Source organism: Oratosquilla oratoria, unplaced genomic scaffold (genome assembly GCF_046742065.1).
Source record: "Oratosquilla oratoria isolate Oo_2021 unplaced genomic scaffold, ASM4674206v1 SCAFFOLD163, whole genome shotgun sequence".
NCBI classification, from domain to species: Eukaryota; Metazoa; Arthropoda; class Malacostraca; order Stomatopoda; family Squillidae; genus Oratosquilla; species Oratosquilla oratoria.
Window position 1 is genome coordinate 11,595 of NW_027467517.1, and position 72,089 is coordinate 83,683.

General features: G+C 48.5%; 1 protein-coding gene and 1 pseudogene across 1 annotated transcript; both read left to right on the forward strand.

Moving 5' to 3' along the window:
- The first annotated feature begins 28,546 nt into the window (after positions 1-28,546).
- Positions 28,547-30,001, forward strand: LOC143022762 (baculoviral IAP repeat-containing protein 7-like). Its single transcript, XM_076181108.1, has 2 exons — positions 28,547-29,558; positions 29,742-30,001. Exons 1-2 carry the CDS (start codon positions 28,547-28,549, stop codon positions 29,999-30,001), a joined length of 1,272 nt encoding a protein of 423 aa, XP_076037223.1.
- Positions 30,002-31,965: 1,964 nt separating this feature from the next.
- On the forward strand, positions 31,966-33,192 carry LOC143022761 (ribonucleoside-diphosphate reductase subunit M2 pseudogene; annotated as a pseudogene).
- Positions 33,193-72,089: the final 38,897 nt, after the last annotated feature.

The window sequence follows — 72,089 nt, forward strand, 5'->3', positions numbered from 1 at the left end:
TTGACTGTAAAAAGTACACCATCTTCTTATCGTTTTCTTTCAGAACGTGTCGTATGGCGTACCGTTGACGATTCACAAAATTTAATCGAAGATTCGCCGCGAAAGCAGTGTGTAGCCGCTGCGCGGCGTAAGCTATGATGCTGTAGTCGCCGTCGTATCGCGCAATTTCTTCCTGCCCTAAAGTTTCACGTACGAAATCCTTGTTCCACACTCTCCCGATTACGGGGAAAGCGTCGGCGGCTTTAGTCTTTTTGGCGTCGCTCCCTTTTCGTAAAATTATAACAAAGACGTTATAGTTTTCGAAATTTGGCCACTTTTCACCGGTGGTGTCTTCGAACAACAAATCTTCAACGATGAGCCGTAGAAGCGTCGATCCACGTACCATCATTTTTGATACGGAGATGCATCGTTTCTCGAAAAGTTTCAACAGTATCGCCTTTTTTTCGTCGTTTTTCAAAATTGCCCTCAGGGAGCATTTCACGTTGAAAAATTTTCCACCTCCTTTTTCTTCTTCGTCATCGTCGTCGTCGTCGTCGTCGTCGAGTTTTCGTTTTGTGCCCGACATCGGGAGACTAGAGTACCGGTGGGTGTCAGGAAAAAAAACCTTTATATGCAAGACCCGAAAAGGACACTTGCCCGCTAAAGGGATAGGGGGAGGGCTGGCATTTCCCCGTCGGCAGCAAAAGAGTGGTAACTCTTTTTTTTTCGATCACCCTTTAGCGGCAAGTGTCATTTCGAATGGATGAATTTGAAGATTTGGAAATTGAATTTGAATCAGAAGATTCGGAATGTTCATCGGAGGATGACGAAAGCGAGGAGGATGACGAAAGCAGCGAGGACGACGACGATATCGTGTTCCAAAATGAAGACGAGGGGTGTCCCAAAGATTCATCGGAGAACGTCGATTCATCGGCGGGTGTGAAGAAAGTTAGGTTTGCTGAAAAAACTCAAGTATACCGGATGGTAACTTGGGATTTTGCTGCTAGAGCCGCGCGTAAAGGGAGTATTTGGGAGCAATACGCGCGAGATAGAGCACGCTTTAGAAAGCGTGTGTCTGAATTAGAAAAGGTGCTGGCACCAATTTTTACCAATGTAATTGTGGATAGAAAATAAATTTGAGAATTCCCTTTTTTATTTTCTTTACAACAGAATTGGTGAACGGTTACAACAGAGTCTCGTCCACCCAACCCCTCTCTTTGAAAAAAAATTGTGTAACCTCTCCCATATCACCGAGGGTGGGTCGTTTTTTTGGCGGCACTGGCACAGTCACCTCTACGTGCCTTGATGGTGGTGGTGGTGGCCTTTCTGGTAGCGTCTCCCTCTCTACTTGTCGTGTACGTGGGCGTACTTGGTTATCGGAACGGCATAGTGGACACACTTTGGTGGACCCCGAACGAAACCATTCGTTTAGACACTGTGGGTGGAAGCGATGAAAACAATGGGTGATGTGATGATGATCGCCCAAATTTGCCAGACATATGGGACATTTTTCCTCGTTTGGAAAAAACGAGTTTGTACAAAACACCGTCGAAGTTTTCAAAATTTTAACGGCGTCGATCTTGTTGAATGGCGGCCAAGGCAAGCCATATGTGTCACACATCTTCGAAGTAAAATCCACCATGGAGGAATCCAAAAACCAAACATTTTCGCTCAACAACTCGTCGTTAACGAAAGCGTGCAGCACTCGTTCCACAGACGGTAATGCCGGCGCAATAAGGGTGATCGCGTAATCAAATCCTCTAACGAGCAAATAATCTGCGAGGCTGAGGTTCTCAAAATGACCGAAAGTGCTGTCTGTTGCAGCCCCAAGTTCTAACAGGGTTGTGGCATAACCGTATCTTTGGTTAACTAGTGCCAATTGAAGTGCGGTCAATTTTTCACAATTTCTGATTTCAAGGTTGGGTAAGCGAGCATTGTCAGTTATGGCCCAACGAAAAAAACAATTCACTGTGGCATATTTGGCCGAAACCAAAATGTGCAATATCGAATACCCCAATGCGTTGACGAGGGTCAAGTTGGCGCCAGCTTTGACGAGTTCCATGAAATGGGACTTGCGAGCATGCATACATGCCGTCATCATTGCGGTATTACCGTGAATATCAATAACATCCAGGTTATTTCGAATTTCCGGTATCTTGAGCATGTAATGGAAATGCCGCATTCCCTCAATGACGGCATTATGCAATAGAGGACCCATTTCCGTAGTATATGTTTTAGCCAACCAACTTTCCTTTCCTAACAGGATTTTTAGTATTCCCGTTTTTGCCATGGACACGCCAAGATTGGCAAGTTTTTTCAACTCTTGGGGCTGGAACTGGGACCGGTCTAACACTCTACAAAAGACTCTATTATAATTGAATCTCATAGCAGCGATGGCTATCTCTAATTGAAAGGGTAACGCATCATCATCATTATTGAGCAACAGCAACCATTTGTTCTCGCTCAACCAACGCGTTTCGCTCTCGGTGAGGAATTTCAACGCGGCGGATCTGTGATCACAAAGGTGACACAATGGCAACCAACCCGTGATCACACTTTTGAACATGCTATCGGTCAGTTTGTTCAAGAAACAGAGGAAAGGGATGTCGTCACACGCTTCCATATCAATTCGACCGTGTGCTATGGCCCGGTCCACCAAATAAAAATTCTCTTTGCTAGTCGCCGCTAGCATCGATTTGCACGCCAATCGCGGTCCATATGCAATCATTCGTGACACCAATAACTGAACTATAAAGGAGTTGATGCCCTGTGAAGCCACTAGTTTTTCAAACAGTTCGGCACACAAATTCGGATCTTCGAACACCGGCTCCCGACCCACCGGTTTGTGACATAGATAATCAATCACCAGATGTTGTTCTTCTACTTCTTGCGCATCGAGTTTCACCAAAATCTTCCACAATGTATCGACCGAAAATATGCTGAACACTATTCCAAAATTATCCATGTGGTTGATATTGTCACGTTCTCCGATCGTAGTTGGTGAACAAAATTGGCTAATCGCCGTGTCCATCAATTTTTCAGCTTGGTCATCATCCATCACTTTGGCCATATTCACACACGTTAGAAAAATTGGTTTGTCTTCTCTATCCGCGTAAATGTGATGATCGCCCAACACCAGTACAATTTTTTGGCCGTTATCAAGCACTGCCCATTCGGCCACGTCCGAATCGCATGTGGGGGATGCTTGCATGATGGACGCGTCGTAGGGGCTCATGATATGAAATGCGGGAAGTTAGACCAATATATTTATACCCCATTCCGTGGGTGATGAAGAGTGGAAAGGGGGGGGGCTGGCATTTCCCCGTCGGCAGCAAAAGAGTGGGTAACTCTTTTTTTTTTCGATCGCCCTTTAGCGGGCAAGTGTCCTTTCGAATGGATGAATTTGAAGATTTGGAAATTGAATTTGAATCAGAAGATTCGGAATGTTCATCGGAGGATGACGAAAGCGAGGAGGATGACGAAAGCAGCGAGGACGACGACGATATCGTGTTCCAAAATGAAGACGAGGGGTGTCCCAAAGATTCATCGGAGAACGTCGATTCATCGGCGGGTGTGAAGAAAGTTAGGTTTGCTGAAAAAACTCAAGTATACCGGATGGTAACTTGGGATTTTGCTGCTAGAGCCGCGCGTAAAGGGAGTATTTGGGAGCAATACGCGCGAGATAGAGCACGCTTTAGAAAGCGTGTGTCTGAATTAGAAAAGGTGCTGGCACCAATTTTTACCAATGTAATTGTGGATAAAAAATAAATTTGAGAATTCCCTTCGTTTAGACACTGTGGGTGGAAGCGATGAAAACAACTCTTGGGGCTGGAACTGGGACCGGTCTAACACTCTACAAAAGACTCTATTATAATTGAATCTCATAGCAGCGATGGCTATCTCTAATTGAAAGGGTAACGCATCATCATCATTATTGAGCAACAGCAACCATTTGTTCTCGCTCAACCAACGCGTTTCGCTCTCGGTGAGGAATTTCAACGCGGCGTATCTGTGATCACAAAGGTGACACAATGGCAACCAACCCGTGATCACACTTTTGAACATGCTATCGGTCAGTTTGTTCAAGAAACAGAGGAAAGGGATGTCGTCTAACCCTTTAGCGGGCAAGATTTCGTCCTCGTGTCATCAACAAGGTCGAAAATCCCGTGCACCACCGCGGGTTACTGCTTTGATTTTTCACGGAGACGAATTACCGCGAATAAAATGACCTTGCTCCATCTTCGTCTTTTTTTCTACCAAATGCAAAGGCCACATTCCGATGGATTTTTTTGCGATGTTGATTGCAGCATTGACGTCTCGATCCAGGTAGAATCCGCCAATGTGGCAGCACCGTGACGATGTTGGCGCAGAAGCCTCACCAATGGTCGAAGAAGATAATTCTTGACGCACAAGCGAACATTTGACGAGACCTCTGACTTGCCTCATTCGTTTTTCTCCATTTTTGTCCTGGACTTCTCTCATAACCTTTTTCGTAGGAGCCAGACACCGATGACAAACTTTGGACGTGAAATTTTCGTCTATCGAAAAGAATTTTCCACCCAAACGTTTCTCCAGAACCTGCCGGAAAGCGCCAACGGGACTGGCAAAGTGCTCGTTCTTGCCCGTGGCGGCGAATTTGGCAGCGCCGAAGGCGACGTAGGCTCCGCCTTTTTCTACCAAATTGCAAATTTTGTTACAAAAGTTGGCCACGAACTTTTGTTTCTGGGAGTAGACGCGTAGTCCCCAGTCCCGCCACTTTTTGAAACTTTTCACACGCCAGAGCTCTTTGGAATTTTCGTGTCTTTTCTTGATGTAATCCTCGTACGAATTTTCGTTGTTGGACAATTCTTCCAAAGCCTTCTTGTAATCTTTTTCTCTTTCCTTCAAGTTTTCCATGGTTTTACGACGAGGAGTGAAGCCACATTTCATATAATAATGTCCCGATGTCAGTTTGATTTTTTGAACCACTCGTGATTTTTCGACGTCGTAGACGGCACACGTCATAACATTTCTTCTCCCAGGGTCGATGCCGACTACTATGGACGCGTTAGCTGGTATTTTTTGGTCTCGATTCTCTCGGGAATCGTCCTTTTTCTTCTTCTTCTTTTTCGGTCGGTTCATTTTTCCCCACACTTTTTTTCCATACCCCTTCTTGAACAGTACCGAAACGCTGACGCCGTCCGTTTGAAACATATGAGGGTGCCATTCTTTTTTGTTGCACAGTTTCTTTACCTTTTTCATGTCGAAAAGGTTTTCCCATTCGGTTTCCAATTCCATTTCTTCTTCTACGTGTGTTTTACGCATTTTCTTTACACGTTTTTCCATTTCTCTCAAACGCTTTTTGGCCGTTGAAAAATCTTCAAAAACTTCTTTCTCGATGTCGTCTTCGTGGATTGCGGTCTCCAATTTCCGCGTTGTTACATATTTCTTGACGAAATGTAAATCCTTCAAAACACCCTTCATTCCCGACTGGTCAAATTGTACGTGGTGTACAGCAATACTGTGCGTCGGCGTTAGCGGAAACTTCTTGATTTTTTTGTCATCGGTAAAGGTCCTCTTCAGAAAACCGTAGTACCGTAACAGCGTTTCCAGAGGAGCCGATTTGGCAAAGAATTCCTTCGAAGAACCGTTTTCTAACCCCAAATGTTTACGATTTTCATCAATGAATTCTTTGTGCGTTTCAATCAAGGATTCTTGTTCCTCTTGGCTCATCCGTCCCATATATTTCCAATTATTGATCTTTGACTGTAAAAAGTACACCATCTTCTTATCGTTTTCATTCAGAACGTGTCGTATGGCGTACCGTTGACGATTCACAAAATTTAATCGAAGATTATTGGCGAAAGCAGTATGTAGCCGCTGCGCGGCGTAAGATATGATATTGTAGTCGCCGTCGTATCGTTCAATTTCTTCCTGCCCTAAAGTTTCACGTACGAAATCCTTGTTCCACACTCTCCCGATTACGGGGAAAGCGTCGGCGGCTTTAGTCTTTTTGGCGTCGCTCCCTTTTCGTAAAATTATAACAAAGACGTTATAGTTTTCGAAATTTGGCCACTTTTCACCGGTGGTGTCTTCGAACAACAAATCTTCAACGATGAGCCGTAGAAGCGTCGATCCACGTACCATCATTTTTGATACGGAGATGCATCGTTTCTCGAAAAGTTTCAACAGTATCGCCTTTTTTTCGTCGTTTTTCAAAATTGCCCTCAGGGAGCATTTCACGTTGAAAAATTTTCCACCTCCTTTTTCTTCTTCGTCATCGTCGTCGTCGTCGTCGTCGAGTTTTCGTTTTGTGCCCGACATCGGGAGACTAGAGTACCGGTGGGTGTCAGGAAAAAAAACCTTTATATGCAAGCTTGCCCGCTAAAGGGTTAAATTTTTTTCTGACGAACTCCCATTCAGGACACAGTGAGCCAAGAATGAAAATGCATCATTTTTTATTTCGTCTCTCAGTTCACCAACATCTGGCGATTTGACCCGTACGTGGCAGTGCACGGACGCCTTAGATCCCGGGCAGCGGATTTCTAATGGAAGAACGCGGTTGCGACGGTGTTTACCGTCGTGCAGAATAATATGTTCTTGCCAGTAGTGTTTACGTTGTCCTCCTCTTCGTGGCGTCGTTGTTTGCGGCGATTGATTCTCAAAATGTACCGTGATTAGGATGGTGGGCAGCGATTGACCGTGACCCGCCAGCGCCAAGACGCCCGAGGCAAGAACGGCCCCTGCGTGTTGAGTAAATACAACCGTGGCGTGTTCGAGTCTTGTTTTGTACTCGTGCCGTTTCGTCATCTTTTGTTTTACAAGCTTGAGAAATTGACTAAAATCCATAATGCGTTTGTAAAACAATTGAACTGCTAATTCACGACCCTCCATTTGGGAAAAATATAGTTTACGTTAAAAAAAAAGAAAAAAAAAGTTATATACCGAATCCCGCGATTGTAGACAGGTGTGGGGGGACATTTATCGATCCCGTTTCATAGTCGGGTTTGGCGAAAAGTAGCGATTTGAAAGCGCGCATTTCATCAAATTCCGTGGGCACTCGTGCAATGCATAAGATAATAAGGGGGTCCACCAACAAGTTTTCCAAATCGGGTGTAGTCTGAACGGGCTGTGTTATCACGCACGCGATCGTGGGGTTGTCGGGAGCGGTTTCGGGATACGCCTTTTCAGCTTCGGGTAACGTGGTGGGTTCGTTGTCGGGTTTGGTCGCGGCCCAGCGAAGCCGCAAGTGATGGACCGAATAAACGGTGCCGGAACGCTTATTGTACCTTATCTGCAACACGGGATTGGTTGGACCGATAGACACTTTGTCAAAATCGAGTCTAACGATAGCGCGTTCGGTATCGCCGATAAAGTGAACGGGGTCGCCGCCCGTCCACACGGGCAAACGGTGCTCGACGGGTCTCAAGGGTAGACCCGAGCCGCCGCTCAGAGATAGGGGCGAGAATTTGCGCCAACCGACCATCCTTTCCTCGTCGGCCGGACCCGGCGGGCCGGGGTTGGCTCCAAAGACGACGAGTCCCCACGGTTCCACGATATACGAGTCGTGGAGGAGTTTCTCCCGACGGGTGCCGTCGGCGCCCAAAACCCACAGACCGACGGACGATGCCGCATCACTGGCCGAAGCGGCCTGGTGCACGGCATCGTGGTGGCGGTCTCCCTCGGCGGTTGCACCCAAAGCCCTTCTCGCGTGCTCGAGCGCCCCACGGTTGTACTCGTTGTAGTGCTCGTAGTCGCCGGGTTTGGGGAGAGAGGCCTCCACTTCCCGCTCGGCGTCCAACATTATTTGGCGCAATGCTTTCTTCACCACGGGGAGTTTTGCATCACGGAGGGATAGGGCAAACACGTGGCGACCCCATCCATTCCAACTCCCCTTGAAAGCCCACTTGGGCACTACCGTATCGTGGCAAAAAAAACTCAGGCCGGTAGCTGCTACATTTTGCGGCGGGCGATGCCCGTCCACATTTACTGGTGGGGAAGTGGTGCGGCATATGATGATTTGCGGAGCGGCATTGTTGGTGCTGGTGTTGGTGTTGGCGATGGAGTTTTTCGAAAATCGCACCTCGTGCGAGATCCCGGTTGTTATCGGCATGGCCCGAACGGGTACTAGGACGCTTTGCACGGTGACCGCGTCGTCGTCTTTTACGCCATCCAGTACCACTAGACCGGTGGCTCCCGGCACTACTGCAGTTTGCGTTTGCTCGGTGAGTCCCGTACGGGGTACACTCACCGTGGCGCGGACGGGCAACGGCGACGACGACGACGTTGTACAAATTACTCGCGTTATTCTCAACAGGGTTCCCGAAGAGGAAATGGCCACCAGGTGATCGGGTGGCGGCGGCGATAACGACGTTTGGGTTCGACTCGATCCTCCTATGACTGTAACTGCGAACGGCGGCGGTGGTTTATGCGGCGGCATGGGAATGGGGGCGAGCGCATTGCGGGGTAGCAGGCGGGTTGGAGGTGCCGAAGCAGCAACGGGCGAATGGACCAGGGCGATCAACTGTCCCGTATCCGGCCTCACGACGACGAAAGGTACCATGCCCGTTTTGAAAAATTCGGGAGTGATGCCGTCGCCGGTACTGTCATCGCCATCGCTGTCGTTGTCGTCGTTTGTAAATATTCCCACGGCAGTTTTCGTATTGTGCAAGGTAGTGGATGGCGCGTCTTTGGCTAGGGATTCGAGTGATGATGATGATGATGATGATGATGGGAACACGAAATTAATCCCGCCACCGTCCGGGCCCGCGAAACCCACGCTCCAACCTAGTAGTATAACATTTGGTGGAGGAGAAGCTTTCAGCACCGCATACCTCTCGCCGGGTCGAGCCGGATTCTCGATTACAAACACGCGAGTGGGAACGGAACTATTCGCCTCGGCCAAACTTTTGTATGTGGTTCGATTGAAAGGCGTTGCCGTCGCGGCCGCCGTCTCGCCGTAAATGAGACGAGTAAAAGGTCGATCCAACCCATCGTCCCTCGTGACACACACCAATTTCTGTTCAACGTGTTGCTTCTCTTTGGGCATGCACATGGGAAATTTTTTGATGTACTCGTCGCCGGACGGATAAATAACGGAACCCTCATGTGCCGAGATTTGTACAATCACAGTATCACTGCTAATAAAAATGGTCTGTACATTTGGCGCCGAGGATTTTACAGCGACCTCGCCAGAATAGTAAGTTGATGACGAGCTGGTGATGAGTACGTTCAAACGCGTGTCGGGATCCAACAGATGGTGATCTTGGATCGTGTCTAAAAGTAGGGGGGTGGACAGTGATTCTACCACCAAATCCTTGTATAAAAGTTTGCTGTCTGCTCTACCGTCCGCGGGAGAGAGACTCACATCTAGATTGAGAGGTAATTTTTCGTCGGGCGGAAGATTACCCTCCAACACGTACAGGGCCGCCCTGGCGCCTTGCGATCCGGGATCCCCCACCCTGATTTCTATATCACGGAACGGCCATGACGAATTGGTGCCATTATTTGACGAATCGGTGCCATCATTGTTATTATTATTATTAGTCTTTTGCTGTGTTGCCGACAACGACACGACAGCTATGATGACGACGATTGCCAAGACTAGAAAAAGAAAAAACAAAACCATTTCTAGGACAATTACAAAAGGATTGCAAAAAACACCTGATTTGAAAATAAAAAATTTATTCCCGATGTGGACTACTTTCCTTACTCCATTCATGTTGGGCCGACAAAAGTATTTTTTCCATTTTTTTCGATGGGTCATCGAACTCTTCGCATTTTGAAAACCATTGTTTGAACGCCACGGCTATCAGTTCACCCCATGACAGCCAGTTGGCAAAGGACTCGTGTCTGTCACCCTCAGCTAGCGTCTCTTGCCAATGGTCATCTTCGTCTACAAAGGCGGTACGAATCGCGTGGTAAAAACCTCTCGGGTCTCTGTCCCCCTCCGACTGCAGGGACGAATAACGACCCCAACGAAAATGGTAGGAAACGCCGTCTGTGTAGTTACGTTCATATCGATCCTCGGAGTCCCTATGAACAATACAAAAATTTTTAAACTCATACACGGTGTCGGAATAACCATCACAACAACCACACGGATTATTTCCATCGTTGTCAATACTCAGAGGATATTCTTCCGGCTTCGACATCAAGAAAACAAAACTCTTTATAGAATCCCATTCCCCACATATGTATTTTGACAACAAATCTACTATTTTTGTATTGTCACGAAATGCGTTCTGAACTTCTTCCACAGAGATCTCTTCCTTGTTTTCTTGGAAAAATGTATCATATATTACGTTATATAGTTCTCTACATGCATCGATATCGTAGTCCGAGTAATATTCTGGGTTACAACGAAAATAATGTTCAAAGTTTTCAATTTCAACGACGGCGGCTTCTCTACACAATGTGTGTAGACTGACAGAGTCTTCAGTGTCCATGAATGCTCTACACTCGCTGCATGTTATATATATATATACATTGTGACATCGATAAGCTTATATTTCAAAGACTGGGGTTTTCTCACCCGTTGAGTGAATTCAACCATTCTAACGAGTCCGTAGTTTTTTTTGCATTACCAGCCGCCGAACCCAACACCATTTTTTTCATGGCCGAGTTTCCCGATATGGACCACTTTCCCAAATCCGGTCTTTTTGATTCAAAGGCCACTGCTGCTGTTGCTGCTGATGTTGCTGTTGGCCCAACATTCTCATTCAGTTTTTCCAATACAGAAAAGAAATGAGGGTTTGATAATCGCGTCATGTCGAATACGGATCTCAACGCCGTCAAAATGCACAGGTACGCGATATTTCTAGCCGTCCCCTGTCTCGTGGGGTCCTGCTGCTTTAGATTGACAACTAGAGAAATGGCAGCAATGACAATGAGTAACACTTGCCCTCTGACAAGATCGCTCCCGTTCTCGGCGACAGCAGTGATTAGCGTGTCGTCGATTTTTTGGTCGCGGGAGGGGAGCATGTACGAAAGGTACTTGCGAGAAAAGGAAGATACGAGAGCTTTGGATATCGTCGACGGTGGTTTCGAGAGAGACCCGAACGGTATTTCATTACGGCAAGTTGCAACAAGTGTGTGTGGCCGCAATTCTCTAACCGAACCTACCGCCATGGCGGTGATGCGTTGCAATCGATTTACGATGCAATCCACCGTCTTGCCTAGGGTTTCGATATCTATCGTTAATACCCACAATTGTCCCCCCTCGTTCAAAGTCGATAATGTTGTCGAAGGTCTGAGAGGCGAACATTTATGAAACGTTGACGACAGAGGGGTTAACATGGTGCACATTTCGACAACGTGTAACAGACCAGAGGCAAGTGACACGAATGCGGTTAACCCATCGTCGTCTTCATACGAAGGAGGGTTGCCTTCCATTATTGTTTCCAAAACAGTATAGCGACCTTGTTGGTCTGTCGTGCGGAGAGTAAATGAATTGTTTACGAGTTCCCTAAACTCGGGTGCACTATCCACACTCTCCGCTATCGATGTCCACTTCAGTCCTTCCCGTGCATCGCTCACCCCCGGTTTGGGAAGGAGCACTTTATTTTTTGTTCCCTCTTCTATTTCGGTCACTACGGCAATCTCGCCGAAATGACTATTCTTGCCGAACGGAGAAAACGTTGATACGAAGACCGGGAGCGTAACTTCAGTGTTTTCTTTAACTACACTTATAGCTTCCAACACACCTTTAGCTATCAATACAAACAATTTGCTAACGTACTTGAACACATTGTTGGTTCTTCCATCAAAGAGGTCAACCAAAAGGGTTGAAATTTCAGCATCTTTAGCAGGCTGGAACGAATTAGGACCGATGCTTTGAATCAAATGATCCATTGTATGATGGGGTTGTTGATCCGCGTAGACTCTAGCCAGTCTGTACCTGTCGCAATCTACATTTGGCAAATCTCTAATCACATCCTTATAATCCAACTCTTGTACAATCGTTTGCTGCCCCTGTCGCTGCCTCCTGTGGTGCATTTCTTGTTCCCACATCCTGTTAACCAAATCGATGAGACTCGAAACCAATTGACGAACAGTCAGAGAAGCTCTATCATTGTCCAAAATGTCATTGGCAAATGTTTGCACGTCTTCAAACTGACCTTTCATTATCAATTTACGCATCTCCTCCCCAAAAGAGCTCGTATCTCCGAAAAACCCACCCGAAGTAACCATCAATCGGTCTACAGCTACACCTTCACTCGCGTCTTCGTCCTCCTCATCGGAGGAGGAGGAGGAGGATTCGGTATCCGCCGCCACGCTGATCCTTCTCATAGGTACGGGCATGGGGTGGATCCGCCCGGTCGTACATTCCAACAACACCACACATACGGCAGAAAATAGTCCGGGACAAAACACGCCTCTACGCTCGAACGATTTGACGGCAGCTAGATATCTCACGACAGCCAGCAGGTCTGGCGCTTTCAGTACGAGATCTTTGTATACAATTCCGGGTGCCAGCAGCACATCGGAAGCCGTTTTGGGTTTAGAGTATAGCTCGGGCATGTAACCCGGCGTCCTACCCGGTTGTTTCTGCAACAAGTACAGTTTTTTTAAATCAATCCCGGGAGGTTGTAAATGGGCAAGGTCCGGATCGGCGGATACCGAGGATACGAGGTGAATATTGATGGCCAACAGGAGAGATCGAAAATCGTCTCCGGGAAAGTCATCGTGGATGCGGTAAAAGTCGGCGGTGGCCTCAACAAATCGCACACTTTCGGTTAAGGCGTACCCGATCAACGCTTTTGGATATTGCAGCAGCGACTCGAAACGCGTACGAAAAATCAACGCGGCTTCTTTCCTGAACGTTCCCAGATCGCGGATATGCTCGGACTGCGGCTGATGATTATTTGGTGCACACCGTGCGATTTCTTCGTGCATCAGTGTGTCCAGATTTTCAGATAAGCCCATTTCTCTTGCCATGCCAAACCGCGATACCGCATTCCGATAGGGGTAACTACGAGACAAGAGGGTAGAGACGGCATTTAGAGCTGCTCGAAGCGTACGTTCGCGGTCCCTTCTAAACAGGTCTAGCAACCCATCCTCGTCCTGGCCTATTCGTAAATTTGAAAGGTATACTGCCAAACCCCTGAGGGCATTGTTCATTGACACCATCCATTCGGTGTTGTGTTCTGCCGACTCCAACGTCGCAGTTTTCATCAAATAGTCCGACATGGCTCCACTCATTGTTTTCATCATGTTGATTTGAAACGCCTCAACAATGGCCTCATCCAAATCTTTTTCGGATGGAGGTGGTGGTGTAGACATTTCTCGGTCCATTTTTTCTTTATCCAAATACTTGTTTTTATACTTCTTTTTATTTATTTACTCCAGGTGGAAATAAAAACGCTAGTAAATTTTCAGACAAAAATTTTATTTGACAAAACCCTCGTTAACCTATCGTCGAAATCTTGCCCGCTAAAGGGCTAGAATCACCCTCTCCAAATCGTCCAAATTTATGCGATCGTAGGCCGTGCACAAATTACCGGATCCATCCTCCTCCTCCTCCTCCTCCTCCTCATCAGCGTTTACAATAATCTCTTTGGACGCTTTCGTGCGCCACGCGTCCTCGTCCACCGCCACCAACCTGTCATTGGCAAAAGACTCGCGTCTGTTACCCTCGGCTCTGAGTTGTAGCATTTCTTGCCAATGGTCGATATCACCACTACCGCCGTCCGTCGATGAAATAATATCTTCGTCTACAAAGGCGGTACGAATCGCGTGGAAAAAATCTCTCGGTCCTCGACCGTCTCTATCCCCCTCCGACGGCAGGGGCGAATAACGGCCACCGACGGTCCACTCCGCGGTGCCTTCAATCACGGGACGGATGAGACGATCGTGCCAGCCGCCTCCGTCACACGAAGGTTGCGAACAAAAATCGGCCAGCGCGAGTAGCGAGGCGTCGCTGGCGGGATCGGAAAGCGACACGTGCGCCGATTCATGGTCGAGGGAGAAAAATAGGAATCGGAGCGATCGGCAGAAGGCGTGGCGGCACGTCTGTCGATACTTGCCGCGAGCGGCAATAGATTTGAGACCCGCAATGCACGGCGGCAGGAGCTGGCTTCGTAATGTTCCCACCGGCGTCGTGCCCGCCTTGCGGTAATCGAATTCTGCCTTATCGCCCTTGGTCATCAAACGCTTAACCCCCTTCCGCGTTTCCACGAGGGTGGGCAGGTCGCCGTCCACCAAACAGACCGTGACGGCGTTCATGTACTTGACGATGTTGGTCAGAATCACAACTCTCTCTAAAAGCCCCCCGGCCCGGTACAGGGCGGTGAAAACGGGATTCAGGGCGAGGGCGGTCACCATCAATTCGTTCTGCAACACCCGTTCGGCCGCGGCGGAATCCTTGACGGCGTGGACGGTCGGGGGGTCCATGCAGAGCTCGACGAAGCGTTCGGCCATGTGCCCGGGGTTCGACGGGTCGTACCCGCCGCCGTCCGAAGAGTTCTTGCTTTCCGCGATGACGGCGTCCCGCGCCATCGCGTCCAAAGTCGATTGCTCGTCCGAGTTTTTCCAGACGCCCTCTCCCGTGCGTTCATTGAGATGCACGCTGTCGAGAATCGTGCCGCGCGTAAGACGAAAGGCGGTTTCGAGCGTGTTCATGATGACTTTGATGGTCGCACGCGCAAACGCCACGTCGGTCACTCTGTCGTCCGCATCCGCATTGCTACGCATATAGTTGTACCTGGCCGTCAGTTTTTCCTGTATTGCCCTGATCGTGGTCCGACGCTGCTCGTTCTCTACGGTTACATATGGTACTTCTCGTCTCGGCACTCGACCGCCGTATAGATCGTCGTCGTCGTCGTCGTCGTCGTCAGATTCGTTTTGCCGCTGCCGTTTTTTTCCGGCGCGTCTGCTCTCAGCTACGAGTGCCGAACGGCGCAAGTCGCGGTTATCGGCGGCGGCTTTATTTTTGGCGTCAAACACTTCGATGGTGCGAGAGACTAGCACCTGCAGCACATCGAGGTCCGTAGCCAACTTGTTGGACACACTGCCCATGTTGACGGCGAACGGGATGGAGGCCGAAGCGTTCAATTCTCCAGATAGGGAAGCGGGATCGTATTGACAATAATTGCGAGGCGGCATGGGCACGCTGGAAATCTCTCGAGTGCCGACGGTGGTCGTCGTCGTCGTCGCCGGGGCCGGTATTGGAGTCCTGTTCAATATGTTGGCCAACGTCTGGCCACCGGCTTTTTCTCGCAAGAGTTGTAGGTTTAAAGCCGCGTGTCCAAAAGTGTCCGTCAAACAACTGTCTCTCAAAAAGATGGCAATCAGGGCCGGCATCAACAGTTTGAAAACGAGCGTGCGATGAGCCTCGTAACCGAGCAGGTGCAGTATGTTAAATTTGATGATGGAGAGTAACGAGTGCATCAGGGTCCATGTCAGGATGCGCGCAGGTGCGTACAGCACGGCGTCGGCCAGGCCGGCGCGGGAGGCTGGCAAATTGTTCAGGTTGCCCATGGCATCCCGCTGCTGTGGCGTCAGCACGGTGCGCACGAACGACAAAACCGACTCGCGTTTTGAACCGGCGCTCACGTGCTCGTTTATGGCGTTCAGTAATATGTCTTCCCCCGTACAACGGCGGTGGTAATGATGATGCCGATAGCCCGAACCCTCGGTAGACTGTAGTAGCATTTCGCGCCACTCGTCGGCGGCCGTCTCCGGAACTCGAGAGTGTTTCCACGTCTCGCCGCCGCCACCACCGTCGAGCCGCTTGTATTTCACCACCGCGGAAAGCGCGGTCCAAAAATCCGACGTGCGACCCCCCACCACGATATCGGCGAATAGCACGCTCTCCTTTGAAAACGAATCTCCTAAAAACAAGAGGTTGTGATCGTGCTTTGTCTTGACGTGCGTTTGCAACACCTCGGAACCGAACCTCAGCGTTCCCACCGATAGCGGGTTATAGTGTAACATGCCCGCTCGCTGGCACGCCTCTTCCACGAAATCGAGCGATCTCCAAATGCGGGCCCGTTTGTGCGCATTCTCGTCTTCCAGCAACGATTCTGCACCCGCGTGTTTAGACAGGACGGATCCCATTTCCATTGCACTCCTAACCATCGTGAGCCAATTGATCGTTTCCGACCCTATGGGAAACACGATATGTCTCGGGACGCCACCCGTGTATTTGAACGCGACCATCTCGCCGGCACCCTCCACGGGCGAAAGCGAGAATCGGGTTCGATCGTGTAGTCCGGCGCGCTCTAATCGGCGCACGACGAAGTCGTGGAGGGCCGGGTTGTGCGCCAGGCACCACGGCGGTGCCTCCGCCGTCAGCGCGTTCCGATACTCGTAGATGCAATGGTCGGGGGACGACCATGACAATACCATCCTCTCGCGATCGGACGGGGCTCCGGGGGACACGAGAAACGTGGCAGAAGATACACCGCCAACCGTATGAGTAAAATCTGTAAACATTTGGTGCCCCTTTCCCTTTGTTCTGAAACCGGCAAGCACTGCCGCTCCCCGGTGGGAATCACAAAAAAAACGTTCCATCGTTGAGGTCGAATGGATTGAATGCGTATTTCTTTCTTTTTTTGTAAAAAAAAACTTACGGGAGGTTCTGGAGGAGGCGGGGATCCCCCGCGCCTCGACCCTCGGACGAATAAAACATTTTTTTTTCGATCGATGTATTTCTATAAGTGCATGATGGAAGAACAGAGAATGAAGATAGCGGTGGCGGCGGTGGCGATTTTGGTGGCTTACGCGATGCTAGGGGCAGTGGGGGGGGTGTTGGGGGCGTGGTTAACTCTTCGTCGCTGTGCGGCCGAGTGAGGACACGAGGACCCGCTAAAGGGTTATCAGGGAGCAGGCTATCGATCGAAAAATAAAAAGAAGGAGGCAGGGGATCCCCCGCGCCTCGACCCTCGGACGAATAAAAAAAAATTTTACGATCGATAAAATTGTTGAATCTCGTGGCCGTTAACATTGCGAGAAAAGTTTTTATGAAACTTTCGGACGAAGTTATGCAATCAAACATCTCTTTGCAAAATGGGATTTATTTGGAGAAGACAAAAAATTACATAACCAAGTTGGCGTGTGAGGTGATGAAACGCGCTAAAGCAACCACAGGGAGTGGTTGTCTAACCCCTTTCGATGCCAAGGAGGGTGAAAGGGGTTAAGCCAATACATCGAGAGCTTTTTGAGCCATATCATGTATTTTCAACACGCTGGTTCGCCCTCTATTTTCATTCTTCTTCTCCCTCGTGTACACGACATTTCTTGGTCTTGACATCACCCCACGGGCCCACGCCATCCACTCCAAACAGTTGTACCTACTAATCTTTACAGCACATTCCGATCCAACTGTTTCTACAAGCATCTTGTGCCTCATACTGGACGGATCGGGTAGGTGAAACAAAAATTTGTTTCTCGCTCCGCGCACATTGCCACACCTCGTGTGTGCTCGAAGAGAACACTTGGCCATATAATTTTGTAACTCCAAAATGGGAAAAAGTACATTTTCATCTCGAAAGGACGACACAATACCAAAAAGTCTAAACTGATTATGTGGTTGGAATTTTTTGGCATCACATCCCTGAATATTGAATTCAACAGCGGTTTTTGAACAATACCCACTCGCTAGGCACAAGTTCCCGTACGACCCTAAAGTGGAAAAGAAGACATTTCTCAAGGCTCGTGGGCAACTCTGGGCCTGTTGAAAAGTCGCCACGACCCCTTCCGGCGTCCTGCACAATACCTTTCGCTTGGGTGGGTTTAACAATAAAATGATGTTTTTTCCATTTTTCAACTCTGGGCACTTTGTCGCATCAAATACACCCCCCATAGACTCGATACGCGAAAATGTCATTGGGGTTACGTATGCGCCAACCCGAGAAGCGGTAGTTAGTAGAGCCGAAACGCAGCCGTCCACTATTCGTCCTAAATTTAAATCTCTCACCATTTTGATTTCTTCTCTATCGAGACAAAGCACTTCGGCTAGACAGCTGGGAACCATGACTGCGCACAGTATGGTTTTCATTGTCGCAAAATCCTTGGCCGCCGATTTGTCCAGGGCACGTTCCAGAGTGGTTTTGGTTATAGCATAGCACGTCGACTTTTGTACCAAACCAAGCACTCGATTACAGCTGTGATCCCCTTCGGGATGAAGCGAGTTGGGCTTGATGAATGTTGATTCAAGCTGGTTTCCTCGCAGCATCAATCTGACGGAATTCTCGGAACACTCTATACCCACCCATGGTTTTGTCCCATCAAACTCTTGCATAAGGCGGTTAATGGTTGGCCGTAAAAGTTCCGTCATCATGGATCTAAGAAGTCCAATAAAAACGCAAACACCAATGTGTTCTTGCAAAAATGCTTTAACGACAATGTTGTTGGATAAATGCAAAAAGTAACGTTGACGTTTGTTGCTATCCCAATAGTGGTCTAACGTGGGTGAATGAAAAGGTTTTCCCATTTCTGCTGCGGCGTGAAGACAGGGTCCAGGAATGTCGAAGCCCGCGTTATAGGCATCTAGAAAAATATAGTGAGGCAGTAGATTTGCGGCCTCCTCACCATATTTTTGTTTCGCTGCCAAAACGGCAGCACCTCGCGGCGCGCCAACCAACCAACCGTTCGTCAACGGCGCGTCCATCTCTGTGCGAGCACATATTACACGTCCGGCTATCTTATAGTGGGTATTCAATGTGGAATTTTAGGTTACAAGGATGGCAGTCGGCACCCCGCATTTGTTGTACGCAACTGAAAATTCGCTACTCGAAAGAGATCCAAATCTGTCGTCAAGCCCATCATTACATGTAGCCGTGTCACATCGCACCCAAAACATACAGTTTTCACGACCGTGTCCATGCCATTCTTTTCTTTAGCGTCGAAAATATTCTTGAAAATTGTACTGGCAAAATAGTCGGCAGGTAAACGATCAGGTTTTCTCACGGTGGCGCCCATGGCCCTAATCGGATGAAAGTTGATCATGAGCACTTCTCCGCCCTGGCGCCATGGCGCGGTTGACACATCACCGTCCGTGCGCGTAAAGATTGCGAGTTTTGGCACCAACGTGTTTTCGGTAATGTTGATGGCCTCACTGCAAACCGGTGAATCATGCTTCGCCGTTGCCAACCACTGGCGAAACGCCATACACCAGGGGCCGGCTCCACTGGCCAACAACGGGTTGGATGGGCAATCGAGGTTAACGATGGCATATTTGATGTTAGAAGGAGGAGCTTCGGTCCTACAAAAATCCCACAAGTTGGCAGCACGAGGCATGATAACGAGCGGGTGATGGGGTTTGTTGTCCTCCCCCTCTTCTTCTTCTTCTTCTTCTTTTTGTGTGAGACTTTCCAATATTTTTGCCCCCTTTTCAGCCCAAAACTTTAAAAGACTTGCCTTCCATTCCCAGTGAATGTGGGGAGAAAGCAGCAATTCCAATGCCGCTTTCAACAAATAATCTGTTTTTATTAGCGACGTGGGGGTAGAAGAAGGGTATCTGAGAATATGGAACGAACGTCTCGTGTCGCAGCTGCACACCGCTTCCGCAAACGTGTTGTCTTCACACGGCTCCCCGATACACGTCATTCTCAAGTCTCGATCATCGTGGTTTAGAAGAATAATTTGTAGTTGTACGGCTTTGCGCAATACCCTGGTAAATTCGTAAACTTGTCGGAAACGGTTGAGCAGCACGGGAGCTTTGGGGTGTCTAAAATAATCCTTCCTGCTTCCACTTAGCGACCATATCTTGATCAGATTGCTGGCTGCCCGATTGATAACACTCGAAGGCACTTCAGGCAACGGATTCTCTGGGTTGCAACAACAATTCAGGATTGTCGTGCGATCGTCGTCTGATAACCATTTGGTCGTTTCTGCATCCCACTTGCCACCCATGGTGTGGTGCACCACGATCCAGGCGACAGAACGCATGTGTGCATCCTTTCTCCCACTCTTCACCGATGTCAAATGTTTTTCCCATCTTTTCAGAGATGCTGCAAGTGGATCCAGTAATTTGTGCACGGCTTCTGGCTTGTTTGCCAAAGCTAGATCAAAATGAGGAATCTTTTTCTTTTCCTCAACAACCGGGGCGATGACGTCATCATTCTGCGCCAACAGATACGCGATGGCTTGACGTGTTTCCTGTAACTCTTTCAGATCCAACATATTTTGGTATGGGGTGGAGGGACGGTGATGTACATTATATACACACCCAGTAGCATTTTCCTTTTTTTTTTATCCTAACGAGTGCCCAAGTCCATGCAAGAATATATTCTTGGTCCGTTTTTTTTTGTTTCAAAGTCGACGACAACAACACAAGTGATGGCGTGCTGACACCGCTAAAGGTTTATAGGAAAATTATCTGGTATGGAAGGGTATAAAAAATCATCATCGACCGAGCAGCAGTCACCATAAACATGGACCACCACCACTACTCTATCCATACACGTATTGGGTCGTACGATCCGTCAACGTGCAGGGCGCAAATTGAGCAAGAATATCTGGTGGATGATGATAATTTAGTACCCCTCGGATACTTGTCGTCTGTTGAAGATTGTGTCGTGCCGTTGAATGATACCAATCCAAGCTCGGGTATCAACCGTGTCATTTCCGTTTGGCAGGATGATGGGATCACGCGCACCCTGTGCCCGACAAAAGTGCTGGTCCGTCCTTCCGAGGCTATAGAAAGTGCGTTCAAATCCGCGATAGCCAAACAACGTTCGTCAACAAATGGGAAATCGATACCGTTATCGACCGTGGGTGTGCATTGGCGTACATCCACCGGCAAGTCTATCGTGACCTACAACCCCACGAGTCATGTTACGTTCAACTGGTACAACAGTCAGGTGGTTCATTTCGAAGTGCATCGAAACATGGATTTGCTCATGCTCATGACGGCGTTCTTGAAACACAATGGCGTGTGGGGTGGATCCACCGCTCTCATGTCACTGTCTCGTTTCGATTATGTCGGCGCCTATTTCGATTGGTCTTGGGGTGGATTATCGACATCCTCGGTGTACGACTTTGGCAAGGAGCAAATGCAACTGGCGGCGGCGTACAAGAATTGTGAACGTGAAGTTTCCGAGGCGGCCTGGGATTCTAACAAGAAAAGGTTCAAAAGAATGACGGCGGCGGACGACGACGAAGCGACACTCGGCTGCAACCACACTTGCCCAGACCTCCACGTGGCGTTGGACGAACGAGTCCAAGCCTGTGTAGCGTGTTTTTGCAAATCTTTTTTCACCGAACCTTTTCAAGTAAAACCCAAACCCGGTGGTGCGAATGCAGCCCGAGCGATGATCGACGGATGGTTATCGCGCGCCAGCAGGGCGGAAGAGGGCGGCGAGGCGGCCCCGTGGGCGGGTTTGGTGGACGTGGTTCGAAAGACGCTAGGCAAACTGGCCGATGGCCGGAGTTGGAACTGGCCCGAAGAAATGGATGCCAATATGCGTTACGAGTGGGTGACTCACACTCTTGCCCGATGCCTCGACAAACCGGGTGTCGACCCCTCGCTACTCTATTCTCTCATGAACCCGTTTGGAAAAATGTTGCTCCTCTTCTTGGAAAACGGAGGCACCCTATCCCCACCCAACAGCAACAAAACCGTTCTCGTCTGCGGTCGCTTCTTTGATGTGGTCATCCCGATCGGCAATTGCATCTGGTCGTTTCAAATGTGTCCCGGCAAAACCGTGGCGGTAAGAGCGGGAGAAGGCGGGTGTTTGGAGACGCGTAGACAGTTGCCGCTCGACGCTTCGGACGACGAGTGCCCGAAACGTCGGGTGTACAAAGCTTTCTGTCGAGGCGAAGGAATTACAAAAGCGGGAGAAGTTTTGTCTGACGTGGCGCAATCGACATCGGCATTGCAGCTGCTGTTGAACAACCGCGAGTTTGACGTGGATGCGTCGGGCCGCATAACTTCTAGGGCAATATTGACCGACGATATCGTCTCGCTGGAAGCGACGGGGTATCGACCAGTTCGGGCTCCCGGTACCAAGAATCAGAGCAGGGTCTCTGGACGCCTATTGCAGCTGTTGAAAACTAGAGTGGGCGGTAACATGTGGTACTCGAAATTGCTCGATGCGATTCTAGTGGAGGATCTATCAACCAGTAGTCCCGAGCTGTCGGCCCAAGCTACGATTCGTGCCGCTACTGACAATCGCGTTTTTTATTACGATATTGAAACTACGGGTTTGAATCCTCTTGATCGGAACGCTCTCGTGACGGCGATATGCGGCACCCTCACCACGGGTGGCGTGGTTGAAGGGGCCGTGCGTGCCGTGTTCGGGCTGGCTACCGGTACGGGAACACCCGACGATCTGGAATTGGCGGTTCGCAAGTGCTATGACGACGACAAGAAGAAGAAAAAACACGTCACGGAGACTCTGCCGGATCGCGTGCACACGTACGCGAGCGAAATTGAGTTGCTCATAGGCTGGGGCGACTACTTGGGGAAAGAGGCCCGACCGCACATGATTTCTGGGTGGAACAGTTTTGGTTTCGACGATTTTTACATTTTTGCAACTATTGTGCGGTACCTGGTCGAAAAACCCTGGGGTGATGCGAGTCCCGACCCCCTTCGTGCTTCCAATGTACAACAACGACTTTTACTGGCCCGTGGGGGCATGTACGACTTTTCTGCCTTTGTGAATCCGACCACCGGTTACCTGTTTCCTTCTGTGGCTACCATACTCTCGGGAATGGTTCGCGAACATGCCGGCGCCGCATCGTCGTTCAACAACAATGGCGGCGGCGGAGATTTACAGAGTCTCATGGGCAGTATGGCCACGTGTCTGCGATTGGACATGATGAAAGTATGCGCCAAGGCGTACCGAGAACAACTTTCTGAATTTAACCTCAACGCCATGATGAGAAAGGTTTCAAAGGACGGAAACAAGGAGGAGGTGTTGAAGGATCCAATCGACGTCAAGTACCATTTGCTCAATTATGCCGAACGCACACCGGACGAACAGGCTACGGTGCTACGGTACTGCAGCAAGGATGCGCATTTGGTTGCCATCGTATCGTCCGAGATTAATAAAGAAGGCGAAATATTCCAGTTGGCGCAAGAATCGGGGCTCAGTGTAGCCACCGTCGTCACTCATCTCGACCGGCCCCTGTGCATCATCGAGGGAGCACTGTACCGGTGCCTGGGCACGAAACGGGCAGATGCGAGAGGTTGCGGTATCCGTCGCCACTCGTTGGCTACCGACACCAAGGGCGGAATGGTGGCCCAACCTCTGGTCGAACAAACGCCGTGCCAGACGGTGGACCTGTCGAGCCTTTATCCTTCGCTGATGCACGATTTTAACTTGTGCACCACCACGTACGCCACTCACGGTCAGGTGGTGGAGCTGCGCAACCGGCGAGTAAGGACCAGAATGCGGGAGGCGGGACTCGATCGTCCGAACCTCGCAATCATGGATGCGGCCAACACCGAGGTGCTCGCCAGGTATCAGTGCGTGGATATTGTCGTGCCCAGTTGGGTGGTGATACGACCGACGGGCGAAAACAGTAAAACGCGTCTCGAGAAAGAATTGGATTTTTCCTGGTGGCGGCAGGGACGGCGGCCGCGGGACGATTGGAGCGATAACCGATCGCCCAATGCGCTCCTCCGGTGCGGGGGTTTAGACTACGCGCCCGAAGTGCCGTGCAACGACAAGATCCAGATGGCGGCCTACTCTGGCGACGACGCTCACATCCAACCGACCGGACTGGAATATTTGGTGACGGTCCTCCCCGTTCTGGCGTGGGAATCTCCGCGGGTGGCTGCACACGTCACGGCCGGAGAGTGCACGGATGCGGAACAGTTGTGGGCCATGATGGAACAAGATTTTAGCGTCGAGGAAGACGAGCGTCTACGACAAACTCGTGGCGACGCGGCGTTCGTCGGCGGCGGCAGGGAGCCCGGGGATCGCGGCATTTCCAATCCCGTGGCTCTTCGACTCGGGGGCGGCTGCCGCCACCACAACCATCGGTTGGTGGCCCTGTGCGAACGCATCAACCGTCGCGTCAACGCATTCGATTCGGCCGAGGATGGGGCGGTGAAGCGCTGGGCGGCGAGAATGTTCGATGTGGGAGCCTACTGCCGGACTTGGAATGCGCGCAAGGACGTCCTGCCCGGGGTCGTTCCCACAATGCAGCTGAGGTACCGAGCGCAACGCGTCGAGATGAAGAAGCTGGTCAAGCAGTATCGCACCACGGATCCCATTCTGGCCGACAGGAACGACGTGGGAGAAAAGGTGTTGAAAATATTCATGAATTCCCTGTATGGCGTGCTGGCACTCAGGTCGTCCACAAAGACGGAGGTGAAGAAGTCGACATGGCGGCATGCCATGTCGTACGAGCAAATCATGCGTGCTAATGCGGCGGGAGGTGTGGGCGGAGGTACCAGACACACGCCCATGGCTAACCAAATAACACAATTGGCCCGCCGCGTTTTTGCCAACATTGGCGCATCGCTACGCCAGTTTCTGCCCAACATGAAACAGGCGTATGGCGACACGGACTCTACGTTCTTGGTGCACAACATTCCGGGCGACGGGAACGAAATTGTGGTTTCGGGGGACGGACGACGACACTACCTCCTCGTGGATCTCCACCTCAAGATGAAGCTGGCAAAACTCGTTCCGGCAATTATCAACCGTGCAACAAAGGGTATCGCTCGCGGGCACATGATGAATATCGAACACGAACGCACGGCCCTAATGTGCCACCTCTTTGCCAAAAAGACGTACCACATGCTGCACCTGAGCGAGGGGTCGCCGGCCTGCAAGGCCCTGTTCGAAGGGATCGTCCGCGCCAACAACAACGACGAATTGGTGAATGACGACGACGATCCGTTGGCGGGGAACGTGGGCAACCTCAAGAGTTTTGTCAAGATCGTACCCGCACCGTCATCCGCACACGGGTATGTGGTTCCGCACAACCCCGGCTTGATTCTGAGACTCGTAAAGGGGTTCGATTTTGACGACGAATTTTCTCTCGGTCAATGGCTGACATCCTCCCTAAAGTGGGTCGCTTTCGATCTCGAAGCTTTGCGCGACCTGTACACCAGCAAGATGCTGGACGCCACGGAATGGGTGAGCGCCAGGACGGCCAGGGCCATCAGCGATCCCGAACAGGAGGAACGGGTCGCGGCCGCCGAAAAGTTGTTGTCTCTGTATCGAAAGGGCGCGTTCGTAAAGAAGGGTATCGTTTCTGCGACTAAACTCAAGAAACTACAATCCGTTTTCGACCGCGCGGATGCGCTCGCTTTCGGCCAACTGCCGTCTTACGAAAAGACGATGAAGGAACATGCCCAGAATTGTGCCTCGTTCCAGGTTAACCCCGTTCTCGTAGTATCGTCGGCACGCGTGCATACGGTTTCGGCGGGGTACCAGAAAAACCCCAACCCCGCAGCTATGGCTATAAACAATCACCTGAACCCTTCCAACAAGATAGATGTCGACGAAAAGTTCTTGTGCGCCACGGCCGTATCCGGCTGGGGCCTGACACTGGATAAAGAAGTTCCACCGGGATACTATATCTCTACGTCAGTTCGATGGAACCCAGAAAAAATGATCGGGTTGGTAGCTGGGCATTCGGTGAGGAGTTTATCTGTGGTCGCCAACACTATCAAGAGTGTATACGACATGGTCAAGGCGGACAAGACCGATTTGTCCAGCATGTACAACACCACGTCGAGCGTTCTGGAAAAGATGAAAGCAAAGGGGTTCGCCGTGTTCCCCGGCTCGATGTCGTTCGCAACGGGAATCACGGTGACGGATGTCCTAGCGCGTTCTATAAAATCTATAGCATCCAGCGATGAACATGGTGAACGCGCGATTGAATTTACGACAACACCAGATTTTGACGATGAGGAGGAGGAGGAGGAGGAGGAGGAGGGAAGAAGAGGAGGAGGACAAATTAGACTGGGTCCATTCACGGACACAACTTTGGACGAGGTGGACCCGCGTGTTAAATCACAGCTCATGATTGTTTTGTCTCAATTGAAGGCCGCCAAAGCGATTGTAGAGAAAAAGAGGGGCGAGGGTTCAAGACTCGATAAACTCGTGGCCGCCGTCGAAATTGAGCCCGTGCAATTATTTCGTCGGATTGTCGAAAGAATGAAGAGCCACGAAAAGCAGTGTCCATTGTCAATCACCAATAACGAGTTGATGGCCAATATTCTAAAGGCGTTGGGGGGGTTGATGAAATGCACCGCGACCTGCGTATACGCGTGCTGCCAAGCCCTTGATTTTGTTGCAGGGTATTGTGTAACTCTACAAATGGAAAACAAACGGAGGGAAAGGGCAGGAGCATCCATAGTGCGACAATTTTTTTCAGATGCCTCATTACAGAAACTTGCTATTGATCGCATTTCCGAGTGTAAAGAAGCGCAGCTCGTTGCGAGAATTTTCGAATCGAGATACCTGCGTGATGCCAATGCGGTCGTACACCTATTTGAACTCCCAACGGTGGGAATGACAACGGACCAAGTGGTCCAAGCGGTGCGGCACGAGACGTCGCCGTTTCGAATGAACGTGGCGACCGGCACGGGCGCGATTTGGAACGAGAAGAGTGATGATTTCTTTGGCCCGTTACAATCGGTGGAAGATTGGGCGAGGAGGACGGCTGAGTTTGGTCGAGAGCAACCACTCCCGTTTTTTACAGGGGTGTATCATGTGGATATTTTGGAAATAATGGCCTCTGTGTTGAGCCTCATGTGGTATGAATAATGTCATTTTTTTCTTTGCTCGATTTGAGCCAATTCCCCAGAAGAAAGAAATTTTGTGTACATAAACGTTTTGAACAAAGTATGAATGAACCAATTCTACTTTTATTACCCTCTGGAACTAATTTCCTATACTCCTCCTCTCCAGTAGAGGTGGAAACAACACGAATGCCGGTAATTTTCAAATAATTATCGAGTCGTGAAGCTAAACAGGCGGCTGCTTCTAACTCTTTGAGTGTGTGTACGATTTCTTTTTGTTGTAAATTCGTATAACACCCCACGATTTCAACGTTTTTGTTTTTCAAATTTTTCAAATTTTGCATGATGTGGTATAATACTTGATTTGTGGAGCAATGAGTGGTTTGGTTCAAATATGGTATCGGAGAGTCACAATCCATCACGAGAAAAATTCGCTGCATTGGGATTCCAAAGTCTCTATTAACATACATCAGATTTATTAGGGTATTGAAACATACAATTTATATTCATTAACCCCTTTCACCCTCCTTGGCATCGAAAGGGGTTAGACAACCACTCCCTGTGGTTGCTTTAGCGCGTTTCATCACCTCACACGCTAACTCAGTATTCATAATGATATCTTTTCTTCCTCCTCCCACTGTTCAGATTTCATTTTCAACGACGTTATCACAATAATTTTTATGATAACCGTTATAATAAATGCCCCACAAAAAACTTTTCTTCTTCTGGCATTGCCTCCGTTGGCTGCTGTGGTGGATGCTGCTGGTGGTGATGGTGATGGTGTTGGTGGTGTTGGTGGTGGTGGTGGTGGTGGTGGTGGTGGTGGTGGTGGTGGTGGTGGTGTGCCTCCTGCCGCCCTCACACACACGGGCAGCAGCGGCGCGTGCGGCATTGTTGGATCTTGGAAATTGGAAGAGAAGAACACGGGCGACGCTTTGCTGGTTTGGGCCCAGGAAGGCTTCGTTACGACTGTGGTGGTAGGAGCAGGGCGACCCTATATATACCCCTCCCTCCTCCTCTCCTCCTCCTACTCTCCTCCTCCTCCTCTCCTCCTCCTACTCTCCTCCTCCTCTCATCCTCCTTCTGTCCTTCTCCTCCTCATCTCCTCCTCCTCCTCCAGGCGGTTTGGGAAACCCCCATGAAGCATGGTCGATCCGAGGGTTGATCGATTTTTTTTTGTGAATTCCTGAATCCCGATCCTGCCCTCGGATGAGTTCACCAAACTTTTTTTTCGAACGACTCCCTCCTCGGATGAGTTCGACAAGTCAACCAAAGCAAGAGGGGCGAGGGTTCAAGACTCGATAAACTCGTGGCCGCCGTCGAAATTGAGCCGCATTGTCAAAAGAATGAAGAGCCACGAAAAGCATTTTTTCGAACGACTCCCTCCTCGGATGAGTTCGACAAGTCAACCAAAGCAAGAGGGGCGAGGGTTCAAGACTCGATAAACTCGTGGCCGCCGTCGAAATTGAGCCGCATTGTCGAAAGAATGAAGAGCCACGAAAAGCAGTGTCCACCGTCGTGTTGATGGCCAATATTCTAAAGGCGTTGGGGGGGGGTGTTGATGAAATGCGCATGAGGCTGATGGATATTCAACAACATCAACAACGACTGAACCTCGCGGATTAATCGTCACCGAATCGACGCCGACGTCCTTACCTGAAGATCTTCTGAATTCTATGACACATTACCCTGGCGTTATCCGCCTATCTGGCGTGGGAGAAACAACTTCTCGTGAGTTTACAAATAAAATTTGAAATGACATGAACTTCTTTTGCTCAGAACATCCCATTCAACTTTCTTTTTTGTAAAGAAGGAATCAGCCTCGGTTATTGAAACTCGCGGCACGGGTATAAATAATTTTCCCTGTGCGTTCTTGTTGACAAAGCACGCAAGGAGGCCTCGTTGAGCGGAGGTGCTCTTTAGAATTAATTTTTGATGTTGTCTAAATTCAAGTCTTATGATAGTTTGCGTTATGAGAAAGAACGTTTAGCCACCTTCGTTAACTGGCCCGTGGAATGGCTTAGTCCACAGCAGCTTTCAAAAGATGGTTTCTACTACCTTCGCACAGAAGATCACGTGGCTTGCTTCTTTTGCCGCGGCATTGTTGGATCTTGGGACCCGGGCGATACTGCAAGAGGGGAACACATGCGATACTTCCCACAATGCCCTTTTGTGAAGGGACATCCTGTTGGAAATGTGCCCCTGGAAGAAAGTGAAATACTTGCACGCATCCCAACTCCTGCTCAGCAGCCCACTATTTCAAGTTACGATGTTTGTGGCAGTGGTCGACACATGCCAGGGTCTTATCCAGAATCCCAGCCTAAGGAAGGAACGTGGATGGGTCTCCCACAACACAGCGGTCCCAAACGAAAAGATTTCCTTACGAAGGAAAGTAGAGTATCGTCATTTTCCAAATGGCCTGAACGGGTTCAACAGAGACCAGAGGAACTTGCAGATGCAGGATTCTTCTATTGCGGACTCAGTGACCATGTGAGGTGCTTTCATTGTGGCGGTGGTCTTCGTAACTGGGAAAATGATGACGAAGCCTGGGAAGAGCACGCGCGTTGGTACCCAGATTGTAATTTTGTACTTTTGAAGAAAGGGCAAGATTTCATAAATAAGTTTCAGCCACCCCCACAGCCCAGTAAAGGAGGTGCGACATCAGCCAACTCTTCTAAAAGTATTGATGGGGTCATATCGGATGCAGAACTGGAGCGCCTTCTGCAGCTGGACATTGCAAGGGCCGCAATGAATATGGGATTCCCTCCTGCCACTGTGAAAGCCACACTCAGGAGGAAGCTTGAGCAGACGGGTACTCCCTTCTTCAGTCTTGAGACCTGCATAGAGGCAGTGTTGCAGTACATGGAGGAAGAGACACGCCAGACTCTGCGGCAGGAGGAAGATGTTCCGATGAATGTAATCCAACACCAACGACTTCAGTCGCAAGGTGAAGATATTCCTCCCAGCTCTACTCGATCATCTTTTGGAGTATCTTCAGCTTCTGTGGACCCGACAGACCCCGAACCCCAACATTTGCAATCTGAAGAAGAAGAAGAAGAAGAAGAAGAAGAAGAAGAAGAAGAAGAAGAAGAAGTGGTCAATATGCCACAAGAGAACACGTTTGTGGAAGATAGAAGTATAACCGATGCAAATGTGGAAATGAAGGGCTCTCTTGCTCCCACTAGAGAAGTGATAGTAGATTGCAAAGAAGAACTGGAACGACTCAAGGAGTCAAGGATGTGTAAAGTTTGTATGGACTGTGAGATGGATGTTGTGTTTCTGCCATGTGCACACATGGTGGCCTGTGCATCCTGTGCTGTGGCTCTTAGTACGTGTCCCATCTGTCGTCGGGACATCAAATATACAATTAAACCCTTTATGGTTGAATAAACTTTTTTTGTGTCAATTTTGTTTCCATAACCGTGAAATTTCCTATATAATGCTAGTAAAAGATGTTGTACACTAACGCCATCCCCGACACGATGAAAAACGATGCTGACACTGCCGATAGGGGCGCCCACCTTCGATGGATTTCGTCGGTGGCCCAATGGGTGGTGACTGGTTGCACACTGGACACATATCGTTTGTTCTCGACGTACAATGCGCCCATAACCGACAATGAAAACATCTAATGTGTGTAAACATGGCCAAACACATGAACGCCGATAAGGCAGAAGCATTCATGGCTGCAACGATCGACCGCTTCTGTTGGCCCACCACGATTGGAGAACGCAACAACCTCAACCACATGAAAAATTTCGGGGCAGTTTTCGACCTGTGTAGTGTCGACACACTGTGCACAATGTTTGTGAGACTCGACGACACGGCGAGAGACGAGGAGGAGCAGGAATTGGTGAGGGATTACGTGATGCATCCGCGGATTGATGGTGTTGAAGAAGAAGGCGTGTTCTCTGACCCGCTGTTGTGTAACGAACTGTTTGAAAAAATACTGGCGTGTAAAACCGTCGATTCTTTCATCGTGTCGCTGTTACTGGAACGCGTACTTTACTTGGGCCCGGCGGCACCGCTGCTGTTGTTGGAGTACAAACTTTTGCTAGCGGCAACTAACGATAAGAATTTTCAAGTGGTGCACGGTGCAGTGATGCGGGGCCAAGTCGACATGGAGATGTGCACCCGCGGCGAAGGAAACGTCTCTTTCCTATTCTATTTTGCCAAGTTGGACAAACTCAATTTTGCTAAAGTACTCAAGGACTGGTTACCGTTATGTCCTCGTTCCTTTGACCACGTATATGCCACTGTGTGTTTTCTCGTAAACGAGGTAACGGAGTCTTGGACTGAAATGGCGTGCACACCGATAAAGGTTTATAGGAAAATTATCCAGATTTGTTGAAAAAGGTTTTGGATGAAAACGAGTTTTCACACAGGGGTCTCAAGAGACTTGCAAACTTTAGCGTGACCAATAAGGCTGCACTGGAAACCATATTATCAAAGCATGGTTGGCTAGCCAAAACGCACACGACAGGCGAAGGCACATTATTGCATTATGCCATATCACAAAACGTGAAGAAAGGTTTTCCCCGTTTGTTGCAGATACCACAAATCCGGGATAATATCGACGTTATGGACAGTTCGGGGGACACTCCGATGATGATGGCGGCCAGATGCGAACGCAAACACATATTGTTGTCACTCATCGAGGCTGGTGCCAACGTATCATTCGTGAACGCCGACGCGTTTTCAATCTTGCATGTATTGGCCACCGTCTCTGGCGATACGGGGTTGGCCTTTTGCAATTGGGCCGAATTGGATCATGCAAACAGGGCACGTTTACCCAACCTTGAAATCCGATGTTCTGACAGAAACCTGACAGCCCTTCAGTTGGCACTAGATGAAAAAAATTACTGGCTTGCGTGTTCCATGTTAGACTTGGGAGCTAAAGCAAATAGTCTTTATGGCAATTCTACATACCTGAGTTGTGCGGATTTCATGTTTCTGAAATTGGATTATGTTGCCATTTTGACTGTCTCGGACATATACACAAGACCGTCCAACGAACAATTATTGCATGCCTTTATCGAGGACAAGATTAGTCATTTTGGTGATGACAAGAAGTGTGAGTTTGCAAAATATTTATTTGCAAAGTATGGTTTCCCGACACCGCCTTTCAGTAAGGCCGATGCCGTCAAGTTTCTAAAAATGATGTACGGACACAGGAAGTTTATCACGACGAGGTCGACGGATAAGGAGGCAGAAGAGAATTGCGCCATATGTTTGACAAAATTGGGCGAATACCACCACATCACTAGTTGCAAACACTGTTTTCATGCAGAGTGTTGTTGACGAATCTCTTCGTTATTCGCGCTCGTGTCCACTCTGCCGTAAAGGTGGGCAAGAACCTCCCAAATTTGATATCGTAGAAAGTGAAACGCTGCCCCCCAAACCGCCGACGCCACCGTTGAACAAGGTGGAAGTGACAGTGTGTAGACCACGAAAAAAGCGACTCAAGCCGAACGCCGCTGGAGAAATTGTGACTCAGTTTTTTGTCGATGATGAAGGTTGGGTGTTTGAAAATTTGTTGTAACCGACTTTGGGGAAAATGCTACCTCACGCGCAATAACTAAAAAGGGGGTGTCATCCACACATTGTACATGAAAATGGAACCCTTGCTGCAGGACAACCCCAGCCGTTTCGTCGTTCTGCCCATTCAGCACCATGATCTTTTTTCAATGTACAAGCGGGAGGTGGCATCTTTCTGGACCGTCGAGGAGGTTGACCTTTCAAACGATATTGTCGACTGGGAAAAACTAAACGAAAAAGAAAAATTTTTCATCTCCCACGTACTTGCATTTTTTGCGGCATCTGACGGCATCGTCAATGAGAATTTGGTTGGACGATTTTGTAATGAAGTGCAAGTGACCGAAGCGAGGATGTTTTACGGCTTTCAAATTGCCATGGAAAACATTCACAGTGAAATGTACAGCTTGTTGATCGAAACCTACATCAGCGACCCAGAACAAAAGAAGAGTTTATTCAACGCGATTGAAACACTGCCGTGCGTTAAAAAGAAGGCTGACTGGGCTTTGAAATGGATTGCGGCTGAAACTACAACCTTTGCAGAACGTCTCATCGCGTTTGCTTGCGTCGAGGGTATCTTCTTTAGCGGATCATTCGCCGCCATATTTTGGCTGAAGAAACGAGGTCTGATGCCAGGTCTCACATTCAGCAACGAACTCGTATCGAGGGATGAAGGCCTCCACACCGACTTTGCATGCTTGATGTTCCGCAATCACATTGTGAATAAACCTTCGGAAGAAAGAATTGTGGAAATTGTGCGCGACGCCACAAAGATCGAACAAGAGTTTCTCACAGAGGCTCTGCCCGTGAATTTGATCGGTATGAATTGTGAGCTGATGAAACAGTATATATTTTTTGTCGCTGATCATCTTGTGGTGGAGCTCGGTTATGGTAAAATTTATGATGTTGAGAACCCGTTTGATTTCATGGAAAATATTTCATTGGAGGGAAAGACGAATTTCTTTGAAAAGCGGGTTGGTGAGTACAAAAAAATGGGTGTCGTGGATGGTGGGTCTAGGAATTTTACGTTGGATGCGGATTTTTGAAATGTGAAAAAAAAATAAAGTTTTTCAATTTTTTACTTTAGTTTTTTTTCTCTCTTTTACTTCTAACCCATTCGATGCCAGGGACGGACGGGGCCCTGCTTGGAACGAAACGAAATTTTTCTTTTGACGGTCGGACGGAATCATTGAAAATTGGAATAAAACGAAATTTTCTCTGCCGACGATCGATCGATCGAAAAAAAAATCCCAAGATCGAGTCGGTTGGAAAAAAAAGTTTGGCTGATTTCATCAGAGCGATCAGATTTCGTTCGATTCGTTCGTCTGAACTTTTCCAACATACTCGATCGTCTTTTTTCGACCCTGATGATCTCTGATGATCTCGAGGAGTTGCGATGTAATCCACGTTTTGTGGCTCTACACCATGGGACAAAGGTTTTGATAAAAACGTCAGGAAATGTTTAAAAAAACTGAAAAACTTTATTTTTCTATAGACTTAGATCTAAAAAATCAAATTGACAACGAAAGAAAAACGAAACGAGCAGCACCAATCTCCAAATCGTCGTCCGTTTTCCCTATATTCCAGACCAGCACGTTTTCAAACTTTTCGTTGGCAATGGCCGTCCTCATCTGGGCACATGTGCGGGGCCACGAACCGCCGTGCGCCACCACCACTCTTGCGCTTTGGAACGGTTCCATTTCCTTGAACAAACGGCCAAGCGGCATGGGCTGGTCACAAAAGAAAGCCATCTGTTTTCTCTTCATGGAATCGCACCCGCACGTTAACACACCGTCCAGCATCGTCACACCTGGAGGAAGAGGTCCGGCTACCGCGGGCTCGACGATAACGGTGGAAGCAGCGGCCATTCTTAGATTCCATACAATCATTGCGGACAGGTTCGTGTGGGGACGCGACGACGACGAGTCGTCGACGGCGTCGGGATCGAACGCCACCACCACCGCCCCGTGTCTTTTCAGTCCACAAACTTCTGATGGGCGACAGTATTTACCTATACGGCGACGATTATAGAGGAAACAGTTGCTTAGATCGACATTTTTTTCTCCTCCGGCCAAAACCTCATCCACCATTCTGTCGATTTGCGTCATTTGGATACGGCATGCCCGTCGGCCGCAATCCCCCGATTCTGCAAAACCTTCCGATTCCCACTCTAGTCCGTTCGGCGTCGTGTCCTGTCGCAAACATCCATTGACCGTGGACGCGGCCGCCGGCAGGAACGCAAACGATGCGCCATGCAGGTGTATCAATTCGTACACCACAAAAAGAAAATGAGCGTAAACTCCGAACGCGAGTGCCGACAGCGAGTGGGGGAAGATATCGTAGAACAGCGTTTCCAGCTGCCGTCTCGTGAGACTGGGCGAGACGAGGAGATTGGTTGACGACGAAGCCGTGGCCTGATAGTGTAGCATTGAGCGGTGTACCGCCATAAACAAGTCCAAAAGTTTCGAATGTCCAATCGCATCATCGAAATTTGTCAAGGCACCCAATTCCGTCACAAGCGATCCCTTCTTGATATTATCATGAGCCACATTTACCCACGTTTCGTTAAATGCCAACACATTACCGGTCCGGTCTAGAATGTGGCGTTGGACCAAACTGACGAGCGGCGAGCCACACGTCAGTTTGGAAAAGGTGTCACCACCCCACCCGGCGACGCCTCCACCCAACGGAAATACAAAAGTTTGATCTTTACCCATTTTCATGTTATTCCTCAATTGCTTCACCAACTTGAGATCCGACGGAGTCAAAGACAGAATTCTCAGCAGCCGCACATCGCTGTTTCGAGTTACGGCGACATACATGTCTTCGTACGAAGCATTCATGGGATCCACCAACGTGTTCCGAGCAAACGTCCACCCCTGGCTAGAATAAATGGTCAGGGTATGCTGTGAAGCCAGGGGTAGGTGTACCACCTCGGCACCGGCTAACACGACACCGTTCATCCTCGGTCCCAACTTGATTCGACCTGGATGAAGGTTGATCCTCTCACCCGTTTCTTTGGTCACCGTTACCACTAGTTCGTTTTTAACGTACATTATTTTTGTAACCACCCCCTTTTCTGTCGCGTAGAACGGCGCGTTCGTTCCAAAAACGTAGGGTTTCGAATTGGTGGTGGTGAATGCAACAGCTTGATGCGGAGTGAGTACCACCGACGTTACTTTGGTCACGCTATCGCGTATCTTGATCAGTTCAGACGTAAAAGCCTGTCGAGAATGTCGCGTTGCAAGAAGACGAGAATCTGTTCTCTTGTCAATAAAGTATTTGCCCTTGGATCGTCGTTCGTCCACCTGAGCGATAATTTTGTTCTTCGCGCTGTCGGTGACGACCGACCCTCTGTTCAAATACTCGGTCACGTCCAACCCCCCGACCGTGAGTCTGGTCGTGACACAAATACTGGGAATTCTGCTATTTATCGTCGCCACGTCCGAAATTGTCCGTTTACGCGACGCGCATTTGACCGATACGGTTTCGACGATCCTCGCAACAGCATCCTTGGACGCGTTGCTTTTCATGAGCACTAACGATCCCTTGGAGGCAGCGGTCTTGGCGCGTTCAAATTCGAGCTTGGTCTGTTCGATGTGAGTCACGAGTGCCCTGGCTGTCAAGACTTGCCGTTGATCCGTTTTTTCCCATTTCTCTCACGACTTGACCCCAAACGTCGTTCTCGAGGTTATTCGGGGTGAAAATCCGTTCGCGCAATGTAATTTCTCCTTCGGTGATTGCAAAATACTCGTCCATCATATTGGGGAATAACGTGTTCAGATACTCGTTTACATGCACTAGATTAGAAACGGTCGACTCGTCAGAATCGGGAATGAACGACTCGAGGGAACGGCAGTCTGTTTCGTTCGAAGCGGAGGTGGTGAGGTTATGCAGGGAAAGAGCGTACATGAGCCCGTAAGCGTGCGAGTCGATCGATATGCGCTTCAAAGAAGCGAGAAAGAACGTTCTCGAAGTCAAAGATAACATTGACGAGTAAGCGGGTAGGTGAAGCGCAGAGTCCCCGGGCATCGATAATGCCCTCAACCAATATGGTTTGTTTAGCTTGACACCGCTATATCCGAACAACGAGAACAACAACCCCTCATGTTTTTGTTGCCCCAAAAATCCGACTTGCGCGAGTTTGGCCAAAAGGTATAGATGCCAAAACCTCCATCTCTGTTTTTTTTGGTCATCATCATCATTATCGGCGCGCAGCCAATTCCTCCACGAGATCTGATTCTTCACACACATCTTGGCTCGGGTTGCAATAGAATCGGTCAGTTTGATTTCCGGTGGCGCATCGGCTCTACAAGAAATGTGCTCTTCGTCGTCCATAAAATCAAAATAGTCGTCATCGCCGTCATCGTCTTTTACAGCAACCTGAGCGATTTGTGAAAAGTTTTTGGCCATGGTCAACATGTCCTGTGCAGTCAAGGCGGGGTCCGATAATCTATGCATCAGACCCGGCAAATTGGAAAAGAGTACAGATGCCAGGGGCTCGAACCCCTCCACTTCGCTCCCCGTCCGAAAGAATGCATCACGAATACATTCGCCCAACCATTCGTACTTTTGGTCCTGGTGTTGAGGTAGTTCTGTGGCGAGTTGTACGAGACACTGATCTGCGTTGCACTCTTCGACCGCCATTTTGAGAGCCAAAATCTCGTTGATTACCGTGGCCGTGGGCGTCTGGCTACTATCGTACTCTCCGATCTGAGATATGACGTACGATTTTTCTCGACCCGTCCCGACGATTTCGTCGAACGCGTCCCGTACAAAATCTAACACACACTTGCACTCGTTGATCAAAAATTTCCTCCTAAAATCAGAGGAGGCGGTGATATTCCGAAGACGGTTGATCCGAAGGCGTAGACTTTCTTCAACTAACACGTCCAACGAAGCGTTTCTCATATCGCGCGAACCCCCAGTGACTTGGGTCAAACGCGCAACGAAATCAGAGACCGACATTTTGGCCGACCTCTCCTCCCTTTCGGTCGCTTCCACCGACGCGAGGATACTCTGCATTAGTTCGGGTGACCACCTTTCTTCTTCGAAATCGGAACCCCACACATCATCTTCACCACCCGGCGGTGGCGGCGGTGGTGGTGGTGGTGGTGACGGCGCGCGCGATTTTATTGAACTTGCGACGCGACTCGTTACTTTGGCTTTACGTTCGACCAGTTCTCGCAATACCGCGTTTGCGATACCCTTTGCACCTCCTTTGGCCCACCAATCGGCATCAAACGCGGCTTCGATAATCTCGGTCAGCACGTTGGCCACATGGCGAGCATGGGAATCGGTCACGGGATACCTCCTGTCGTTTTCCGTGGGGATGGAAGAATTCTGTCGGTTGTCACCAAGAAAAATTACCACGACTCCACCAAAAGGGACTTGCGGACAATGGTTCACGATTCTGAGAATAGCGTCTATGAAAACTGTTTCCAAAGCACCGGTTGTCATGTACTCGTCCAAAACTAACAACTCCAACCGGCCCAAACATTCTTCGATGCGACGACGAAGCGTGGTGGGTCGAATGTCGTTGGGGTCCGTCATGACGTCGATGACGGGAATTGAAAAAGCTCTGTTCACCGTGCAAAACTGTTCGGGAGGCATTTGTGCGTGAATACGCAAATTTTGGGTTGCGGCGTTCGATTTGCTGCACATGACAACGTTCGTAGAAGAAATGATCCCGCACTCGACGAGGGAAGCGACGAGGGATGTTACGCAGGCCGTCTTTCCCGATCCGGGCGCTCCTCCCAGATGGTAGGTATTTTGATTTCCCGTTATGTGACTGAGGACAACATCGTTTCGCAAAGCGGTGATGGCCATTGCTTGGTGAATCGATGTCGCCATGATAAAGACTAAGGATCGAGTCCTGGACTCGTGTGCATTTTGATAGACGAATTAGTCGGTATTTTCCCACGCACACACACGATAAAATATTTACCCAAAAAGTTTAGGGTTTCGACTCACGGGAGTCAGGAGGAATGAAAATTTTCCCACATCTTGGTACATTGGAGAAATGTTGGAAGCCGCCACAAAAGTTCGACCGGCAATGATCTTTTCACGAGGGGCGACAGGTTTGGCCCGTCTATCCTCCACGAAAAACAAGGAAATATCTTTACCCGTAACGGCAATCATCGAATTGGGGCTCAACTCGGTCGTCTTGCGTCCAGTCTGGCCCGTATTTTTTGGACTCCAAGGCTTTTTTGAATTCAGCGGCAGACCACCACTTTTGCATTTACCGGTAGCAGCAGCGGCGGATGGTGGATTATTGTCGTCGTCGAGTTTCTCCAACCAGAATCCAGCAGTCGGTTGGCCACACAGTGTGGCTTTTTCGTCCACGTAATGGTCCGGATAAATGAGATCGACATTCAATCCCTCGAATGGGCAACGCCATGCCCGGTGCATGGCCGTTTCTACCACGCCGCCGCCGCCGCCGCCGTCGCCACAGAGACAGGCGCGAGCTGCCTCCAATACTTCGAGGGGAGGAGGTGTGGATCTCTCCAACGCCGAATTCCAAATCTTCGTAGCGTGCTGCTGGACTTGGAGACCCACTCTGGCGCGCAAAAACCTGTCGTCGCACCGAGCTTGAGTGAACATGTACGAATTGAATTTGATGCACATATTCTCAACGATTCTAGCCATGGCCGGCATGTTACGTACCCCCTTCGCCAATCTCGCCAGGGACGGTTTTGTCATAGACATCAATCTCGCCCTGGCTGTTTTGCCAGCTTCGGTTTCGACCCCCGATAATAAAAACTGCACCAGATTCAAATGGTTGATGGCGATGGCCGCGTTCCATTGATCGAATAACAGACGTTCTTTGATACGTTGGGTGCTCGGATCACTATTGGTGGACAAGGGGTGTTGGTATCCGCATTTGCCAAACGTAAATGACAGCACCGGTTCCGCCGATAGAGCGCGTTCGTACACTTTTTCTTTTATCAACCGCCTGGCAGGACACGGATGAAATTCCATTCCCACCAGGCTAGACCCAACGTGGCAAGAACAGTTGCAACCACCGTCATTGGCGGCGGCCTGATCATCATCGCTTTTGAAAAACCCGTCGGCAATATCCTCCAAACTTTGCGGCGCCTGTGGTGGTGGTGGTGTCGGCGACGGCGGCGATGACCGTCTCTTCATGAGAGGTCCAAGCCCATGCAAGAGTAATCGGGCGACGTATATCTCTAACCTTTTTCTAGTTAGGCCAGAACCAAACCCCGCTACGGGCAAGACCAATCCCGAAGCTTTGTCAAACACCACGCCAAAGATCGAGGCGAATCGGGACAAGAAATCTTTCCTCGAAGAGTGTCCAGCCGCCCAATTGACCAAGAGCAATTGCGCGTACTGCACAGTCACCGGGCGACCCAATAGTTCAGATGTGTTTGTCACCAACCATTTGGCCAGGATGCCGTCAGGACTCGCCTCGGCAAAAGGGGTGGTCATGCGAGCCAGCGCGTCTTTGTCTTTGAACTCAAACTCTACAAGTTTGGCCAACTTTTCCTCGGTGTCGAGGGAACTATTGGAATCAGCGTTCATCCCCCCCAAGTCACACACTGGATACCGAATTCGAGCTCCGGGTGTCGGCGGTTTACGTGCGAGTACCTTTTTCCTCACTTCGGTTGGGGTCTCGGCAAGTTTCGTCGACGCGGCCAAAGCACAACCGCGCTGATACGCCTGCATGCCGGCAAACGCTACTCCGAGCGACGACGAGACGAGATAGGCCACAATTAAGCCTCTGACATAATTTTTTCCTTTATTTTTCTCGCTATCCAAAAAATGCTGTAAAGATTTTGAAATTTTCGTTTCAATATCCGTCGTCAAACAATATTTCGTATTGTACAATTTCGACAAATCATTTGTGGGAACGGAATGTTCTGCAGAGTATACATATTTCCAATACAACTCGCGTGCATTCTTGCAGGTTTGCCGAGGTGGTGCGCTTTTTGATTTGACACCGGCAGAATGGACCACCGGTCCGGAACGCACGTGTCGCGCGTCACCCATCGGATCATTGGGGAGGAGGTCCGAGACCGAACCAAAGGCCTCTTGCACCACAGGGTCGACCAACCCCCGATGCTGTAATTCGCGCGATATTTCCTTGTCCGGATCCGTGAGCTCTTCATGACGGTTTGCCAGAATGTTATTTGGAATGGCGCAAACCAATTTGCACTTGCCCGTGCCGCCGTCGATGCAGTCCGGAGTTTTGGTTTTTCGAACCGAGATGATCTTGGCTGCCAGTGGTGCCAGCGTTTCGTTCACACGCGAACGACACCAACCCTCCTCCGTCAGCCTGGATCGCAAGTACGTGCAAGCGGTGGCCAAACCAAAATTACGCCGTTCCACGGTCAGCTCGCGCAACTTTTGCAAATTGTGGTAATGTGCATGATCCAGCGCAATGTCCACATCTGCAAAATCCATTACAGTGCTCGATCGCCGGTGCTCATGTATATTTATATATGTTTCCGGAAAAATACCGGCAGGAAAAGATTTCAGAAAAGCGAGGGAGTGGGAAAAAACCTCGGTCCTCCAATTTTTTTTTCACAGCGGGGACTCGGCACAAAATTTCGTTTCCATGCGCTCCGGGTGTTCCATGCGCACAGGTCGTACTATACAACTATCGACCATGTGTTGAATAAAAGTTTTCACGGTAGTAATCTTTTTTTTGATAAATTTGAGTAGAAAATGGTTGCCACATTGCTTTGCAACAAATGCGGCATATTCAAAGTTGATGTTGTCAAAATCACTACACAGCTCGAAAATTTCTGAATTGCCCGTCTTGATTGCAGAAAAGAGCAAATAGTGCTTGCCGTACCCTGACATGAACCTTTTGCCTACACTCAACAAATATCTAACAATTTCAATATGTCCTTTGAGTGTAGCTTCTATCAGTGCACCGTCTATACCGTAGTTAGCACCCCATGACCAACACAATTCGACAATTTTCAAATGGCCACCTACAGCCGCAGCAATGAGTAAAAAATCGTAAAGATTTCCCGCAAAAATGTTGAACTTGCGTTTCGAAATTTTGTAAAATTTATCATCGGACATTGGGTGGTCAGATAGAAAACGTGGATGTACAGGTGGCAAGTGATATGTGATAATGTCTATAAACCCACATCGAGCTGCAATGATCAAGATCTCTGAAAAAATGTCCGAAAGGATACGATATGGTCGTGGATGTAGTTTCGCCTGCTTCAGAATGTTGAGGTGTCCGCCCAAGGTCGCTGCAATTTGTGCTTGGTGAAACACTGAATAGAAAAATGTTTTTCTGACACACCTTGTTGTCTTGTACACTTTGTCGTCCACGGTACAATGTAAATGTGACTGTGACAGTATTTTTCTTTTGCAGAGAAGAAACATGTCTTCTAAACCATCGCCGGCTGCTACGACAAGGGCTTCACCCAACGACCAATTTTGTTCACCGACGATAATTCTTTCTCCATCGACGTGTACAGGACCACGCCCTTTCCACCACAACCCGAGGATTTTTCGCATGTGATCAGGAAGTTCCAATTTTACATAAAAACACACTTGTCTGCTTTTTTCTCTCAGAGATTCCATCCTCCTTGTATTGGTTCGCGTGTGTGCAACCGAGGTGCTGGTGTTCAGCGCATATATACTATACCCCCCCCCTCTCCTTCACTCCGGGGTCTGGCAGCACTAGCTCCGCCGACCGATCGAAAGAGTGAGACAAATAAAAAAAAAGAACAACTTTTGTGTTTTTTTATTCAAACTTTGCTAATAAAAAAAAATATGGAAATTATCTACATTTGGGGCACAAAAATTCAGGGTTTAGACTTTCGCCAACCATCTCCAATACGGTCTTGACGATTTCTGTATGTTGCGTGACAACTCCAGTCCGTTGAAGTGCAACCAGAGGTTTGTTGATGATCAACAGCGGGAACGTTTTCATAGCTATATCAGCAGAAGAAGGCGACGATGCTCCAAAGGCGGCATACCCCATTTTGTACATGAGTGCGCGGTACAATAACACAACTACAGCCATTTCGATTCCGTCAGCCCGAATACGATCAACGCAGGTCAAGCGAGTGTTGGGTAACCTGAATTGATGTACAAGTTCAAAGAGGAGGAAGAGTTGGTGGCACGAGTAACACGCGTCTCGCAAATCGTGCGAGCCCCAGCCGTCGACGAGTTGTTTCGAGATTGCGGTGCCCGCACCCACGGTCCCACACGTAGTATCGTAACCTTTTACTCCATCGTCCATGTTGGGCAAAACTACAGGTCCGTACCAGGAAAGGTACCCTTTGCCATCAGCTAATCGGGCACGGAGAGTCCCCCCTTCCCCAAACAAACCATCGGTTTCAACGAATGGGATAGGGGTGAACACGACACACTTCAAGGCGGCCGTTACCTTTTTTAGAGCTCCTCCCCTGGCGTTATCCGTTGCCATCTGAAAGGTGGACAGACTTTTGGGATTGATCGAACAGAGATGGTGGTGCGCCCTGGCGGATATCGCCGTGCCGGCTTTCTCGCAACCCAGTTTTTCGGAGAGTTTTATCCGTTTTCGTTTTGGTTGATACTGCCGCCGCACCTCGAGCGAGGCCGAGCAGACACGCATCAACAAGGAAATGTACATGGTGAAAAACGTGTTGGCCGACTGCACCAGATTGGTGGCTGCTGCATTATCATTCATCTCGAAGGTACCGTGCGCGAGAACTTCTCGCAAGACGCTGCACGGCAAAGCTGCGGCCACATCTTTGGTGGGACCGTGTTTGGATTGTCGCTGGCGCTGGCGGTCGCGTACAATCCCATCCCACTCGGCGACCCAACGTTTCAAGTTGTTCTTGCAGGCGACGGCTTGAGGAGCTCGCTTAGCGAGAAGCTCGGCGTGGATGGCGCGACTGCCCGTGCGGTACAAATCCACGAGCCCCGCCACCGAAGAATCGGACGAAGTAAAATTGAGTGTCGTGTCGCACGAAAAAACGAGCAACCGTTTCCACATGGCCACGTCCACGAAAAACTGAAAGATGAAACTATTCGACATGAACCACATGGAAATGGCCGAGCTGGACGTGCGCGGTTTCTCGTGCAACCCCCTCACGGCCAGAGTCGATCCGGGCGTGGAATTGTTTTTGATTATACCCGAGTTGAACTGGCCAGGCAACATGGCCTTTTGCATGAGCCCGACCATTTCTTCCACGCCCTCTGTATGGACCACGCCGTACTGCGCCAGAGCCGCGACGAGGCCGTGGTCAACCTGAGCATTGCTCGTCGCCGTCATCGCCGCCGCCGCCGCCGTCGCCGCCACCGTCATTGTATCAATCCCTGTAGCGGCAGGTCTCGTTTGAATCTCCATCATCGCCAACGACCCAATAACATTCTTTGACCGGTCGATGCGCGCAAGTTGTTTGAGTGCGGCATCGTTTCCGTCGACGTTCATTTTGAAGAGCGTGTCACCATTTAGACTCAAACTGGGGCGCCAATATTTATTGGGGTACCTCAATAGATTGAGAATGGCGCGATTGATGTGTGTTTCGCAATGTCCAGGTACCGGCGCGGCCACCTTGCTAATTTCTCCTCCAAAATTTCCAGAGTATATGGAGGATGCCACCCAAGTGTTATTGCTGGCGATACGTCTTTTCACCGAATCTGGAGTGATGTCATCCAAACTGTTCACCACCTTCAGGTTGACAGCATGGCTCCCCCCGTTGCTCAATTTCAACGCGTCGCCCAACGGTAATACATGCATGGCATATATGCACCCATCCCCCTTGCCGGGGGAAAAAAGAGAAAGGTTTCTGACGGGAAAGTTGACGAGCAGATTTAGTAGCACCATCCGTCGGGACATGTCGGAATCTTTGTCAACTACCGGCACCATTAATGTTTTTCTTATGCACCAAACAAGTCCCATCCTGTCAATATAGTTTTCCTTACCGCTATTTCTGATTACATCCCATCCTTCCTGGACCTGACAACCGAGTGGGCCCGCTTCTTCGTGACGACCGCGGCTGGAGCAGTATTGCCTATGAGGACAATTCCTCACTCTCATCACCATTTTTTGTACATCATCTTCTGATTTACATAATGCTGTCGGTTCATTTTTGATGCACATTAACAATTCTTGGATATCCACATCCTTGGGGTCGCGAGACATGATATATTTGACCACGGCTCCTTTTTGGTGGAGCAGTTTAACATAGTTTTGGTTGTACGCGTGGACCGTGGCGTCACTTTCCATCAACCACGAATTATTATCATTCACGATATCTTTGTTTTTCAACACGTGAGGTGTGTCATTCCGCACAATGGCGCTATGCACAATTTGACTGAGATCAAACTCGTACAGTTGAGCTCGACCCGAATCGCTCCACCAACAAACCGAAGAAGAAAAAACAAAATACATTGTCGGTTCCTGCTGCTGCTGCTGCCGCCGCCGCCGCGGCGACGGTGATGATGGCGAAAGTGGGGGGAGGGGTGGTGCCGCCGGTCCATCATCATCATCATCACCCATTTGCTGTTCACACGATTTGATGAGCGCTTGTCTCGAACAATCTTTTAACATTTTCCATATCTCATCGGCAGCGGGTGCGTTTTTCGTCGTAACCGAATGACCCTGGTACCCAATTTCATCTGCCACGGCAATGAGTTTCTTGCCTACAATGTAGGATAAATTGGCTTGCGTAGATCCGGTGGAACCGCCGGAATCATTAAAAGCCGAAATGTTGAGATTAGCCACCGATTCCCAAAGACATTGTTCAAATAATTTGGTTGCCGACGTTTTCAAATTATTCCCTTGGGTCCCCACGAGAACCGTCACCATTTTCTTGGCTAGATTCAAACCCACCATCGCCGCCGAGTACGTCAGGTGATGAGCTTTAGTCCCGTCGGCCGTAGCCACCACTCCGACAAACCCACCATAGTTGAGCATGGCGCGCATAACGTGGAGAACGTGAAGTCGCGGGATCCCCGTCGCCGTATCGACAATGTCGCGATAACATTTTCGTAGCGCCAAATGACCCACCCGGTCAACTTGAGAAGTTGTGGTCAAAGAGGAGGGGTCCAGACGCGCCACGCCATACATGGCGGCAAGGAACACGTACGTTTCGTCGTCGCAATACACGGACGGTGGTGTGAGATTGGTGGGTGAGGGCGAGGGTGAAGACAGCAGCGGCAAGTCATCATCATCATCATCATCATCAACATCGTCTATGGCTGACCAAAAATCCATATCCAAAATGGAGCTTGCTTCAGCGTTATGCAAACGACTCAAATGTTCCAGGATGGCCAAACCGCGACTCCCCGACGGTCCTTCAATAGCGGAAAGTAGCATCGCTGTAGTAGATGCAAAGCTAAACAGCGAAGAAAAGATAATCTGTTTTTCCACGGTTAGTTTGGTGCGTGTATGTGTATCGCTCATGATGGTCCGCATGTCAAGTCTCCCGCCCAACAGGTACTTGCCGTCAATCAAAAAGTACCGATTTCCTTCCAGGGATAGGCAGGTGTTGGCCGTCGATGCCATCTTTATCGAATACATGGTTCCGTCCCTGATCAACACTTCGCACGTTTTCTTTGCTTCCTGTGCCGCCACGGCTCTCGAGGCACAAGCGATGCCACTGTTTGTCAAAACCCGCTCCAGTTCGGGGCGTCGGTTTACCAACCAGCGCGGGTAAATGATGGGATCCGCCAAAAACACGGCCCGGGGGTGGTGGTGGTTGGTAATGGTTGGACGTCGACTGGCTGGCAGATTCCACCTGAACCCTTTCGTTGGAGAACTGTAAGCTTCCTTCGACCGGCATATACCCCCTCCCGAGATGGACGCCATGTCAAAACACGGATCGGTGCGCCACTTTTGTTGGTTGCGCCTGCAACAATCCGCCGCGGCGGCGGCGGCCCTGGCCACCCCGGACGAGCAGGCCGAAGCCGTCAAACTCCAAGACTCGAAGAGTGTAGGACACGGCTCGCCATCGGCGGCTAGACGCGCCGTATTCCGCAAATGTGTCATCTCGCGGAAAGGGTGGCATTTCAATTCTCTTTCACACAGGATGTGGCCAAGTCTTGCACCCAAACCTTGGGCAAAGGTGCCGCTCAACCCGTCCTGGGCGTCCACCATCGGTGCCAAGTCTACAGTCTTCTCATCGAGCTCCATGTTCCTCGTCGTCATGAGAAGACCAATCGAATCTCCCGAATCGAGGGCTGACGGTCCGAGTTTCACCCTTATGGATCGCGCGACTACGTTATCTTCTGCCAAAAACACGCCCGTGCGGAATGCCCGAAATATCTTTTCGTACGTGACGGTAAAAGCCGTTGTGGACAGTAACTGTTCGGCCCCGACGAATGTTTGGTCTTCACCCCCCGCTCCTCCAACGAGATTGGCGCCCGGCGTGTATAGCAGGGTGAGCGAATTGGTGACATAGGCGGGTCGAAGCTCTCCCTTGTCGTCAAAGAGTGCCGAGAATACTTCGCGAGCAACAACACTCGACCGCGGGCAATTGTCGTTCATGCGTTCGATGAGTGATTGGATTTCTCCTTTCGAAACGAGTCGAGCTTGGAAAAGGGGGGCGGCATCCTCCGGCGCCGATCTAACCGCCGCCGCCGCCGCCGCCGCGTTTTGTAAACCAAAGTAGGGTTTTGTGAGGTTACGTTCAGATAACCAACCCCACCGATTCAGACGACCCACCATGCGCGCATACATTTTGGTCCACAATCTGTTGTAGTTGCGGAACATGAATTTTTTCAAAGACGTTGCTTGATCGCAGGGGTGGATGCCGCTATGACACAACCACAATTTCTGCAACGGAAAGAACCTATCATTTGCCTCGTCGGTCGATTTGCAGTTGAGGAGCACGTACAGGTCTTCCTTTGCACTCAAACTCAACTGGGTCGGTGCTGTTCGTCTTTCTTCCACTCGAGAAACCGATAATGTCCGTTCGTTTCCACCCTTGGCGTTATTCGCCATGACGATTTCGGTATTGCGCGCAGAAATAATGTTGGCTACACGGCGAGCGTCGTACAGGGGGCTAGTAGTTTCAGTTCTGGCAACACCCTCGATCGTAAATCCAGTTGGGAGAACATTAGAATTGAACACGATGCGACGCGATATTGAATTCCGCGATTTTGCCGTCGCCGCCGACGCCGACGCCGACTCTCGTGTGGTGGAACCCGAACTGTAAAAGAGGGCACGGTGGCTCTTGGAGTAATCTTTCGGCTTGACGACGGTCACGTCGTAGGCGTCTTTCGGGTTACAGCGTCGGCAATCCCGCTTGAATCGCTCCGCCATTCCTTGGACAAACCCGTTCCATTGTGCAATGGCTTTTACGCCAGCATTCAAGGCGTTCTCGCTCAACAACTCGACGGCCGCACTCCCCGCCTCGAACGGTGTCGTGAGCATCAAAAAACTCGCGAGGCGGTCGATGGTTGTTGCAACCCCGTCTTTCACATCGGCGGCGCGCAACAGTTTTTCCAACAGGCGCATGAGCGTGTGGCCTTCGGGCAATACCACTTCGCGTCTATGACCGATTCCGTCATCTGGTCCGATGGTGGTGGTAGGGGAAGGAGGAGGAGGTTCCTTTTTATTATTATTATTATCTTTCTCCCTTTTCGACGGCGGCGGCGGTGGTTTGGGTGTTATGACTGATGAGGCGGGATCCTCTTCTTCTGTATCCAATTTCAAGTTTAGGGGTTCTTTGGAAAAGTTAACTCTGGTATCCAATATGCGCATCGAGTTGGTGGCGAGAGCTAGTTTGGCATCGTCGCACCCGTTGCTGTATAGACTGAAACCAATAGGCGGGCCCGCCGATCGTGGCACGGCGCCCATCTTCTTGTAGTATGAGGGTAAATCCATTTTGCATAAATCTTCGTCGCACAGCACACAGCATTGAACAATATCGGCGGGCGACATTTGTTCCGAACTTGCGCATTTGACCAGCAATAATGAAGCCAAACGTGCCATCACGACCTCCACGCGCTGCTGGGCGACGGCAGAGTCGACCACGTTCACCACGCGGCTCACGAGACGCTTTAGGAACGACAGGGGTAAAGACATGAGCCGGGCGCGTTGACCCAGCACGACTTGGCTCCAGTGGTTGTTCAGAAACTCGTCCCATCGTTCGGTTGACTGGCCGTTAAAGTCGTACGAGTCGTGGATGGTCACGGCCAGGCGTTCCACGTCCACGTCCGCCGAGATGCCCAACCCGAGGGAGAAGGCGACAAAGCGGTAAAAAAAAGTCTGGTCCCGGGCCACGTCGACGAAATGGTCCGTAGACAGACAGTCGAGGGCAAAACCGGGTTGCACGCGTGTCAGGAATTGGTCGGCCCACGTCTTGCCAGCAATATCCAGGGCCGATAAGATGGGGAGCATCTTTGAGGCATTCCACGGCTGTTGCAATGTCAGGTCGTACACCGTGGCCCGTTCAAAGAACAGGCGGTACAAACACGCGGCTGTGACGACGAGCGAAAAGGACATGTGGTCGGCCACGTTGGTTTCGGTCGCGTGCAGCCACCGGGATCGCATACAGCCGTCATCTTCTTCTTCGTCGTCATTCTCATCCTCTTCCTCCTCCCACACCGCCAATCGACGTTTTTCCTCGGCGGTCCTCTTGAGTTGTATTTTTTCGGCCGTGCCGTTCGATGTGTGAAACTGGCTTCCATCTATAAAATTTTCCATCGGTCTAATGTCACTGTTTTGCAAGAAACGTTCGTACACCCGCGCCAGGTCGGCTAACCAATGATCGGCATGCAATAGTCGAACCCATTCGTCGTGCCCGAGAGTGCACTTTAACGAGTGACCAAAAAAAAGACGGCAGCAGCATGTGAGGAATCGAGCGCCGTCAAAAACCGCACCCGTCTCGTCCACGTTGGGCGTGCCGGTGGTCAAACCTCCAAACACGACCTCCTCCCACTTTACCACGCTAGTCAGATCTACAGGAAGCGAACCTCGGAAACAATTGGCGAGACCGTTAAACACTGCCATCAGGCAAGCTCCCGGCGAGTTTTCAACGAATCCGTATTCCTTTACCATCTCGGAGAAAAAGTCAATGTGTGATGCGCCAGTTCCTACCGTCCCGCATTGCAACATGTCACTCATTTGGTAAAACACTGACACCATACCTCCTTTTCCATCGTATACCGGTTTGATTTTTGAAGCCAAGGTTTGCAGTGCCATCTCTCTGTATTCCCTGTGCTCGGCGGCGGCGGCGGCGGAGGAGGCATCGGGCGGGGGGGACAATACGTGCACCGGTCCACGCTGGTCAACTGTTGACGCCAGCACGATCCGTTCCAAATTTTCATCCGAGTGTCTCATCGCCAACGTGACGACGCCGTTCACGAATGCTGTGGCGCCTTGCGTTATGGCATCGCGGGCCAAACTTGTTGTCTTCGTCGTCGTCCCCACGCGTCTGGCCGAGGCTATTAGCCTCGCTTCGGTGCGAGGACGCAGGGTGGTCCGTTCTTCCAATTCCCGCAATACCATTCGCTCGTACAGCGAACCTTCCTGCCCAATCAATAATACGTCACCAATAATTTTGGATTTGTTCTGCAAGACACTTTCCCAACGAGGTTGTTCCTGCCGCCGCAAAAAGACGCTAATAAAACCAAGAGCAAATCGGACATCTGTCAAGAACCGTCTCTCCGTCGTGAGGACGTTGTATTTCATATTCTTGGCAAGTGAAAGCGTGCATTCCGACTCGGGCACTGTCAGCAATTTGAGACACTTGTTGCTGCTGCAACAATCATCATCGTTGGTCGAATCACGAGCGGCGACCACTGGAAAGGAGAAGGGCACGGTCCATTTGGCGGCGATCCGGGACCGATCCCTCACCTGCTCCAGCAAGTCGTTGTCTTTCTTCGCCGGGGCTTCGCACACTAACATCTCGGAAGCGTAATCCGACAAGTACCGCACGAGTGCGAGCGATACGTATTTTTGACGGTGGCAGAGAGCGCGATACACGTTGTGATTTTTCACTTTACTCACGAGTGAGAAAAAGTGTGACATTGCCCCAATCGCCGCGTTGCCATCATCGTCGTTATCGCCATCATCTTGGGAAAACAGGGTTGCTGCCTGCTGCAGACTCTGCCCGCCACACTCGAATTTGTCGTAGCGAGATAGCGACGCGATTAAAGCACTCTCATGACTCAATACTACCTCTCTCTCCTTTAATTTGGCATTTAACAATTTGGTATTGTACTCGTTCTTGCGCTCTTCCGCAAGCTTCTCGTATTGATCAACCACTCGACGACAAACAAGGTTCTGATCGCCGTGGGCGACAAAATCTTCGAGGGCCGGAGCCAGTATTTTGCAAGCCTTTTCAAAAGCCGGTTTTCCGCCTTTGAAATATAGCGGCGTCGATCCGGCCTCCATCACGTCGTCGTAGTACTCGCTCGGATTGTGCACGGCATTGTACATGGCGCAAAACCGTTCCGCCAGAGCCGTCACCATCCACAGAAACATGCAATCTTTAGGCTCGGCCGAGGATAAAAACGTGGTTGGTGTAGAATTGATGAGCGTATTTAAGAGTACTTCATCCTCCTCCTGGCCCTGCTGCTGCTGCTGCTGCTGCTGCTCAGGAATGTTCAGTATTGGGTCTTCGGTGACCGGTTCGATCATCGTTTTCCACAAAATTTGAAAGTCAAAGTCACCCCACTTGGGCAACGGCATATTTAGTACACTGTCGGTGGTGCGAGATGATGATGTTACCGCTTGCCATCGCATAACATACTCTACAAGGGCGAACGCTACGATGAGATCCGTATTGGAAAGTGTGAACGCCTGGTTACTAGCCAGAATCAAGGTGGGAATTATGGTCCTGATGAGACGTTTCACCTTTTCTGGTAAATCTCTCGTTGCATCCTTACGTGCCTTGATGGTGGTAGCTCTGAACATTTTAGCTCCCTGGACGCTTAAATGACCATGAGGCCAAAATATCTCACCCTCTTCCGATATTGCCCCTTGGTTGACCAACGCGATTGTATTATTCAATAATACGCTTTGTTCTAGTATATCGTTGTACAATGTCGTTATCTTTTGGTCCAATGTTGGTATTGGGGCTAAAACGTTATCACCAGTCGTCTTGGAACCCGTGGTGGTGGTGGTGGTGGTGGTGGTCTGTTCGGGTTCCTCTTGGGACAATGATGATGATGATGCCGTTGTCACCAAACCGGGATTGTTGGCAAGGTAGACATAACAAACACCACATAAAAACACATCCTGGTCAACGATGAAATCCCTGTTTCTAAATGCGAGTTCATGCCCCCAATTGCTCCTAAGAAGTTTTCTACGCCACTCGTTCCAACAAAGCCCACCGTGGCACGCCGAAGCTACTCTCAAGGTACTACTGGCCTTGGAGAACACGGCGGGTAAAACATCTTCGAGCCACTCGATAGTTTTTGAGTCGCATTTGAAGACTCCCAGTGTGGTAACCACACTGGTATTCGATAGTACAAAAACGTCCCGTTCGGGACCGTCCAAACGCGCATGGTGATAAGGTGCTGCAAATAATTTAGGCTTCGTGTGACCAGGCAGCATCCAGTTGCGTGAACCGTCAATGTCCAGTCGGAAATATTTTAATCCCTTCAATTCGAGCGCCGACGATACGGCGTCGACAATCGCGGACATGGATCGGAGCAAAATATCGACACTGAGGGCGAGGGACGTGCAGTGGGCCACAGCAGGGATCGAAGCCTCCATGTTTAGATTACAAGGAAAAAATACAGCCTTTACACCCATGAGTGCATAATTAGCAATGAACGCCACGTCAAAGAGGCGCGACTGTAATGGTTCGCCTGTGGCGCGCATCAATTCTCTCACGCTCGGATCTATCGACAGTGCCTCCACCCTATGCGTCTCGTCTTCCACGGTGCGCATGATGGTACAAATTTCTGACAAGAGCGTGCCCGTGCTGACGAAAATGGTCGAATCACTTACATTCTCGCACGACAACATCGTGGGGTCAACATACACAATATCGTTTTGCTTCACCAAATCAAACTCTAGTACTAGACCACCACTGTACAAAAGGTTGGTGTCGGTATATGCACCGGCCGCGTAATCTTGTACCGTCAAGTGACCCCTTTGTATGGAAAGCGGGTCTTTAGCGGCACGTAAGATTTCTGCGTAATACACGTTTTCATTTTCACTCAACAACGGCACGGGATGATGACCAAACTTGGCGGACGACGGATCCAATTTCAGAGAAAGTTGGCGTGGTGTGTTGCCAGACCATTTTATATACTCGCAAATATATGGTCTGATGTCACAATTATTTTGAACACAATCGCCCGACGCCGCTGCTCTATCCTTCGGTTTCAAGTTTAACACAGTTTTTGCCGTCCACACCTTTGACTTGTCCATAGGGGGAAAAAGGTGGATATGGATGGCGGTATATATTTCGTCACTTTCCTTACCGGGTGGCACTTTCCCTGTTTGCATGTACACCGAATCAGAAAAACAAACAAAAACAAAAGATTTATATAACTAGAGTCACTCGAGTTCGGTACGATTCCCCATTTCCTGTCCTCCTCTTCCTCTTCTTCTTCTTCTTCTTGTTGAGCCGGATATATTAAAGTTACCCCTTTGTCCGTTCTCTAAAACGATGATTTCGATTCGAATACACAGCCACGGGCTTCCGGTGTGGTGGACGAGGGTCCTGCCTCCTTGACTCGACAGGAAATGGCTTGTGCTTGTTCTTCTTCTTCTTCTTCTTCTTCTTCTTCTTCTTCTTCTTCTTCTTCTTCTTCTTCTCCTTCTTCTTCTTCTTCTTCTTCTTCTTCTTCTTCTTCTTCTTCTTCTTCTTCTTCTTCTTCTTCTTCTTCTTCTTCTTCTTCTTCTTCTTCTTCTTCTTTTCCTTCTTCTTCTTCTTTTCCTTCTTCTTCTTCTTCTTCTTCTTCTTCTTCTTCTTCTTCTTCTTCTTCTTCTTCTTCTTCTTCTTCTTCTTCTTCTTCTTCTTCTTCTTCTTCTTCTTCTTCTTCTTCTTCTTCTTCTTCTTCTTCTTCTTATTCTTCTTATACTCTAAGATTCGGTTCTTAGTCCATCCTAATCCACGTCGCCTTTTTCTCGCTTCAGCTCAACGGGGAATTGCCTTCCCAAAGTACGAAATTCTATTCTTGAGCTTGAAAATCTCGATGTTTTGAGCAAGAGAGAACGAAAAACATAAATGGATTCTCGCCTCGAGCGGACCGAATGGGCACTAGACAAAATCGAATCTCGACGGAAACGTCTGAGACTTTAGATTTTTTTGTTCAGTGTGTGTGTGTGTGTGGAGCCAGGAGCACAATTCAAACTCCCGTCCGATGGAAATTCCTGAAGCGTTTTCTGTGGGACGCTTTGGTGGCTAGACTTCTCTCTCGCTTCGGCCCAGAATATTCTTTCTCGGTCGAAATGAAAGTTCGGTCCGGAAGGAGGGGAATCCCGCGTAGTCCATCCGAAATGTGTGTTTAGAATGCGATTGAAGCAGTCCGTCCGATGGAAATTCCTGAGGCGTTTCCTGTAGAACACTTTGGTGACGAGACGTTGGAGCAAATCTTTATTTTCTTTCGCTTCGGCTCAGAGGAACACCCCACCCCACCCCCGCTTGAGAACTCAAGAATCACACTCGCAGTTCAAAAGCAAGGGCAGCGACAAACGAAGGAGAAGGAGAGAGAGAAAGAGAGAGAGTGCATGAGGGTGATAAAGTTATTTCCGGTCGGCCGAAGTAGCGTTCAACAAGGCTCTATACGTCGAAACACACAATTGACTTTGAACACACAATGGGACTTTGAGAGGAGGAGGAATCTCGCTTTCCTGACCCTCTCAATGGTGCCTTTGCTGAAGTTCTCCTCCCTCCTCGAATCTCAGATCCATGATTTAATAGAGAAACCCACTCGTCTCACAGTACGCCCCACCCCCTTCTGTTTTCAGAACAAACTCATCTCAACTATCAAAGATCCCTTTGCAAGACCGTTTACTTTTTCCATGCACCGGCCGATTCAAATTGTGTGTTCAAAGTCAATTGTGTGTTTCGATTCATACCCTTGCCTGGCTCTGGCACGTATTCTCAAGAGCCTTGTTGAAGCGAAATCTTTTGTGGCGGGAGGAGGAGGGGAAGGAGGTAAGAGGATGGGAAATGCTGTTCAGCAAAGGCATCAAAAGACTCGTCATAAATTTCAACATGCAGTAACAGCGCCGAGCTCCTTCGGCCGACCGGAAATGACTTTATCACCCTCATGCATCCTCTCTCTCTCTCTTTTGACTTCTCCTTCGATGAAATGTTTGGATTACGACGCTACCCTTGCTTTTTTTCATGTTGAAAGAATGATAATTTATTTGCGATGTTCAAAAGTTCTCCTCCCTCCTCTTCCCTTCTCGAATCTCAATATCTCTTTCCCTCCTCTGAAAGCTTTTTCCATGTCGAAGATTTCGTTCATCTCTCCTCGCTAAATTTATGATACCTTTTTGAAACCTTAACGTATCGTCGGAATCTTCGGTCGGACAATTTGCGATATTCAAAAGTTCTCCTTCCATCCTCCTTCATCCTCGAATCTCAGATCCATGATTTTATAGAGAAACCCGGTCGCCCCTTTCTGTTTTTCAGAACAAACTCATCTCAACTTTCAAAGATCTCTTTTCCCCCTCTGCAAAGACCGTTTACTTTTTCCATGTTGAAGATTTCGTTCCATCTGAGCGAACGTGAGTGTAAACGGCACGGCTCAAGAAAGCAGATTTTGGCTCCTTCCCCTTTTTAACCTCTTGCATATAAAGGTTTTTTTTCCTGACACCCACCGGTACTCTAGTCTTCCGATGTCGGGCACAAAACGAAAACTCGACGACGACGACGATGACGAAGAAGAAGAAGGAGGTGGAAAATTTTTCAACGTGAAATGCTCCCTGAGGGCAATTTTGAAAAACGACGAAAAGGCGATACTGTTGAAACTTTTCGAGAAACGATGCATCTCCGTATCAAAAATGATGGTACGTGGATCGACGCTTCTACGGCTCATCGTTGAAGATTTGTTGTTCGAAGACACCACCGGTGAAAAGTGGCCAAATTTCGAAAACTATAACGTATTTGTTATAATTCTACGAAAAGGGAGCGACGCCAAAAAGACTAAAGCCGCCGACGCTTTCCCCGTAATTGGGAGAGTGTGGAACAAGGATTTCGTACGTGAAACTTTAGGGCAGGAAGAAATTGCGCGATACGACGGCGACTACAGCATCATAGCTTACGCCGCGCAGCGGCTACACACTGCTTTCGCCAATAATCTTAGATTAAATTTTGTGAATCGTCAACGGTACGCCATACGACACGTTCTGAATGAAAACGATAAGAAGATGGTGTACTTTTTACAGTCAAAGATCAATAATTGGAAATATATGGGACGGATGAGCCAAGAGGAACAAGAATGCTTGATTGAAACTCACCAAGAATTCATTGATGAAAATCGTAAACATTTGGGGTTAGAAAACGGTTCTTCGAAGGAATTCTTTGCCAAATCGGCTCCTCTGGAAACGCTGTTACGGTACTATGGTTTTCTGAAGAGGACCTTTACCGATGACAAAAAAATCAAGAAGTTTCCGCTAACGCCGACGCACAGTATTGCTGTACACCACGTACAATTTGACCAGTCGGGAATGAAGGGTGTTTTGAAGGATTTACATTTCGTCAAGAAATATGTAACAACGCGGAAATTGGAGACCGCAATCCACGAAGACGACATCGAGAAAGAAGTTTTTGAAGATTTTTCAACGGCCAAAAAGCGTTTGAGAGAAATGGAAAAACGTGTAAAGAAAATGCGTAAAACACACGTAGAAGAAGAAATGGAATTGGAAACCGAAAAAACAGAAACTGAAACAGAACAACAACAACAACACTGGGAAAACCTTTTCGACATGAAAAAGGTAAAGAAACTGTGCAACAAAAAGGAATGGCACCCTCATATGTTTCAAACGGACGGCGTCAGCGTTTCGGTACTGTTCAAGAAGGGGTATGGGAAAAAAGTGTGGGGAAAAATGAACCGACCGAAAAAGAAGAAGAAGAAGAAAAAGGACGATTCCCGAGAGAATCGAGACCAAAAAATACCAGCTAACGCGTCCATAGTAGTCGGCATCGACCCTGGGAGAAGAAATGTTATGACGTGTGCCGTCTACGACGTCGAAAAATCACGAGTGGTTCAAAAAATCAAACTGACATCGGGACATTATTATATGAAATGTGGCTTCACTCCTCGTCGTAAAACCATGGAAAACTTGAAGGAAAGAGAAAAAGATTACAAGAAGGCTTTGGAAGAATTGTCCAACAACGAAAACTCGTACGAGGATTACATCAAGAAAAGACACGAAAATTCCAAAGAGCTCTGGCGTGTGAAAAGTTTCAAAAAGTGGCGGGACTGGGGACTACGCGTCTACTCCCAGAAACAAAAGTTCGTGGCCAACTTTTGTAACAGGATTTGCAATTTGGTAGAAAAAGGCGGAGCCTACGTCGCCTTCGGCGCTGCCAAATTCGCCGCCACGGGCAAGAACGAGCACTTTGCCAGTCCCGTTGGCGCTTTCCGGCAGGTTCTGGAGAAACGTTTGGGTGGAAAAATCTTTTCGATAGACGAGAATTTCACGTCCAAAGTTTGTCATCGGTGTCTGGCTCCTACGAAAAAGGTTATGAGAGAAGTCCAGGACAAAAATGGAGAAAAACGCATTAGGCAAGTTAGAGGTCTCGTCAAATGTTCGCTTGTGCGTCAAGAATCATCTTCTTCGACCATTGGTGAGGCTTCTGCGCCAACATCGTCACGGTGCTGCCACATTGGCGGATTTTTCCTGGATCGAGACGTCAATGCTGCAATCAACATCGCAAAAAAATCCATCGGAATGTGGCCTTTGGATTTGGTGGAAAAAAAGACGAAGATGGAGCAAGGTCATACAATAATAACTTTTCTTCGCGGTAATTCGTCTCCGTGAAAAATCAAATCAGTAACCCGCGGTGGTGCACGGGATAAGATTCCGATTCTGTGTAACAAGATAGAAAGAATTGAGGACAAAATATTTCTGAATGTGATAATTGACCAAGATTGGAGTTGACTAAAAAAAAATACACTGACACTATTTTTCTATGCTTATGACAATTTTAGATCGCTGGCATTTTTCTTTCACATTTCACAATAAATCTCACTGGAAACCCCTTCTTTTTTTTCGCGCCTTTTTTATCGGATTGATTTCTTTGGATGTAAAAGTTTTGACATGAATTCCCGCGTTGTCCATCGCTCGGCCAAGCACGCACTTAAAAATGTGTGTTTAGACTCGTATCCGAGGCGAGAAGGTCTTGCTGGCTCGACAGGAAATGGTTTAGTCTAATACACAGTCACGGGTTCTCCTTGTCGATGTGCAAGGAGTTGAAGCGAGAGGATGGTGCCGTGGATGAGAATCCCTGACACATTTGGATTTAGTCGCTCCGGCCAAAGGAGCCAAAATCTGCTTTCTTGAGCCGTGCCGTTTACACTCACGTTCGCTCAGATGGAACGAAATCTTCGACATGGAAACTTTGCAGAGGGGGAAAAGAGATCTTTGAAAGTTGAGATGAGTTTGTTCTGAAAAACAGAAAGGGGGCTTACTGTGAACCGACCGGGTTTCTCTATAAAATCATGGATCTGAGATTCGAGGATGGAGGAGGATGGAAGGAGAACTTTTGAATATCGCAAATTGTCCGACCGAAGATTCCGACGATACGTTAACGAGAAAAGGTCTTTCAAAAAGGTATCATAAATTTAGCGAGGAGAGATGAACGAAATCTTCGACATGGAAAAAGATAAACGGTCTTTCAGAGGGGGAAAGAGATATTGAGATTCGAGAAGGGAAGAGGAGGGAGGAGAACTTTTGAACATCGCAAAATGATCATTCTTTCAACATGAAAAAAAAGCAAGGGCAGCGTCGTAATCCAAACATTTCATCGAAGGAGACGAATGGGGGAGCAATGGGAGGAGCAGGGGGGTGGGAGCGAGTGAGAGCTTTGGGCAGGAATTGGTTTGTTCAGGACTGGCTCCTCCCCCGGCCAGTGGTGATTCTCCAATCAGAATCGAGTGCCAAGAATGAGCTTGGACTGAAGCGGTTATCAAGCTCAAGCGGGGAATTGCCAGCGAAGACGCGCCATGGTCATTGTGATCTGGGAACTCAGAGGAGAAGGATGTGATGGATGATGGAGGAGGAAGATAAGGAGAGTGTGTATTTCGGTGGAAAGCAAGGCCGACGGCTGAACAGGAAATGGGGGATCCCGGTTCAGATCTTCAATTCTCTCACCAACCTCTCTTCTTATAGGAATCTAACTTTGGTTAAAGTGTTCATGAAGAAATCTCGCTTTGCTGAACCGTGCCGTTTACATTCACTTTCTCTCAGAACTTCATCTCTCCTCGCCAAATATCCTTGGAAGGGGGGGGGGTAAGGAGGAGGAGGAGGAGAGAGAAGTAAGAATAGAGGGAGAAAGAGGAGGAGGTAGAAGAAGGAGAGGAAAAAGGAGGAAGGCTTCGCCGACAGGAAATGATTTTATCATCACATTGGCATACCCAACGAGGCGATTTCCGGTTAACTTTCTCAAGCTTATTTGGTTTCAAAAAATTTCGATAGCCTGCTCTCTCGGATTCAAATTTATGACAACGAGTCAACCTTCTTCTTCTCCTTCTCCTTCTCCTTCTCCTTCTCCTTCTCCTTCTCCTGCGTCTGACTGGGAAATGGGAACGGAGGAAAAAGAGGAGGATAATAAAGAGATAAGCGTTTCCGGTCGAAGCGAGAGTGCGTTTCTGGTTATAAATCGTGTGGCGGGAATGAGGCGGAGGAGGAGGAGGAGGAGGAGGCACCTTTGAATAAGAAGGAGAAGAAGAAGAAGAAGAAGAAGAAGAAGGAGAGAAGAAGAAGAAGAAGAAGAGGGAGAAGGAGAAGGAGAAGGAGAGAAGGAGACTCCTCCTCCTCTTGTAGCAGGAGGAGGCGTTTCATATTTGTGGTTCAGTGTGTAATGTTCTTGTAAGAGTTTATCACCCTCTCTCATTTCCAATTTTCAACCACCATCTAAACTGGCACGCGGGTTCAGAATTTTTCAACCTGGCAATCGAATATCCTCTCAGATCCAAACCCGCTCGCCCCTTTTGTTTTCAGAACAAACTTTGGACTCCCCCCCCCCTCTAGCGGACACTAGACAAAATCGACCATTAATAAATTTGAACAAGAAATCGCAGCGCTATTTCCTTCGGCCGACAGAAACTGGTGGGTTCAGAGTTTGGTTTTTCGTCGGAATCTTTGGTACCTAGATGTAGGGCCATATCTTCACTAAGTAACATCTCAATCTTATTCACATATTTGCCTCTCGAAGTCACATCCGACGAAGAAGTGGAAGAAGTATCGTTTTCTGTCTTTTATTTCAAAACAACAGAGAATGGAAAAGGGGTGACTTTAATATTTTTTCCTCCTCTCTCATCCGAATTTTGGAGTCAATTATTTTCCTAAATAGATTTTTTCTAAGATTTTGTTATTGTCTGAAACATTGTAAAAATCCAGCAAGAAGATAAAATTTTAGATTTCCAATTATCTCTTGTATAAGCATTCCCACCTACGTCAAATGCTGAAAATATTATTTGTGATAATGCTTTGTTTTGCATGATTTGAAGGGCGTTGTGGGGGATGCCAATGAAGGTTAGGAATGAGGAACTTGAGAAACAGAAAGTTGGTGATAGGTTGGCATGACCAACGAGGCGATTTCTGGTTGACTTTCTCAAGCTTCAGATTGTAGACATAATTCTCTGGAGTGAACAATCGTCAGCAGCGACCCTTAAAACCTTATTATTTTTCAGTTTCGATGTAATTCTCCTCCCTTTCTTCCTACCCATTTTTCAAAGGATAATATGACGCAAAGCATTGTCGTTTTATTCTATTTCGTTTATTATTTATCTCGTTTATTAGATTTTCGCTAGAGGAGGAGGAGGGGGGGGATTTTTGAATACCTTCTCCTTCTCCTTCTCCTCCTCCTCTTCTTCTTCTTCTTCTTCTTCGACATATGAAATTTTTTTTTCAATTTTGTTATTGTCATTGTAGACACAACAGACGAAATGGGTAAAAGACATAGACGGTATAAAGTACCAATAGAAGTACCAACAAGGGGGGGTGTCAACGATAACTATGCTCTTCTGGGTGCGATGGTGGAAAACACGACAGACTTGCCGATTGGTGAGAGGGACTTTTGGAATAAATCCCTGGCGAATCATCTCAAGTTTGTGCAAATGTCTAAGGATAACAACGCTAAATTCAAAGAGGTGAAACAAAGGGGGGACAAAACTCCAAAGGGGTGTCGTAAGAAAAACAAAACTAAACGTTTGATACACCCGAAGCGATATGTGTATGAGTACCGTTTATCGAAAGAAATGAAGAAAAACATCGGCGACTTGAAAAAACAATTAAAAGAGGATGGATTAAAAATGGCCAACAACTTTAAAACAGAAAACCCAAAACTGACTAAACCATCATTACGTGATCCTAGAACGGGAGGTCCTTTATCTGAGGCCGATACAAAACAAGTAATCGATATTGCCAAATCGGGTACGAAGAATCGTAAAGATGTGCCAAAATTTGTATATGATTCTTTTAGAGGCAAAATACCTAAAGAAGAGGACATTATTGACCCTAACCTCCTATTTAGAGGAACTTCAAGGAGAAAGTTGAAATCGATAAACACAAGTAAAAAGAATGTTATAGAGGAAATGGATAAACTTATAAATAAATCGGAATTTAGGTTAGACAAAGAAAAACCTGTTGTCACGAATGCACAAAACGTCTACATGGTACCTGTAAAAAGAAAAAACAAAAAACGACTGCCGACCCGGCGACCTTCGGGGCTCAGTGGCAAAAAACGACAGCATAAAACGGCTGAGCCGGAACCGACCCCGGGGCCTTTGGGTGGCAAAAAAACGTTGGGTTATGAAAAGTGGAGAAAAGGAAGGTGTCGGCAGAAGAAAGCGGTTGAGCCAGAACCGACCCCGGGGCTCAGTAGCAAAAAACGACGCCAGAAAAAAACAGCTGAGGGTGGCAAAAAACGACGGCAGAAAAAATCAGCTGAGTCGGAATCGATCCCCGGGCTCGCTAAAAAGCGACAAAAAGAGTTGAATGACTTCGTGGGTTTTACCCCAGACGAGGTGAGAAAAAATAATCCGATGAAAATAGCGCGAAAAAAGGTGTCTACTGGAAAAACGTCAACCTCAAAGGATGCGGTAGCCAATGCTCAATTCCATGACACGTTACCCTGGCCACACACACCCCCTCCCCGGTCAAACGCACACACCCCAGACGCCCAACTCCGATCCTCTTTTTATCCTCCTACGCCACCGACGGAAGAATTTGATCGACAGTTAGATTATTGGTACGACGACCCCAGATCCTTGCCCGAGATTTCGCTTGAACAATTGTTCGAACTGATGCCCCAGGAAGATGTTGAGGAAAATTATTATCCTCTTTCGCCACTGAAGCCCGAACTTGAAAAACAACTGGATGTTGCTATAGAAAACACAAAGTGGTGGTGATTAACCCACATGCTTTTTATTCCCCTGTGTGGGATTCCCAAAGAGTTGAACTAGGTGTTACCGTACACCCCTCCTAGTATGGTCCGGCCAACACAAACTGGTTTATTTTTACACCAAGAACTTCTATATCCCGGCGGCCACCGACCTTCATTGCCGCGCCTGGTTGATTTGTGTCCCATGTTTTTCGTATCGGTTCGATCAAACTCTGCTGGAACCAAACTTTTTTTTTCAATCATCTCGATTGGAGTTTCGATCTCTCGGATGAGTTCACAAAAAAGAAAAATAGCTGGCGATCGAAAAAAAAAGTTTGGTGAACTCCGATCGAGACAGGAGATTGAGAATGCGATCAACATTGTAAACTTTTTTATTGGAATCCAAACTCAAGAAACAAAAAAGATTATCAAAAAACAACCACGAGGGGATGCGTGGTTACCAACTCCTTTTTCATGCCATGGAGGTGAAGGTTATGTGTACATTTCAAACATATTTTTCAATGTACTGTACTCCTCTTCCTTTTCTCTCCGGTCATTGATCAGAGTGTGGATTATCCTGGAAAACGCCATAACTTCATCCTTCAACTCGTCGTCGACACAGTCATTTTCATAATATTTGTGAACGCGAGGACCCAAACCATTGTCCATAAGTTTTTCCTTCATAACCTCAATCTGAGCAATATCATCTCCCTTTTCCTTTAGAGTTTGAGATGCAACCATCTTTGCAGATTTCTCAACCTTTTCGTCGTTACCCCCATACCAAAACAACTGGGGTTGCCCTCCGTATGTACTATGTAAAATACCGCACATTTCACTGAAAGCGCGTTTGGGTTGTATCACCTGAGTCGGGCTCTGCCGAATAGTGTCCATCAACTTCGCCTTACAAATCCGTGTATACAATACAGATCTCAGATCACGAGTCGGGTCGTTAGTTGCAACTCCGGTGTACGACATTGGCAAGACGAACTGCCACATTTCTCCGACCCTATCACTATCGTTGAATTTGACGGGGTAAGCCTTTGGTGCGAGTAGCCGCGGTGAGACTACTGTGTGTACGGACAAAACACATGATGCCTTTGGGGGGCTGTACATTACACATCGGGCCAACTGCTCAGGTAATTTTTCTGCCTGTAGTGATTTTGCCAAAACTTGCTCACTAAATGGCAATTTATCAGAGTTGGCATAAGCATAGAAAATATTCACATCCACAGAAAATCTCAGTGGAAGGATTTGAGTTAACATCACACTTTCCACATCTTTACCGTGATTACTCACACGCACAGATTCGGCGAATCTTGTTTTGTTCATCTTACTCACTGGACATTTTTCTGTATGGCGACAGAGGGCCAAACACGTGGTGTCGTACACTAACTCAAAATTTTTGTTCTTGTCCTTGTCTTGGCTAAAAAGAGGTAATACCTTTTCTTCTTGTTCGGGATCACCTTCGCTTTTCTCCATTTCGGTGCCTTGTTCCTCGTCGTTTTCTTCAATCCATCCTTCCCAATTCTCGTTCGGTGTATTTAGCACGTGGAACTCATCGTAGAACCAACCATCATTTGTTCTATCTAGAACTGATTTGATTTTCTGTTGTCGCCTCCTAACGTTGGCGTCGGGTTCGATACAGCTACATGGAGGTATGTCATGTGGAATATTATCACTGCCACCTTCGTGGTTAACGATTAACCCTTTTGACCTGTGATAATCAAACACTGAGTTTCCCATCGTCTTTGCGAGGATATCTGGCCGTTCATAATTTTCAGCTAAACGTAATGCAAAGGGCAAGGTCAGGTTATCAAAGATACCTTCAACTTTGTTCGGATCGTACGAGTTTCGTTCGAGAATGCAAATCTCATTGGCAACCAAACGCACATCTTTCAGAAACTTTTGCACGAGCCTCTGACGCAGAGAGATATCCAGATCTTTGGCATTTAGCCAATTGGCCATACGATCAATGCATTTCTTGCAATGCTTCATCTCTCCCTTTTCGTAATGCACGGTTTGTGGTGGTTGTTTGTTGAAGATTTCATCCACGTATTTTTCCAAGACTTCATGTGTCAGATTTGGCACTGTGTTTCCACCTGGAGTTGGAGAGGAGGCTTCGGCACCTTGCTCTTCGTCGGTGCACGGTTTCTTATTTTTCTTCTTCTGGGGGTCGGGGCTCGAGGAAATAGAGTCCTCTCCACGTGGAGCTTCATCGGTGCAAGGTTGCTCTTCTCCACCTGGAGTTGGAGTTGGTTCTTCATCTGGAGTTGGAGTTGAAGAGGTGGGGACCAGAGGTGTGTTTTGTGCGTCCATCGTAATGGTTGTGAATGCATGGCGTGTTTGCCATGATATATATAGCCCGCTGGAGGAGGTGGAGGAGGAGGAGGAGGAAATCCCCCAGGTGAATACTTGCACTCACTCGAACGAAATCTTCGACATGGAATTCCGATTCTCACTCCTGCAGATTTGTCGCAAATCCTCCCCAGTTTCCAGGGAAAGGGAAAATACTTTTTATTGAATTTCTTGATGCCGAAAAGGCGCCTAGAATTCTGCGAGAAGTCAAAAATCAAATCAGTAAACCTGCATCCTCTTCAACAAATCATTAGTGTGCGGACAAATCACAATCAGGCAACTACAGACCGATTAGCCTCACTTCGATTATATGCAAACTGCGGTTACTTGGATCAAAAAATGCCCGCTAGCATTTCCAGGATCGTTGATTTGCACAATTGACGCTCGTTTATTTCAGATCGCGACACGGGCACTCCAAACGTAGATGAAACATCAACAGTCGGCACGTTCGATTTGTCCTTATGATTATTTCTTATCAGCGCCAGCAATTCCATAAACTCTCCGTGCACCGTTCTATCGTTCAAAGCTACAGTGTTTTTCAATTGCCCCACTTCCATTTCGATTCGATCAAAGAAAGCTCCCAGATTCGTTACGAGACGGTATGTGTTAAAGGCCGTTTTTTTCACGATGGGTGGGCACACGAGGTTACAGACCGGCGGGGAATATGGAACACTCGACGGTTTCGCCACGTCGATGGGCATTGAGTCGTCCCACACAAACGGTACATCAATTCGTTGGGATCTGAGTTTACGCAGGTGGTCGGCCACATTCGTTTCGTCCACCTGAGATGGAGGCAGAACGAGTTCCGTCGCATCGCCGTGCACTCCTCCCCCTTCGACGGCCGCGTCGACGGCCTCGTGTAAACGATCGCCGTCGCATTGTACCGCACCTTTGGATAAAGCTGATTGTAACACGGATCGGAGATTGACTACATTGCCACCGAGAGAAGAAGAACGACAAGTTCGTTTCCTCGACCGCTTCTTCTCCTGTTTACAAACATTATTGCGGACCTGGTCGTTATCAGCCAAACGCTGCTTTACTTCGTGTTGAAGAGATTTGGAACAAGATTCCTGATTGAACAGTTCACTTGCCGTCGGTGATGATGGGTCATGTTTACCCCCTACGCGAAAGATGGAGTAACGACAGTACAAATATTCGCCACCGCCGATTACGCGCACGCACAGGGGTGAAAGGGCAAAAGTTTCCGGATCGCGTGCCGCCAGTGGAGCCATCGCGTAAAGGAGATCAGAACACACACATTGCTGCTGCAACCTCAGAGAACAACCGACGGCGTTGCTTATGAGAAACTCGCCATCGACGCCACAGTTTCCGGCTTCATCTTCCACCAACACAAACGCTGTCCACGACCCGCGAAACGTAGACGGTTGGCATTGCTGGTACACGGATCTGCCACACCCGCCCGAAGCCGATACGAGAGCGCTGTAGACGCTGCGCAATTCTCGTTGGAGGGCATCGGGTGTTTGCACGTGCTGTCGCAAGAAAGTGGGAAGGGTGACCGGTTTATTAGTGTCGTTGGAGGTCGCCAGCGCTAGCGAGCATTCGGGGCACGTTATCCTCAAACAGTTGGATTCCTCCCATACCATCATACTGGCCACATTGTAGTTTGGCCCAATTGCATTACACCCGCAATATATCGCCCTCTTTTCCAACCCAAATATCGTCATGATAGTGTGTGGCGTCGCGAGCGAACGCTCCAATAACACTCCAGACATGACTTGCGCCACGCGATCCGGGAGGGGGTGTTCCTGCTGCGCCACTGATAAAACAGTGGCGGCCGCACCGGTCGAACGAATCTTGGAAGCACTAACGCCTCCACCCAACGACCCAAACAAACGTTGGAGGCGCGACGAAGTCGAGCAGGAACAGTTGAATGTGGCGTACCATTGTGATAATTGCGCGGCCGTGTGTGCGGATATGGACAACATTTCATTTTTTTTTACATGTATGTATATATCTGAATATTTTATTTTATATTCATTGTCAGGAACATGGCCTTCACTATAATCGCCTGTGCTACCGGTTCCCATATGGAAATGTCAATTGGTTCACTTGTTACATTGAAGAGATAAACTTCTTTTGTACGCGGTTTTAGTGTGGTCACGGTGGGAATCAGCCCAAACACTGAGGATACGACCCGTACATAATACATGAAATCATCAGAAGAAGATTTTTGTTGAGGTTTGACGACTCCGTTGACACGTACGGGTACGCACGATTTGGGTGGGATTGTTACTGATTCCTGGGATAGCAACTCATACCTACTAGCGTAAGTTGAAGTATGGTTCAAATCTATAACAAATTCTTGACTTCGTCTAGAAACAATTGCACCCCACAAACCTTGACAGTACCCGAGAAAGTTTTCGTTTTCTTTCTGAGAAATAATCTCCACACTGTTCTTTCTGTCGTAGAAATCTAACTTTATATCTTTGTTTGTAATGTTGTAAAGGTTGAGATTAAAATCCTTGTATGTATCATCAGCTATCAAACCTCCCGGTATATCAATAGCCCCCTGAGAAAAAGTGAACAGACCAGAAGACTCAATTTCCGGCGCGATACCAATTCGAGCGGGTGCAATGTGTACTTTCTTATGTGAATTAGCCGAAATGGTTATGGAGGTGGGGTAATCCATCACAGAAACTGGATACCAACTCTCCTTACTCTGTTCGAAAATGAACCCGAAATAGTCTTTGTCGTGGTTGGTTACATTTATAAGATTGTGAGTACCACTGACCACACTTAATCTGCACCCGTTCTCACTGCAATATTCGCCTACGAATGTTCCGCCAGTGGGCACCAACAAATATTTGCTTAGGACTTGTTCGCCATTCACAAACCGGCACGACATTTTGTCAGAGTATAGGGAAGCCCTCTGGGCCTCTATAGGAACGGAGGTGGGGTTTCCAGGGTAAATAGAAACATAATCTCTATGATGTTGCCCAAGCGTTGTTAAACCCACACCATAAACCGGCGTGTCATTGTGTAAACGTTTCCACTGCATATTCGGTTCTCGGGAAGGGGCCAGTCGAGAATATTTTTTCAGATAAGCCTCGTCGGGTTTCTGAACATACACAAGGGGTTTCTTTTTCCAGTTCCACACGTTTAGACGGTTGGCTAGACATTCCTCGTCATCGCAACCTTGACATGTTTCGTAATTGTGCATTTTACTTGTACACACATTTTTTTTTATTGGAATAAAAAAATATATTTTTACAAATAGTTTTTTATTTACATTTTTTTTCTTTCATAAAAAAAAATCTGATCCATCATACAGTCCAATGAAATCGACCGCGTTTCTATTTGTGTTCATCGTGGTGATTGCTCTCGTCGTTGCTGGCTTCGCCTCGGTCATCACAAAACCCCTTTCCACCAACGCCCGTGCCTATGTTGAGTTGGAAAAATTTATCAAACTCAAGTTTGCAGAGGGGGTGACTGGAGAAGCCGTTCTCAAGGCGTACCTCGAACGATACGGCAGACTAACTTACACGGACGATTTATCGAGATTCCCTCCTCACCCCACGATCGATGATGTGACATCGCCGCTACCATCTATCGCCGACGCCGCGGCAGAAAAATGCGGTATTCGTAGTCTCGCCGATTACGTATCGGCACTGATGGGCAGAGGGGTGACCGATAAGGTGTCCGCTTTGAGAAAACGCGTGATGGCCAGCGATTCGGAAAGTGCGCGGCGGTTGTTTACTTCACTGTTCGATGATGATGACCAAAAACATGAACATGTGCTGCGCCATCCCGGCGGCCACTGTACCGACCCCGTAAAGGTAGACAACGGCGGTGAGGATTGCACGGCCGTTTGCGGAAGTTTGAACGCCAAACACATTCGCCCCCCTTTCATTTTTGGTGATCGCTACATCCACGTGGATCCCAACGAACCCAATGCCAGTTACTGTTGGTCCGGCCCCGCCGCCGTCGTGGCCAGCAGCGGCCGAGGCGAACAACACAGGCGGTGCAGCCAGACTACGGGACGACTTGTTTTCACCGACGACGGTGGATGGCAGTGTAGACCCATGTTCCCTCACTTGTTTGGAGGCACGGACGGTACCGAGAGGACCGCGTGTAAATTTTCGCCTTCGGAACATTCCGGCGATCGTGAAAGTTTCGAAACGATCGTGGGTTATGTGGACCTGCTATCCAACCGCCCGGTGCCCGACCATTTTGCCTTTGCGGCCAATACCACGTACAGTAGAGACTTGGCAAAAGCTGCCTCCCCAGAGGAATTTACAAAAATGGCATCCGATCCCGATTTTTATTTCCACCGACCCGTCGTGTGCGACTGCCAGTCTGCTACCGACGTACTGGAAAACCCGTTCGTCGGCGGCAGCGTGGCGGCCCACCTCAAATTTTACGGACTGTACAGGTGCGTTTCCAACCCTTGCGCGATGACGACACTGGCCGACGACGTGGCCGTCTTTTCACCCACAGACGGCACGTGTTCCCCGGGTCCCAAGGCACCGGAAGGTATGGTCAACGCCTTCCTCGGCGAAAAGCGGTCCCCCCTGGCGGGCATGACACCCGCCATGGGTTTGAGGCTCGCCGATTACACCACCAGGGTAGATGCGCCGTCACCGGGTGCTGGTGAGCCGTACGACGAGTCTCGGGCAAAACGGTTGACGCGACACGCGTCCCCGGTCATTCCGGCACTAATTCTGGACGATACGAATCCGTCTCGCCACGTCCTGTACGTGCCCACCCAAAAAATGGTCCTGACCGGACAACACATGGGCGCCACCGCTCACCCCTCCTCGGTGTTACACGCCGAGTGCCTCCCTTCGCCGCTCAACGGACGGTGGGGAATCGAACCGCCAGATCCTTTCAGCACCGCAGCTTTTTACGTGGAACCCGTGGCCGACGTTTTGGCAGGAGCCGTCCCACAAAAACCTTACGAGCACGATCTGCTGGTGGTGGAAGCGCTGCGCAATAGCAGGCTCGTCTCGGGCAACGTCCTCGGGGGATCGGAAATTTTATTCTCCACCCTCCTGGCCGCCAACCGTCCGGACGTGAGCGACGAACCGAGCGTGGACGGCAAGGATCCCGGGGAGGTCCGGCTCGCGCGCATCAGACGGTACTATGCCCAGATGATGACCAAGAGGCGCTTGTCCACGTACGAACACTTGCGCCTTTTGAAGGAGGGAAAGGACGACGAAAAGAAAAAATATTCGCCGTGGGATACGGAATTTAGAATCGGAGATGTGAAAAACAGCGGCATTCGCAACCTGGCGGAAACCTTTGCGATCAGAGAAGGGTTGTTGCTTCGTTCGTACGGTGCTTTTGGTGGCTGGGTGGTTTGCGGCGACTCGAAGACGTACGATTTCTCGTCCTTGAATAAGAAGGACACCACGGATCTCGGTCTATTCAACCCGGCACAGGTGGCATTCCCCACCAATCTTCCAACCATGATGGATTCCGGCATCTTTGAAGTGGACCGTCGAGTCTTGTTCGACACTAGACCGTACGCCGCTCACTTTGAACCCGACTTGGATGCCGATCCACCGCCTCTATTTCCAGACCGAGGTGTCAACGGCGATTATCGTCTCTCGGTTGATTCCGAGGCGTGGGGGGTCGCACGATTCAGGTTCTTGCCGAGCTTTAGGACGAATATTTTTTCTAAACTGGACCCAAGAGTCAAGTACGATGCTAAAAAAATAAAAATCGAGGGCAATCGTTTGCCACTGTCTCTATTCAAAAAAAGTCTGATCGAATGGGGTCACCCCGACGGCGACATCGATCAAGGCAAGTGGTTGCGAGAAAAGGTGGACACGAGCCGCATTTACTATAAATTTTTGCTCGAGGTGAGCCGAGTCGTGCGGCCCTTGTGGTTTACCGCCGCCTGGGAAACTTCTAACTACCACTATCGGGACGTCGATCACGATCACGAACAATAACTGGGGGGCCGTTTTGGAGTCGGCAAGTTGTGGCGATTCTCCGCGGGATATGCCACAGTGAGGGGGTGGCTTTGAAATATACCACGGAGGAAGAGTGTGCTGGGCATGGAATTGATCATTTTACAAAATGACAATTCTCTCAGCAAACCACCGACTAGTGGGTTACTAATTGAGGTGGAGGAGGATATCAATTCTATCTTGCAAAAACAAATGTTATCCAATTTTGGAAAGATGGAATTTTCTCTTCTCCCTTCGGCAAAGGATCGGTGGAAAAAATGTGTTAACCACGTTTTTAGAGTTTTCGAACAATCGCTGGATGCGGCTTGGACAAAACAATGTTCTCGTTGTGGTCAATGGGGAGGCGAGACCAAGATTGACATGTCATCTTGTCGCCCGGTGGAAAGAGAAGTCGTTTTAGGAGATGTGTTTACACATACACAACAAGGTTCTTATGTGAACGGCCGTTTCGTTTCTTTGCAACGGGGGCCGTATATAGAATGGAGCAGGTTTGGAACAGGCAAGAGTAGTTTTTGTTGTTTGTTGGACGTTTTTACAGAGTATGCGCATTCATCATCATCACCAGTGATTAAAGTTCATGGAAATGACATTGAATGCATCACGGTTGCCGTTGTAAATCGGAATTAAAAGATTGTATTGATAACTTCTTTTTTTTTCCCAAAAACAAATAATATATATTATTTATCTATAGATTTTCCAAGCAGTTTATTTTCAGAAAATGGAATACTATTCCATAGGACCACAAAATGTTTTCAATGATGAAAATTGGCTTGATGAAGTTATCCGACAACAAAGGGCAGAAGCAAATGTTGTAAAACTGAAAATTACTCAAATGAGAAATGACATATTGCAGATATGCCGTATGAAACATAAAGAAGAAATACCAGACTTTTTTTCAAAGGTCGCATTTGAGAGTGCAAGAGATATGTGTAGGTACTGTAATGTAGACACATACCTTGCGGGAATGGTGAAAAAAAGGCAATTATGCAATTTGCGCGACGCAAACCCAAGGCATGTTATCGCTTCAGCAATAATGAATGGACTGATAGATCGATGTTTGCAATTATTAGATAAAAATTTGACAATTGGTCAATATAACGCAAATCTTATAAAGGAAGTTGAAGAAAATGCGAGAAACGAGTTGTTTGGTGGGGATGTAACGCAAAATGTACCTATTAGGATAAATATGTTTTATAGAAAAGACGACACGATAGTACTGCGTCTCAGAAACTCATTTTGGGATACTCGCCCATGCCTTCATTCTGCAGTAATTTCTCCGCAACTCTTAGATCACTATAGTATCACACATAATAGAAATATCGATAAAAAAAATAATTTGTTTGTTTTTACATTGGGTAGCACTAATCTCTACATTGTGCACTTGATATCCACAAAACAAGAAATCGATATCTATGTTGGTACGATAGAGTTAATTTTGAATCATCCCCAAAAAAAGCTATCAGAAACAAACGGAGAAAGGATCGAATGGATGACAGACCACATGGGTGACCAGTTTACCGTAAAAGAAATGAAACTTTTAACTTGGGATCATCATCATATAATTAAAAAAAGACATTTGGGTTTATCAAAATCCGAATTTGTCTATCGTAGAGCTGATATCTTTCCATATCTAAAGAAATACACCCCGACCATCCAACAACATTTGACGATAGATGATATCGTTAACACCGTAAAAATGTACCCCCCCAATATCAACGAAATCATGAACGAAGTTTTCAATACAAACTCATGGAATAAAGTTAGCGGTGAATTCTGGGATGACAATACCGTCATGGGAATTTGTTCTGCCGTTAAAGCTAATACGCCGTATGCGTACCGAAACTCTCGGGCGTTTGAATACCAAAATGTGTTGTTCACAGTGCGTGATATGATATCGAGATCCCTCACTACGGAAAATCTAAAACGTATTGATCAAATATCAAATTACGAGGCCAATGTGCACAAAAACGCGGCTTGTAGCACTCGTATCCCCCGGATTTCTTCTTACGGCGCTGTAGGGTGGACGGTCATGACCACCATCGCGAAAGATGACCAACAGTTGTTCGTTTATGGTGAACCGTCGGCGGCCGACGAGTTCATGATATTTGTCAATTTTTTTGAAAGGAAGAAAAAAATGATGTTACCACCTGCCCTGTTGTTGTTATCGCCACACGATGATGATGAATTGCGTTTGAATGAGGAAGT

Bases quoted from the DNA above. Each gene is read 5' to 3' on its own strand.
- LOC143022762 (XM_076181108.1), top strand. From the start codon at position 28,547: ATGTTGTCTAAATTCAAGTCTTATGATAGTTTGCGTTATGAGAAAGAA. The intron at 29,559-29,741 runs GTGAAGATATTC...CGTTTGTGGAAG, and splicing joins CCAACGACTTCAGTCGCAAG to ATAGAAGTATAACCGATGCA.